General features: G+C 42.1%; 1 protein-coding gene across 5 annotated transcripts; it reads left to right on the top strand.

Moving 5' to 3' along the window:
- The first annotated feature begins 13,530 nt into the window (after positions 1-13,530).
- On the top strand, positions 13,531-63,193 carry LOC133355752 (casein kinase II subunit alpha). 5 transcript variants are annotated; one of them, XM_061573074.1, is made up of 13 exons: positions 13,531-13,582; positions 14,978-15,100; positions 29,094-29,205; positions 36,003-36,104; positions 40,789-40,839; positions 42,250-42,309; positions 43,794-43,877; positions 47,662-47,772; positions 48,963-49,064; positions 50,584-50,684; positions 55,481-55,629; positions 56,921-57,010; positions 57,961-63,193. In XM_061573074.1, the coding sequence occupies exons 2-13, from the start codon at positions 15,000-15,002 to the stop codon at positions 58,077-58,079; spliced, it is 1,182 nt and encodes a 393-aa protein (XP_061429058.1). In that variant the 5' UTR covers positions 13,531-13,582; positions 14,978-14,999; the 3' UTR covers positions 58,080-63,193. The 5 variants fall into 5 exon arrangements, with proteins under 5 accessions (XP_061429058.1, XP_061429053.1, XP_061429054.1 ...); XM_061573069.1 differs by having other exon boundaries at positions 50,584-50,735; XM_061573070.1 differs by having other exon boundaries at positions 13,532-13,582; positions 14,983-15,100; positions 50,584-50,735.
- The last annotated feature ends 8,896 nt before the right edge of the window (positions 63,194-72,089 follow it).

Genomic DNA, 72,089 nt, shown 5'->3' with positions numbered 1-72,089 from the left:
TAATGCGGTGTAAAATATACGACACTAGCTGTACTACCCGGCTTCGCCCGGGACTTGTATCCACCACGGCCGGCCGCCTTTGTCTCCCCAGTGGCGATGTTAATACGCCACAGCAGTTACTCGTTTGAGGCAGAGTCGACCTAGGGGAGGTTCAAATAATCGTCACCGGTGGTGGCCGTGAGCGGGAATCGAACTGGGTTCGCCGGGTTGGTAGCGCAGCGTAGCGTTAAGCACTACACCCACCGCTCCTCACACACCACACACGCACAGACACACACACAGACACACGCAGACACACACAGACAGACACACACAGACACACAGACAGCACGCTAACCACTACACTACCGCTCCCCACACACCACACACGCACACACACAGACACACACACACAGACACACACACAGACACAGACAGCACGCTAACCACTACACTACCGTTCCCCCTACACAACACACGCGCGCGCGTCCATAGGTACACATACACGCGCTTGCTGCAGACACACACATACACACACATACGCAGACACACACATACACACAACACACATACACACAACACACATACATACACACAAACACATACACAGTGACATGCCTATTCCCATCGCGGGGCACGGGACGTGCCTCCCGGCAAATCCCTCGCAAGCGATCGTACACAGATGGACAGACAACTGAACAGTACGACGTTTGGCTGGTAATTGCATCCAGCATCAGCGAAAGGACGTACTCTGAAATGGGAATTGTTGTGGTTTTACGCTTGTACACACCGGTGGGCCAAAGCAGAGACTTATGAGTGTTTTATCAACGGGACACTTTTTGACTGATTGGCCGTGTGGGGTGGTGGAGGGTTACAACACATTAATAATTAAGGCGAGCGAAAGGCAATAAAGTTATTTGTGAAGAATGGTTGCGAAAGCGTACGTGTTACAAAAAGACTCACTTTACTTAAGAAGCAGGCTAATGTGTACATGATAGACTGTCAGTACAGCCACCCAGAAATATAACCAGGCTACACTGTACATTCGAGAGTGGCAGTACGCTCAGCCAGCTTAATGAGTATTTGTTGAGTGAACATTTAAACAAATCCATTATTGGCGCGTGGGGTTTAAACATAATTAAACAGTAGTTTTTTCATGAGAAATGGTAATTGTTGTGGTTTTCCGCTTGAACACACCGGTGGGCTAAAGCAGTCAAGTCTAAGCCTTTTATGAACGTGACAATTTTGTGCAGATTGGGCGTGTCGGGTGGTGGATAAGGGTGACAACACCTTAATAAATAAGGCGATCTAAACGCAATAACGTTGTTTATGAATAATGTTTGCGAAAGCGTACGTGTTACAAATTGACTAACTTTACTTCCTAACCAGGCTAATGTGTACATGATAGACTGGCAGTACACCCAGCCAGCTGAATAAGCAGGCAGCAGTCTACATAATAGACGGGCAGTACGCTAAAGCAGCTTAATGACTATTTGTACAAAGAACATTTAAAGAATCGATTATAATAACCAGGCTACAGTCTACATTATAGACTGCCAGTACACCCACTCAGCTTCATAAGCAGGCTAGAGTCTACATGATAGAGTGGCAGTACGCTGACAGAGCTTAATAAGCAGGCTACAGTGTACATAATAGACTGTCAGTACGCTCACCCAGCTTAATGAGTATTTGTACAGTGAACATTAAAGTAATCGATTGTTGGCGCGTTGGGTTTAAAAGTAATATTAATTGCACACATTGTGGTGGGGGTGTAGTGAAGAGTAGGAAAAACTTTGATGAATTTACCTCAGAGTGGCGTGGTGGGTGTCGGGGCCTAGTAGCGTGCAAAGCCTGCGGCCTCGCCTAAAATTGTCGACTTGGAAGAGGCAGGGTACGGGTGGCATTCCTTCCCCCCCCCCCCCCCCTAGCGCTCAAACAATACTGTGTAATGGCTATTATTTAATTAATTACGGAGCTTATGAAAGTGGCGAAGGCGTGGCTAGCGCTTGGCAGGGGCAACCGCCGTCCAATGAAACTGCAGCCCTTGGCGAAGGCGTCGCTAGCCGTTGCCAGGTCCAATGAAAGCGGCGAAGGCGTCGCTAGCCGTTGCCAGGGGCAACCGCCGTCCAATGAAAGTGCGTATGTTCCGGAGACACACAGACACACAGACAGACAGACAGATTCACGATTTTATATATATAGATAATAGTCGTCACATTGTATTGTTTTATATAACTAGTGTATTTGCCCGTCATATCACGGGTTCATAAAAAATAAATGTAATGAAAAATTATAAAATGTAAAGATTATTGGATTTATGTAATTTTAAAAATGTCTCTATATATGATCACATTCGGTGTAAGTTGACGATCATCTCCCAAAAGTTTTCCTTGCGATGAATTTTGTTGAATCGGAAACTTTGATGATGACGGTTGCATTTTTGCACGTTGACAAGGAAAACGTAATGATAAAAGTTGTCCATGGGGGGGGGGGGGGGGGGTGGTGGACCAACAACAGGTCACGTTGAGATGAAATCCATCGGCACTCAAACGGTGTGTCCTTTGTGACTTATTGCCAGCGATAGCAAATGCGAGAATGATGGGGAAGCTTGTCTTGGCTTCACGAAGCCTACCCAGCGTTACACAGAGCACATATCACCAAAACTCTCTGTATAAATACACCGCATCGAATCGTGAACATTGACATTGCTGCAACCCTACGCTGAACGTAAACAAAGTCTATTTTTTTTCAACATTCTTTGGCGCAGAACGCGAAAGCAATATCAAGGGCGTAATGACAACCCGTTGACAGGTAATGCAGTTGCAAGTAGCAAAAAATGGAATTCCTCATTAATTTGTGTTCGCTTCCAAAATGCCTTTGCAAGGCTCGCCTTACACGTGGGAGGTCCTGTTCCATCCGATGCCCTTGGATTCACACCAAGCAAAAGGCCGCACGATCCCCGTTTGATTCACGTTATCCCAGTTTGAGTCACGTTGTCAACGTTTGATTCACGTGGTCATCGTTTGATTCACGTTATCACCGTTTGATTCATGTTATTACCGTTTGATTCACGTTTTCCCTGTTTGATTCACGTTACTACCATTTGATTCACGTTATCACCGTTTGATTCACGTGGTCACCATTTGATTCACGTTTTCATTGTTTGATTCACGTTATTACTATTTGGTTCACGTTATTACCATTTGATTCACATTGTCACCGTTTGATTCACGTTATTACCATTTGATTCACGTTATCACTGTTTGGTTCACGTTATTCCCATTTGATTCACGTTGTCACCGTTTGATTCACGTTATCACCGATTGATTCACGTGGTCACCGTTTGATTCACGTTATCACCGTTTGGTTCACGTTATTATCATTTGATTCACGTTATCACCGTTTGATTCACGTTATCTCAGTTTGATTCGCGTTATCACCATTTGATTCACGCTCTCATAATTTGATTCACGTTATCACCATTTGATTCACGCTCTCATAATTTGATTCACGTTATCACCACTTTCTTCACGTTATCACCAATTGATTCACGTCACCATTTGATTCACGCTATTACCATTTGAAAGGAAGACCTGGGTGGTCGGAGTAAGCGGACAACAATTGTTTATTTTACAATGCACCGTACTCGAGCATGACATTTTACATTTTGTAATTTTAGCCAAGACACACGTGTTACATCGCAGAATCACGAGGCATCTTCTTCGTCGTGTCTCCTGTCCAACCTACATAGTCACGTGGCATGATTAGAGCTTAGCAAGGCTTTTTATCCGGCAGTAGAATGACAATGGCTGATGATGATGACTAAGACACGAAAACTGATCCTTTCTCACCGATGCCACTTCATAAACTATCGGCGAACTTTCATCCTCTCTGGAGGCCTTACCAGGCAACTCGAAGGCAAAAACATCGGTTCAACGGTGAATGCCTGATCGCTGTGTGACACAGCTACCTGTGTGATTCGAGCTGGGACTTTGTGCCGGTTTTTTTTGTCACTTGTTTGAATAACGCCACTCAAGACAACGTATGTACATCACGCGTACTTCTGCAGTGTTTTGAGACAGCGTCTGAATGAAACACCACAGGCTTGGAGCGTATATTTAAGCTGGGTTGGAGGGGGAAGAGCGCCTTGACAAAATAATTTGCATATCAAGAGTAATTTAGCATATTTATGGGAAATGCAAATATGGGATTAGTTACTACTTGTGAAATGCGTAGGAGGTGTCTTCCCGACAAACCTGTTCTTCACCTGAGGACGGCTACTTGCGTTGTGGCCGAAACGTCGTGAGAATTATTTTATTATGTTTTATTTTTATTATTTTATTATTTCCCTTCTACGTGATGACTTTACCGAAAGAACCAAGAAGATGAATCCTTGCAGTCACGAAAGCTTTAAATCGAAACTAAAAGATGTTCACCCAACCAACCTCACAGCGGATCTCTTTGTTCTCGTCTCACTTGGCCTCGTTCTTAATGAAAAAATATTCATCACTCAGCAGAGCTTTCATTTCGCTGTCTCCACTTGCAGGCAATCAAAAAAAAGACCGCCGAGAAGGGCGGGCATTGTGCACCAACAATGTGGATAATTTGTTTATGTCGCTTGCGCTAATAGCCACAAGGGCAGCAGCTTTGGGTGACTGAAGTCTTTGAGCCAGAGGTCGCAACCGGGTACCCGATACCCGTACCCTACCCGATACCCGGCTACCCGTACCCCGGCCGGGTACGGGTACCCGTTTGCGACCCTGGTGCGGCCGGGTACGGGTACGCCGTGAGTCACTGGTGAGTCACCGTTTGTCACTAATTTCCCAACGTCTTGTCTCTTCTCACAATTCAAGTTCCTAGAATCAACCCACCCGCGCCTGCAACATGGCTTCATCCAAGAAGTCGCAATCAGGTACCCGATACCCGGGTACGGGTACGGCCGGGTACGGGTACCCGTTTGCGACCCTGGTGCGGCCGGGTATGGGTACGGGTAAGGAATCAAACCCCGTTTGCGACCTCTGCCGTACACGACCTGCCGCCCGACCGCGGCGAAGCCGTTTACCCCGCTGGGTGGACGGAGGCGCAGGGGGTGGTTGGGAATGTGGCGGCGGTAGCGGGGGGTGGGTGGAGGATTTAAAAAAAACTTTCTCTTCGTTTCAACTGCCGGGCCGGGAGATCGGATCCAAGCGGAGCCCTCTGAATTGTAGGTCCTGTGAACTGCCGCTGGAGACATTTTTCGTCAAACAAAAAATTATTGAGTGGCTTCAAAAACAAAAATCAAACCGAGCTGCGTGCGGTGTTGGTTGCATGCCTGCGATGCAGAAGTTTATAGGCAAGGGTTGGTGACTCAAGCAAATGAGCGAAACTACAACATTGGTATGTGAGGTGGCCAGGAGATGTACAGTACAGCAATGAGGTTCGCGTAATTTCCTGTTGTGTGCACCTTTAGGTGTTATAATCACCCTCATATTGTTATTCCTAAACACAAAAAGCAAACTTCAGGACAACAAACGAAACACAAAAAGCAAACTGCTTTTTTATGTTCAGTTCATGGTTATTCCCCCGCACCTCCGATTAGCACGGTTGTCTATGTACGGTGCGAAAGAATTCCACCCTCCATACGTATGTTTGGCTTTTCTCTAGCTCCAGTCTTTTTTTTTCCCCCACACACACACACCTTCACAAAACTCCTTAAAAGGGAATTGGCCAAATATCCCAATGCCTGAGACCTCAGGCTTTCGTGGACAAATACAGAATGTTGTTAAATCGTCTTGCCCGTGCAAAGTGGCTTGACATGTGAACACACTAACCACTGGGTTACTCAGCCATCCTTTCTTTTTCATATTCAATTCATTCAAATTCAGTACTGTACTTACAGTTATGTCAACTACAAATATTGTGGAGTACTCTACAGTGTAATATTCACACACTTTATGTGCAGCTGTTTAATAATAATTCCAGCCCCATTGTCAAATCCACCAATGCATGAAGGCCTCACCACACTGGGTCAGCAATTGGGGATTTTTGACCATACTTCTCCAAACTGGTTAGTGCGTGATGGTTCGTCTTATAACATTTATTTTGCATGTTTGCTGGGCTATCACATAGTTGAAGGTCACTCCCTGCCCTTTGGGCTTCCCACGGTCGTCACAATCACAGCAACATTCAATACATGCCGAATTATTAAATGTTGAATTATTACACATTGCTGCACATGTACTTAATGTTCATTTTGGAGCTTTCGTGACTGCAGGAATTATTCTTTGGTTCTTTCGGTAAAGTCACGTATAAAGATAAAATAATAAATTAAATAATAGCATACTACGACGTTTCGATTGCAACACAAGCATTCATCATCAGGTATAAAATAAATAGCAACAAAAATCTAACCAGAAAACTATAGACAGATGTATGTCTGCTTATATGTCTGTCTATAGTTTTCTGGTATTTCTTTTATACCTGATGATGATTGCTTGTGTTGCAATCGAAACGTCGTAGTATGCTATTATTTAATGTATTATTTTATCTTTATACGTGACTTTACCGAAAGAACCAAAGAATATGTACTTAATGCTTCAATTCTCAGTTCCATTGCACAAATTCCAGTCTACAACTCTGTAATAGAGTACTACTAGCATCGGTAAATAATTCCAAACTAAAGTAATGGGTACAGGGACTCCTCTGCTTACGAAGTTTCAGAGATATGAACAAACTTTCGATTTAAAAGCTTTCGTGACTGCAGGTATTCAATATTCTTGGTTCTTTCGGTAAAGTCATGTAGAAGGGAAATAATAAAATAATAAAATAAAACATTATAAAATCATTCTCACGACGTTTCGGCCACAACGCAAGCAGCCGTCCTCAGGTGAAGAACAGAGCTGTCGGAAAGACAGCATCCTAATGAACACTGCTAAGCTTGGCAGCGTATTTTAAGCTTAAAATATGCCGACAGCTCTGTTTCTTCACCTGAGGACGTCTGCTTTACCGAAAGAACCAAGAATATGAACAAACTTGTCTGTGTGTCCAGTTGCCTTTTCGGACCGAGAGTCGTAAGTTCAACCACCGCGCAATAGATGGCGGTGGTGGCATCTACATCTGCAGAACGTGAAGAACCAGTGGCATCTACATCGACAGGAGATTATACAACTTTTACTGGTAGGAACCTCCTGGTTACACCAGCCAACAGGGGATTATTGTGTCCGTCGTGCAGGGAGGGGCTGGGTGGGGAGGGAGGGGCTGGGTGGGGAAGGGAGGGTGGGGAGGGGCTGGGTGGGGGGTCGGAGGGGTGGGGCTGGGTGGGGAGGGGCTGGTCACCACGTGGTGCCCTTATAAACTTAAAGTTTAACCTACTCACGCCGGCTTGTGCCCGCCCTCACAGTCGGGCATATTTGCGGCATACACCACGCCGCCGTTGACCCTGGCCATTGACCGAGCAACCCAACGTTCCTACCTGCTCCTTCTGCAGTATTGTGTTAAAGCCATTCCCCGTGTTTAGTGCACATGCCGTTAAACACGTTTGGAATCGACGGGAGTAAAGTTGGACTTCCGAACAAATCGACTTACGAACAGACCTCTGGAACCTAACTCGTTCGTAAGTAGAGGAGTCCCTGTAATTGTAAAGCACTACTTACTGTTTTATAACAGTGCCAAACATTCACGGAATTGTCTAAAATCCCAGTGCAGACCTCTCCAAAAACAGTTTGAGAATTACTGAATCTTTCCGAAGGAAAGGACGTAATTAATCACTATTATAACACTGCCTTAAAATAATATTAATATGTAATAGGTTACGTTTTTAGCAAAGGCCGTACTTCATAGCACATCACGTGAAATTAATTATATGAAGTTGGAACATTGCACGAAACGTCGACTATTGTAAGTTGTTGCTTTAAGGGAGTGTTGTTGACCAATGTTGAGATTTTTGTTGTGGATTATTTACGGCCTTCGGGCAGGAAAGTCACAAAAAAATTGCACACGAACGACACATTCACGCAAGCATCCGATGCTCCGTTTTTAAGTTTTAAAATGAAACATCTTTGAATTATATTTTTTAAATTAAATAATAGTATTTCTTCATTAAAAGCTTATATCATTTTACATCTGGAAAACAATTGAAAACGACATTTCGTGTGAATTTTCTCTCGTCGTTAAGTAGATGGCCTTGCTGGGGGTTCGGTTCGATGCGGGCTTTCACCTGTTTGGGATTGCGGGATCGAGATAAGGCGACACAGAGCTGCTGGCCGTGCGAGAAGACCGCCATCTGCAGATCGATTCCAACGTAATCGAACATCTGTCCCTGCGCCTCCGTCGTTCATGCAGGGGGCGCGTAGGTTTGCAGCGCTCCCTGCATGAAAAAGACAGAAAGTGTAGCGTTCATCACAGATAAAGTTGTGCGTTTATATGTATAGATGATGATGATATTAATGGTGCAATGGCGCGCCCTGGTGGCTATCATTGGTCAAAATTCAAACACCATTACATTATTCAGAATACCACGTTGTAAGGCTTTCGCGACCAATATTATTCAAAATAGAGGTTTTTGGGTTAGATCGTGTAAATATAAATGTGTCGTTAAACCCGCCACCACTCGACACAGCCAATGAGTAAAGTTTGTCACTTAAAATTCGTGACTAGTTCAGCACACCGGTGTGTTGGAGAGTAAACCCACAACAACATTTACAATTCAAGTACCATGACGTTACAACTAGCATCATCAGGCGGACAGCCAATACATCAAAATTTTGTTCAATCTGTATGGGATTAAGCGTTTCACCCTCGCACGCGTGGGGTTTTCTCTGGGTGTAAACACTCATTAATAGTCCGATAAAAACCTGAACATATAGAGGACCGCAGAGCTTTGGAAATTGTTGGTGCTGTCTCACTGCGTCGCTGTCTTCCCTGCTCGTCTGTGGTTCCTCCTCGCGCCACTGAGTGGTTCTCTCTCTTCCAGGGTGAGTGAGTACTCTGGGACGCCACGAGTTGAAAGTTGTTTATACGTTGTACGTTGTAATCCCGCTCGAGCATAAATCATTGTTCCTCACGCCTTCATCACTTACGCTTTCAGACATCTGGACAGGAACGCTGTCTAGCTTAGCGGCAGTCAGCATGATTTCCAATTGTTTGTAATTGTTCACAAGGTTATGATCTGGCAGATGTTTGATGTTTTTTTTGCCGGAAATCACCAAAGCGTGGCGCCTACTCCTGTAGATTTGGCTTTAAAACACTGGTGACATGATTCGCAAATGAGATACTAAAGTTGAAATATTATGCATGAAAAACCCTTATGTAAATACGTCTACATAAATCATACCACCCACATCTCCCATGTTTAATATTGCACGTGCATTTTGCGTGTTTACATTTGTATCATGCGTAAGGAACTCATCAAATAAACAAAATCGCTGTCAGGAGAGACCAAATTTCTGATCAGTGTGTCTGCTGACGTTTGTGTGCGAGGGACGATGTGTTATTCATGATGAATTCATCATCCAAAAGTAATCATCCCTGCAATATGATAATTGGTTCTTTACCCTTCTATCTGGCAACAAAACTGACACCTTTTTGCAAGGAGTCATGTTTGCATAGACCGCAATACCTGCAGTCATAAATACAAACAAAAGACATAACTCTGATAATGTGCACTGTCCTTGAAGTTGATTGGTCCACACCCGAGACAGCTTTCCTTCGAGCCTAGTCTCATATGGGTTGGACCAGATGACGCCAAAAGGCGCACAACTCAAGGACAATGCACCATCAGAGTATGAGAGCTCGGGGCAAGCATCTACACTATGGGGACCTCATTTGCCAGTAAAAATATGATAATTGGTTCTTTACCCTTCTATCTGGCAACAAAACTGACGTTTTCTGTTTTGCCAGTGAAAACAGCTCTCTTTGAGACTCGTGTAATAATTCCGAAATACGATGGATAGTTATTTCGGTTTTTCAATAGTTTTCGTGGAACGGATTAAAAACGTTGACCGAGGGACTACTCAATTATATTTTTTCGTGCCACGAAAAAGATGAAAAAAATTTCATGGAGTATTTTATTTTGCTGTACTTTTTAGAGGAATTAAGTGAATTTAGTTTTATTGTTGTGGAGTGCCATGCACGTATATGTTCGGTTATCCATGTTATCGATGTCATGGAGATTACATTTTTTACTGAATTTAAACGAAACTATTTTTATTTTACCAGGCATAGCCAAACTGAGCTATATAGCGCTTTTTCAGAAGCGACCTGGCTACAAATGATAGCTCAACGAAGTCGCTTATCATGTGGACATTTATAGCAGCAAATACTCTAAATGTATGTTTCTAAATGTGGAGGGGAAACCCAGAAAACGCTGAGAAAAATCCACACGACCACGGGTAGAGAGACACACAAACTCCAACTATACAGCAGGCATCAGGGTTGGGATCGAACCCACAACCTCCTGTATAGCAGGCGAGATAGTCAACATTTGCCACCTTAGCACCCACATTTAAAACCATTTAATCAAGAAATGCATTCAAACTTAACAATTTGGTGTTTGAATAAATGCATTTAGAGCAAACTAAAAAAAAAATGTTGAGTAATTTATATTACAGTACGAATCGTTATACACCAATTTATTACGAAAGTACAGCATATTTATTCAAGAAAAAATTGGAGTTGATTAGACAGTTCCAAAAATGATATCTTAATGGCCAATTGCGTTAAAACAAACCTTTTTATGCCTTTTATCTTTTAATGCCTAACAGACAAACCATATTAAAACTTATATTCAAGGTCTTTAATGAAATCTGCCTCATGAAACATCTTTACAACTGTTTATTTGTTTAATTAATGCATTTAGGACACAGTGACTGAAAAGTATAATTAACTTTAATTGGTATAAGTGGAGTAATTTCAGCAATTCAGTGCATTTTCTACGTCAGTCGCAGAGTAGGATAATCTACACCGCCTTCATGAATATAAATTACGTGTCATTCGTATTCACCTTTATTGAATAATTACGGAGGTATAAATACTCTATGTTATAGTTTTGAAAGGGATGTTCTTTTAGAACCAATTTTCACAGCCTATCATATTCAAATACACAATTCTTACATGTGCAAAAATGAACATTTTAAAACTCAGTGAATGACTCTAAATCAGCAATAATATTTTTCGTGATTTTCAGAACTGCACTGAGGATTGAATAAGGAGAAATATGTTTTGTGCAGAAGTGTGGTCACCACATCTACGCCTCTATATAAGGAACGAAACAGTTAGACTTTTCCACAAATCTGGCTGTCGCCTGATGAAGCTAGTTGTAATTATTGGCGAAACGTCGTACTTAGATTGTAAATGTCGTGGCTTGGCTCTCCAACACACCGGTGTGCTGTACTAGTGACGAATTGGCATGTTCTTATTACGTGACAACCCTTACTAGTTGGCTGTATCGGGTGGTGGCGGGTTTTAACGACACATTTATATATGTATGCGATCTAACCTGGCTGATATTGGTCGCGAAAGCCTAAGTGTTTAACTTGTATGGGATAATTTAATTTACGGATGTCCCATCATTCACAAAATAACGTGACAAGATAAGTCACATTTTGAGTGATTTGGTAAATAAATCAGACACCATTGTAATTCATATATAAGTGGAGTTATTTCTCAAATGTTGTCTCAGTGGGCTCTCTCCTGCTGTAAATAAAATTCACATGTTGGTGGTGGAGTGGTTAGCACGCTGTGCTAAGAACTCGATGTTCTAAGTCTGATCCCCAGCCAAAGCGAATATGAGTCGTGAGTCAAATCTAAATTGGACTTGGTTCTCTCCCCCTAGCGTGCTGAAGTATGGTTAAACAACCCACCACGACCGTCTGGCAATTGTGGAAGACGAGGCAAAAAATAACCTCTGATGGAGGTCCTTCTGCCAACAGTTGGTGTGAATAGGAAATTGTCGGGTGGCACCGTCACCTTCACACAAAAATATGGAGGGCACTTTGTGGTGTTTAACACTACAGCCACTTACGGGGATTTAAAGAGAGAGAAACATGTAGGGCACGTTTTGAGGTGTTTGAGATTTTTTTTGGTAGGGTTTCTACCTTGTGTTTCTACCTTGTGCTGAGCTTCAATTGCAGTATACTGTACGGTTTTTGATAAAACACTATAAATACACGCAAAAAACTATATATTTTTTAATTTAACCAGATAAGGCCCATTGAGCTATATTGCTCTTTTCAGAAGAAACCTGGCCATAAATGATAGCACAATTAAGTCGCTTATCATGTGGAAATGTATAGCAGCCATATACTCGAAACGCATGTTTCTAAATGTGGAGGGAAAAACCAGAGGACCTGGAGAAAAATCCATGAATCAGCAGAGGTCATTAAAATCTCGCCACCACGACGCCCTTTGGCCCAGGTTGACTGAGATATGTCTGGGTTTGGTCCTGAGGGTGGTCCAGCTGGCTTGTGACCTCCAATTAATTGACCCCTTACATTTTTTAAATGTTTTTAAGAAACTTTACTTAAAACATATTTAGTTGCAGAGAATTAAATGGGGGTAGGGGGTGGGTGTCACAAGACATCTGGGCCACTTTGTATAGTGGACAAAAAGGTGGTGAACCTTAGTTGGAGGTGATTGTGAAGTTGGAGGCGTTTTACACGGTGGTCACAAAGGAGCTGAACAAAAACGAGACTTTGTGGGGCGTTAAATATTGGAGGTGTTCCAAGTGGTTTAGATGTTTTAACACCGGGGCCACTGAGGAGATCACCATACTAGACGTTGGGTGACACTTTTTATTAGGTCCTATTGGGGAAAATGTGGCTGAGGTAAAATTAATAACCACAGCCACTGAGGAGATCATCATACTAGACGTTGGGTGACACTTTTTATTCAGTCCTATTGGGGAAGATGTGGCTGAGGTAAAATTAATAACCATAACCACTGACTGAGGAGATCACGACAAAAACCGCCCACGCACACAGACGGACGGGGGGGGGGGTCGTCACTTCATGAGGCGATTTTATTATTAAATGTATTAACTTAAAAAACCCAGCACCACGGTGCGCCTGGGGACGTGGAGCCCTGTCCAAGCGTGTGAGATAGCCGTGGGAATCCCCTCACTGCCACCGGCGTGGTTGTGCAGCATCAACTCTGGTGGTGTGTGGGCGGGCAAGGGGGGTTCAAGAGAGCCCTCTCCGCCATATTGTGGCGCGCGCTCCTCCGTTTCCCGCCACCGCCCCCCCCACCGCGCACCCCCCCCACCATCACCCCCCCCACCACCATCCCCCCCCACCGCGCCCCCCCCACTATCCCCCCCACCGCGCCTCAACCCCCCCCCCCACCGCGTCCCCACCCCCATCACCCCCCCCCCCACCGCGCCTCACCCCCCCACCACCATCACCCCCCCACCACCATCACCCCCCCCCACCACCATCACCCCCCCCCCCACCATCACCCCCCCACCACCATCACCCCCCCCCCCCACCATCACCCCCCCCCCCACCGCGCCTTACCCTCCCACCGCGCCTCACCCCCCCATCACCCCCCTCCACCCCCCCCCTCCACCGCCCCCCCCTCCACCCCCACCGCACCACCACCACCACGGCCTTCCCTCGCCCTGCCGGCCACGGTCAGTAACGGGCCCTCCGTGTGCCTCGCAACCCGTTTCGATTCACTAAACGCCCTGGGCTCAGGCAGGACGCCGCGCCACACACGCCACGCAGAGACCCGGCGCCCCGTCGCTTCTCTTTGGCGTGCGACTCGGGCACCTCGCGAGGGGCGGGCGGGCGGGCGGGAGGGTGGTAGGGAACTCGCGGACTTTCCCGGCTTTGGAGCGAGGGGAGCCGGCGCGCGATTCTAGTCGAGGACGGGGGGTCCGCGAAGCGCTCGCGTCTCGGCTAGGCCGCGCCGGGGATATTTTAGTGAAGAGGAGGACTTGGCGCTCTTAAAAGCACACTTAAAGACGGTGGGACAATGTTTTGATGTTGTTATCTTTGTTCAATTAGTCGTAGCCAGTTAGCGTGGATAAAGATAACAAGTTGGATGTGTGTTGTAAATGCGTTTTAGTTCGAGGTGTGCCCTATACTGTATAGTTTTTTTTAAGGTCGCGTGGTGTCTGCTGTTGAATGACGGCGAATTGCAGCAGTGTTTGTATATTCTCGTTAGCTAGGTTTGTATGTTATTATTATGAGGAGCGTAACGCTATTTTATAATAGTGTTTGTATTTATAGAGATTGGTTGTATCGATTATAAACGCTTGGCTTAAATTGATAGGTTGCGAGTTTAAATCTGGGTTGCGGCTATACGTCAGTAATTACATTCGGTATTGGTAAAATGCGTACCACTATTTTAAGTGGAACGTCAACAACGGTGGTAGTCGTCTCATTGAGACCGGGGTCTCCTTCCATGAGAATGTTGGAAGTTCAATCACTGGATCAGGACCACAACGTGTGCCATGGATGGTCATTTCAGCAGAGACTGACTTTATTGAATTAGTAAAGTTACAAGCAGTGTCTGATTAACCGTTTACAAGATGTACAAACCTGAAGTTATGTTACCACTCAGCAGAGTAACATAATTTACACGTTCTATTCGATTATTTGAAGTTTTGTTTACTTTGTAATTCGTGACTTTGCAAACCATGTAAATCCAATTTGTTAGAGTACGGATTGTTTGTTGCCAAGGGGAGATCTTAATCCAGCAATGGACTGATCATGACCGATCATTATAATTATTATAGCTGCACGATGTGTTTTCAGGTTGTACCCGCGTGTCGTTCGGAATTGCCTTGACGTTTCACTCCACGTGCTGTGAGCTTCTTCGTGTTTCGCTATATAATTATACTGTAAGGTCCCAAAGAAGCTCCCAAACACATGGGAGCGAAACGTCGGACATCATGCCGAAGAAAGCACTGGGTAACAATCCGAAAGAGAGCTATTACAGGACTACCTCGAAAAAAATAGTCTATGCAATAGAGGTACTGTATATGGCAGTTGATTGTCAATGTTTGTTGCCAATGTACCAGTCCAGGTCACAGTGGGCGAGCGATGTCTGCGCCCGTGGCGAGCCGAGCGCGTGTATACACGGACGTGAACACGCATCGCCCGCGCGAGTACTGGGACTATGAGTCACACGTGGTGGAGTGGGGGTGAGTACCAGATCGTATCATCATCATCACCACCACCACCATCAACCACCATCATCTCATGCATCCGTCCCTTCATGTGTCCACTCCCCACCCCCTTACCCCGCCGCCTTGCCTCTGGATCACACAGCAAACCACAATTGTCTTGTGACATACAACAATATTGATACTGCATTGACAGGCCGAGGATTTGTTCAGATGTTACCCCAGCTGTGGCTGGGAATCGAGTTGTGTTTTTTTATGAAATCAAATACACAATTTTTTTGTCAGTGTTGTCATATTTCATTTTGTGTAATCCTTATCTTGTATGTACCGTATGTTGAACTTCTTTAGCACCATACGTAGCCAACCGTGCTAAGCCGAACAACTTCTTCAATCGACGTTTTCATTTAAAAATAAAAATAATTCTTACGTATTTTCTCTTATGGGATTCCCACTTTATGGAAAGGCAAATTGTGGTTGCCCTTTGGCTTTGGGCCAATAATTGAGGAAGAGCACTGCCTCATGCTCATTTTAGCTGGGAGATAATGACTTTTTTTGTTCACAGTATTTTAAATATCTGTGTACTGCCTCTTAAAGTGGTAATGATTGTTAAACACGCACAAATACACATACTTGACTCCAGAACAACTCTACTGTAATAACCAGTCATTCACTATAACATTATTCCAGTGTTGCATTTCTTCTTATTGATTTAATTACAATTACTCTTGAAAACATGTGGCAATTTGGGGAAAACTACTCACGGCTGAGACAGCCTTCAGCAACATGCAACGACATGTTTATGTGTTGGTGATGCAAATATCTCTTGACTTTGTTGTCATTACTTTGGAATCCCTACTGCTTCATGTTAACTTTGCAATCAAATACGTCTGGGTAATCTTGGTAATCTGTTAAGATGCGTGGTTTTATGTGCCAATAGTTTGCATATTTATGATTTCCAGAGTTGTAAACTGGTATGTATATCAATGTTTTTAATATTAAAACTACTGTATACCAAAACGTAAGATAAAACATTTAGTTCTAAAGCAATAATATTCATCTTGAACTACCATTTATATTAATACATTTGTTTCATTTTGGCTGGTTATTATGGATAGTCGGGCAAAAATACATTGAGGAATCATTTCACGATTCAGATATTTAATTTCTGTGTAAGTATAAAAAAGCCAAGAAAGCTGGAAAAAACACAGCAGAATATGTATATCTAGAGCATTTATTGAAGGTAAATCGGGATCAAAATCATGAAATACAGAGGTAGATAACTTTTGCAAAGCTGGATTTAATAATTAAAAACTACACGTGAATTTACTTGAAGTTGAACATTTTCAGTCAGGGCAAATACCCACTATGACGTGGGTCTCAAAATGGACACTTGACAAAAAAAAACAAAAGAGCATGTTAAAAGTGCAAGAAGAAGCACATGAAAATGCACACTTGGAATTGCACTGAGAGACAGAAAGAGGACCACATGAATCAAACACAAATCCCATGTATAATATTGACTATTAAGGAAAGTAAGTGGACTTGCACAGGATGCATGATGATGATAATGGGTGATGGATAAAACTGGTGCTGGAATGGCAGACAAAGGAGAGAATGCTCCCCCCAAGAAGATGACCACCATGGAGATGGAGCAATGGGATAAGTTCATGTGCAGGATTAAGATGGAATTCATGGCATCGCAAGACTCCGGGATGTGACAGCTTGTGGGGAGGTCTTCATCCACCAGTTAGAAAGAATGGCTGCTGATGATGATGAGGCCATCGAGACCAAAAAGGCCACACTTTCCAAGAAGGGCCTTGGTTTAATTAAATACAGTCATATAGTAGCTCTTATAATTCTCATGCAGAATTATTATATTATTGTCATTATATTCATTACAATTTTATCAAATAGTTCATCCAAGTAAAAGGTCAGCTCTATGGAAGCATTGTACAGCGGTTATCGGTGTTTCAGTGATTAACCTTGCCGCCCGATTCAGGGACATGATTCGATTAAAAAATCCATTCTTAACATTGTGGTGAATGTAGTGGCCTCTAGCAGTCTCCTCTTTAACTTCAAATGTAGACTCTAGGGTGCACAAAATTCTATGTGGTATTATTCAAAGTTGGTTGATGCAATGGCTTGTCATTAATATTACTTGAAGGTCAGAGGTGTAAGGCTCTTAATTTTCACGCTGTTTCCAGTATGACCATATTTCACATTTTTATTAATTAAAATGAGCAGTAGCTTGTATAAAAATATATACACATTCTACATTACATTTATCTGTAAATGTATGGTCACGAACACATTACGAAGATGGTTTGAATTTAAATATGTATATTATCTCAAAAAAAAAATTTTCTGCACATTGTTGTAAGCAATTAGACAAGCAACACTTGCTTATTTTTCTAAATAATTTAGACATTCTTCACATACATTTTTCCTGCATTCACTTTAAGTTTTCATTTTATTTATACGTATATGAATCTTTAACCAGGATAAACACCCTTGAGATTTACATCCCATTCCAAGGATTTCCTGGCAAGATGGCAGCAGTACTGATATCAGTTTCACAGCAAACAATTAATAACAGACAAAGGAAAATATGAAAATAATATACATTGGTACTCAATAATATTTTTAAAATGTAACTATATTCATGGACAATGTATGACATGGAAGAAAATAACCTAATGGAACAATGTATACATTTTAAACCTTGTAGTAATATAATATTTTACATTTAAGACGTTACTGGATTCAGTCTGCTATTGGGATCTCATTGGTTCCATTCGGATAGTGCTGAGTAAGGGAAAGCTTTGTGGTGCAAGGCAGAGCTGACAGGGAGTCTTTCGCATGAGAAATGTCTCTGAGCTTATAGCATGCTTACAATTCATGTGAGCCAGGTAAGGACAGAAATATGGAGGCAATGGGCCATATACACCTGGATGAAAACGAGGCAGTGCAATTAACATTGACTTTCCAAATGATTATTGTGTCATGTGGAGGGATTCATCTTCTTGGTTTTTTCGGTAAAGTCACGTAGAAGGGAAATAATAAAATAAGAAAAATAAAACATAATACAATAATTCTCACGACGTTTCGGCTACAACGCAAGCAGCCGAAACGTCGTGAGAATTATTGTATTATGTTTTATTTTTCTTATTTTATTATTTCCCTTCTACGTGACTTTACCGAAAAAACCAAGAAGATGAATCCCTGCAGTCACGAAAGCTTTAAATCGAAATGTGGAGGGATGGCAATATATTTGTAACGTTTATTTATATATCAAGTAACAAGAGCTTCAGGAGATGTCATGTGAATTTCAGAGATGTTTCGGGGGATGTTGAGTACAGTGGACATTTGTTCACGAGTGTCCCGGAGCCTCCATTTGTGCACAACCATCCACGTGCTGTATCTTTGTTATTCACGACTCTCCACTATTGCCGACAGTCGCATCAGCTTTGGAGCTCCTGTTTTTCACCTCAGCGGGCATCCATTCATTTTGCCACGTACTAATTTACTCGTATTAAATACTTTTTAATGCAGCATTAGTATTCGTGTTTATGTTACAATTACGTTCTCAAAATGGTCAGCCATACGCAAATCCTGATGCCCACTTATAGATTGGAACCAGGCTGGTGATAATAGTGGAAGATATATTATAGGCAGATTAGGTATAACAATGAATGTCTTCGGAGCAGGTTTGACAAACCACTTCCTATATCTATACAGGAAACCCAGTTTGACTCTTGTCGTTTTTAACCAGATTGTCAATGATTTTTTTACATTTCACAAAGAGCCTCGGGTTCAGGCCCAGTTACTTTTCAGTGGGTCGCTGCTGTGTAATGGTCAGAACACTCCACTTGCAATTCAGAAATCTCCTGTTCAAGCTCCCAGCAAATAATAGGCACGTAATTTTTTTAATCATCCCCCACCTCTGTCTACACAGCAGTATAAATGGGTACATCACACATTTAGTTGATTGGCAGGGTACATGTGGTGGGATAAAGTGTGGGCACTTCCACCTCTTGAAAGACATCTGGCCAGCGTGGAAGAGTAGGCCAAATACTCTCTGAAGAGGTATTCTTGACTTCTCTCTCTAGTTGAAGCCCCCTCTTCCCAGAGACTAACTGCAACCTTAACTTTTTATTTTCCCTTGTAGGTATGAACAATCTAGAATTTATGTGCGTTGTTTGAATTTTTAAACATTTACAAGCATTACATTGGAATATGCTTCCCATTTATATGCAAAGTAGCAATTGTGGAAACTTTTAATACGTTCTGAATTCTATGGGGTGCAGAATTGTCCAAGATGTTTTTTTTTTTTTACGAATGGAGATGAGATGTGTGAAGTTATGCAAATACAGCAGTTTGTGTTGGGGACAGCTATTTCTCTGTATAGCTGTTTGCCTAACAATTAATATAAACAAAAAATAATGACGCCATAAAATCCATAAGAGTTTTTTTGGGTTAGATCGCATAAATTTAAATGTGTCATTAAACCCGGAACCACCCAACTCGGCTAATTAGTAAGGTTTGTGACGTAAACAGAACATGCCAATTCGTTACTAGTACAGGCACACCAGTGTGTTTGAGAGCAAACCCACAACATTTACAATTTGAGTTCGACGTTTCGCCAGTAATTACAACTAGCATCATCAGGTGACAGCCACAGATCTGTCTGTCACCACAGCATGCTTCTATAGAGATTACCGTTGGTATTTTAAGACAGGAAGGACAAGATCAAAGGGCTCGCATAATGCACATGCATATGCATATAATGTACGTTGACTCAGCAATCCCCCTGCCCCCCCACTTTGCGCAAGAGCGCAGAAACGTGGTCAACACATCTACGCCTCTATATAAGGAACGAAACAGACTTCTCCACAAATCTGGCTGTCGCCTGATGATGCTAGTTGTAATTACTGGCGAAACGTTGTACTCAAATTGTAAATGTTGTGGGTTTACTCTCAAACACACCGGTGTGCTGTACTAGTAACCACAATTGGCATGTTCTGTTTACGTGACAAACCTTACTGTTTGGCTGTGTCGGGTGGTGGCGAGTTTAACGACATTTATTTTTATGCGTTATCACCCAAAAAACATGTTATGAATAATATTGGTCGCGAAAGCCTACGTGTTAAACTGACTCCATAAACAGTTTAACTGCAGCAAAGATCCTCCATTGCAAACTAACAGCAATGAGAGTTTGGTTTGGCAGCTGTGATGCTGCTTGATATTTGGCACATTTACAAATCTTGCATAACAGGTGCACTGCGCAGAGTGGTGTTACATGATTCTCCATAATTTATAAGTGTTAAGGTCGAGAATTTGGAATTTTGCGTTCTCTTATTTGTCAGCTTTAAATTAATTGTCCTTTATTTAACTTGAGTTTTTTTCTCATGTACACTCGGTTACCAGTGGTTACATAGGGTCGGTTACGAATGGGTTTTTTAATCATTGATTTATTAATAAAAGTTATGATTGTTTCATATCTTTCTGCATAAGAATGTATTATTATTCCTGCTCTGATATCGACTGTTTGCTTTTGAAATTGACCACATAATTTACTTTGCAGAAGTTTGAAGTTAATGCTTGACACTTCTGACTGGCTTGGGATGACTTATTGTTTGGACGTAAATCTGTGAAATATAGTGTGCATCTGCACCTCAGTCTGCTATAGCAATGTGTGAATAGTGAAGCAATGTTTGCATTTATGCTTCTTATGTTTTTTTCAGGTAAGTAGTCTCATGACTATTTAGGAGGATCTTTGCTTATGATGTTTGACCAATTCCTTCATATTTTTCACGTCAGAGGAACCTTGGGTATTTGGTGACAGCTCGTACATGGTTGTAAATAACATGCAAATATTCTCAGATGAATGCAAAATCTACTTGAGTTCTGTATACTGATGACATGAACTTCAGTCCACCACCAAAGTTGTGGATCGTAGATGTACACCACTACACTCATTGCTTGGCATCTGCTAGTATTAGTGTATTAAACGTTTTAAAGTCTTTATTGACTACTTGCCTGTCTTCCCAGTTGACTTAAGTGCAAAACGAAAATTTAAATGATGGGTTTTTGTGCAGTCAGCAAACGGTGAGACCATTGCTACATTGTCAGCAGAGGGGGCTGGCTGTGCAGGGAAATTTATTGTTGGACTCCTACCACGTGCTTCCATCAATGCTTCCTGCCTTCAACCCACACTTGATCAGCATGGTGAAGTATCATCAAATAACCCCGACTACTACTTGAATGGTGTGGGAAGGCTCTTTATCCAGTGTTGTTGGGGTGATAAAAGAGTTGTCTATGAGATCATTATCACTTGCACAGTTTGGGCGCCTGGTTTTAGCTCTGGTATGAGCCTGGAAATCATACCCAGGATTTTAGGAGTGCCGGTTTTAAACTCATTAACATTGCACAGTATTTCCCTTGACAACATGATACTTGATATGTTGTCCAAGATTTTGGCTGCACCAACTGAAATATTTACAAAGCCAAATATTAAAAAGGCCTATTTTAATCTGCGTGTCTATTTTCAAAAAATCCATCAGAGTTATCGCAAGGCAACTTTAAAATGTACACTTTGTAGCTGTTAAGTACGACTAACATAAACTCACAGATGTGTCACTTAAAAGCATAGTCCTGTAATATGTTTTTTATGAAGGATCAGTCAACATTTCTTACGTTCATAACAAGCACGATATATAACTTATAAACTGATCTCTATAATACACCAATTATCATGTATTCAGTCAAATAAAGGAGCCCATTGAGAAGACCACATCTCACACGGAAGGGAAATCGGAATGATGATCCGCGGTGGAATGCTATTTTTGCCTTGAATTGTAGGACATTAAAAAAAGTGGAATACCATACACCGGCAGAAAATTGTGTTTACCAATGACAGTAGGTTTTTTTTTAACAAGGGCCTGTGTGCCTCGGTAATAATGCCCTGTAGAAAATACAGTGCAGGGCTATATTAGCACTGTCGTTTCTTTGCAATGGTGGGTGCTGTACACTACAGCAGGCCCCTGCCATGGGAAGGTTACATTTCCACCACTGCCTCCAGGCTGTGATTTTCAAAGGTATAACACACTCTTTGACATAACTCAAATTGTATTTTGCCCTGCTAAGTATAATGCATATGTTTATTGAAAAAATGTTGTTGATTATAATTGTTTTTTTTTATTAACCCATCTTCTCCTGTAATGATAATTGCATTTCTCATTCAGTGACCCAAATCATATTGTTTAACTAATTTAAACAGTTTTTTTTTTGTTATTGAATGCCTCTTGGCAGTGAGACTCAAGTTTAATTAGGAAATCTTGAGTTTTGGCCATATACATACTCACAATATCTGGTTATTTAGAGACGGTGACTCTCTCTTTACAGTGCATTAGACAGTCCCTCCAGAAAAACGCGGAGTTTTTTGGTGATTGTTGCGGGCAAAAATCGTTGATTATGCGGCACGTTTTCTTAAAAAATGCGATGGAATATGCGGGATATTATGCAATTTTATGCGATTAAATTGCGGGAACTTGCAAAAACTGCGGTTTGATGAAAAAGAGAAAAAAAAGTGATTCCCCCAACACCCTATTCACTAGGCTACTACTTTAATGTAAAGAGTCATTTCTTATTACTTCCTATGATAAGCAAGCATACTACATCACAGAAAGTGCTGGGAATATTTAAGTTCTCATCTTGTTTTATTTCAGACCTTAACAAACAGATGGCTCAAACTTACAAAACATTGAGTCGAACAAGTTCTGTAGCTTTACAAATGAATATGCTACAACTTCTGTAAAAATGAATAAATAAAATATTAAAAAATAAAATGTGTGCTTCCTGTTTTACAGAGGTAGCTATACAAAACAGACATCTTCTGTTAAAATAAGTGTTTTCAGTGCACAGTAACGTAAGCAATACAGTAACAGTACAATCTTACAGTAATGTAAATTTACATACTACTAACAAAAAAGTGCAATCTTACAACTGTAATGAGTGACGTCACTTCATAACGTTCCCATGGCAACAGGGGAAATGGCTGCGCTTGTGTGAAGTAAACGCAACATTTTTCAACTTTCCGCTAAGATATATGTGACTTTTTGCAACGAAAATGCGGGGATTATGAAATCATGCAAGCCCGCATATTTTGCGCGCGGAAATCTGCAATTTATGCGGCGAAAGTGCGGCGTATTTGAAAAAACGCGCCCCCCGCATAAATATGCGGACTTTGGCTGATTTTGCGTGGAATCTTGCGATCGCATAATCGCGTTTTTCTGGAGGGACTGATTAGATAAAAATAGTGTTCTAATTTATGACTCAAGCTCTTACACTGTGTACTTTACTGAATGATGTCAGAGGTTTTTTTTAAACAACTGCTTTGGTAATTTTTTGCAAAAAAGACCAGGTAGCTGTGAGGAAGGAACAGTCCACAAGAAATAAACGGACTATAGTGGTACGTTTGTTTACAATCCCTTGTTAACAAACGTACCACTATAGAGCCATTTCATCACACATTTTTTTTTATAATACAGTAGCTGACACAGCAGCATCTCATTACTGGGCTTACTTTTAATCATCCATATGAATGAACACCTACATGCAGAGCTCATAACCTATACAGTCTTTCTAATTTTTGATTATGGAAAAACTATTTATAGATTTCACTGGTTTAAATTCGTCATGGCATGTATGTAGTTTTCTATTCCATGCTACATTTCTCACTGGATCGGAGCCAACCTGTCAATTACTTTCATCCTTTGACTTCAAGAATGAAATCGCATAGGTGTTTGTTTAAAAGGCTTTTCCCCCCAAAAAATATTACCGGTACAATTACTGACAACCCCTTGTGAATCAGATGCTGAGGTTAATGCAGTTTTTATGCATGCAACTTTGTCGTTTTCTTCAAGTGTGGACAGCATTCCATGTCCCATTCATTAAATCCCCTCCTGTTTTCCAACAAAGTTACACATTCATTACTTAGAAATTGTGGTCTATTATGGCCCATGTTTTCAGTCATTAAGTAAAGCCTGAGGGGCCCAAACCCCGCTCTGCCCTCCCATCTTGCCTGGGCTGCTATGCCCAGACAGCCTGGCAGTGGATCTTGGTCAGGAAAGGCATCTGCATGGCCTATGAATAAATAATAATCCTGTGCTGTTAGGTAAGTAAATAAAAGGAAAGAGTTGAGTGTTGTTTACCTTTACAAAGGCTTATTAATATAGTTTTCTTTTAAGAGAAAATATCTCTGGCACCACACTCGTAAACATATTCAACATTTATTATGAGAAAGTGGTGGGGGGGGGGGGTATAGTGTTGCTTCACCATGATCACCATTTCACCCTAAACAGCCAGTCAACGAGGGTTGTGGAAGGGATGCATTCAGGAGCGGTTCTTATATCACTCGCCACTGATGTTGGCCGTGGCCAAACACAACCTCAGGTGGCAGCCGGGTTAAAAGTGCATTCTACTCACCAATGCACAAGTGCTTCAGCCCGTAAAATAAATCTTCATCAATAGCCATAATCGTTATACTGCTGGATGAAGACCTTTATCCAACACGGTCCCCTTCCTTCAGTCTTGCGGTGCCATAAATCGTCTCGCTTCCGCACATGAGCTGATCTCATCCGCTCCATCTTCATGGTCGTCTTCCTCTTGGGCGTGTTCCCTCCTTTGCCTACCATTCCTTTGCCAGTCTCGTCCGTCGGCCATTGCTCTTTAAAGTGACGTGTCCTGCCAAGTCTTCTTACTTTTCGATTTAAAGCTTTCGTGACTGCATGGATTCATATTCTTGGTTCTTTCGGTAAAGTCACATAGAAGGGAAATAATAAAATAATAAAAATTTAACATAATAAGATAAAATTCTTACGACCTTTCGGCCACAACGCAAGCAGCCGTCCTCAGGTGAAGAACAGGGCTGTCGGAAAGACAGCGTCCTAATGACAGCCCTGTTCTTCACCTGAGAACGGCTGCTTGCGTTGTGGCCGAAACGTCGTGAGAATTTTATCTTATTATGTAAATTTTTTATTATTTTATTATTTCCCTTCTAGGTGACTTGACCGAAAGACCCAAGAATAAGTCTTCATACGTTTCTTAAAAATCAATACGATTTATCTCGGTGGCATTTGTTTCGTTGTCTTTATTAGTGCTCATATTTCTGATCCATATGGCATAGCAAGCAATATGGACCCAATTAAACGTTCTTCGTATTGGAATGTTGCTTTCCATAGTTTTATCATTGCACTCCACCTTGCTTTTGCTGATCTCTCTCGTTTGTCATTTTGATCCTATTCTTCCTTCACTATTTTTTCATTCATTTCCTGTAGTTCATTTCTGTCGGTTGTTGTAATGACTGTTATCAATAAATCTGAGATGGTAATACTTTTTGCTCCTATTTGTTTTATGCATTTTTATCTCCAGTCGAGTTTTTTTGCATATAATTTGTCAGAATAGCCTTACTGAGAACATATTTCCTTGCCTGGACTCCTCTGTTGATGTATTATATTGTATTTTTTCATCTCAGTATAGCTGTTTCATGTATATAAACAGTTTCATTAATTTCAATATTTTTTTTCCGTATCAAGGCTTAGATGAAAGCTTAGATGACTGCATTAGTTTTCTTTGAAACCAATTATTTTTCAGAGTATGCAAAAGCCAGGCATAATGTATGTGATATTGCTTTTTTTAGAATCTGAATGATTGTAGGTATGTGGTCAATAGTAAAAAAAAATACCGTATTTATGAGTGCATATGCTTGTATGAAGAAATTGCATAGTGGTTTCACGCACTACCTTGCAATCTCAGCATCCAGGGATTGCTTCTTGGCTCTGAAGCCCTTTGACAATTGGTGTATGTACATTAAAATATCCTCAGCTTCCTCTTGGTCATTCGCACAATGTGTTATTGACATCAGAACTGGTAAGACAAAGTAATGGTATCAGCCCCACTGCCTTCATCTTTACCGTTCTGTTCATGCTCGGTGCTTGCTCTCACCATTTACCACAATGGTATAGGCTAAAAGTGTGTGTGTGTGTGTGTGCTATGCCTGTGTGTACACTTGGCATGTGTGTGCGTTTTTTTTAGCCAACTCTGGGTTGCTTTCAGTTTGTATTTGCACCACAGTGGCACCTCAGGGGTTTTATCGAGTTGTGCTGTACAGCAATGACCACCGACCTCATCATTCATGCTGAGTGGTGAGCACAGGGGGAAGCCATGCAGGAGAAAAGGAGCATATGAACAGGCATTGTGGAAGATATGGCGACTGGAAACATAAAGGGGGACAAACCTAATTCAAGGATCACAGAAGATGTTTTTGAAAGGGTCATAGGGGGAGGGAGGGAGGATGGAGAAGACATTTGTGAAAGATATTTGTTTTTGTGGTTTTAAGTGATGTAAAAATTACGATGTGTTGAGTGGATCATGCAGCTAATCCTGTGCCCTCTAAAAATGGCTGACATAGCTCCACTGAAATTAAGGACTAAATCACTGTTCTGCCTCCTGAGATGTAACCTAAGTTTTCATATGGATTGAGCTGGCTCGGCTCATCATGGTTAAAAAAAAATAACAGAACAATAACAGCTTTGGTAAAGTCCAACTCTTGAGAGTTTGTTAAGTAGATTAGCATAGAGGAAACCGCTCAGGTTATCTGCTTAGCTGAGGAGAGAGTAGTCTTGCGAGTGTGCAATATAAACCTTTTAAGAATAGTGGGTGAACGCCTTAATTTTTAGCTTCCGGCAAATTTCTGCCTGCCTCTGCTGCCATGCAGTATTCAGAAAGTGATTTGGCTGGATTCTGATAAGCCACCTGGAATACATTTTGTAAATATAAAAAAGGGGGAAAAATAAAAATACAATAATGTTATAGAAATAACAGAATGTTAATTAATTGTTATTACATATTTAGTTTGTGTTTTATTTGAAAAGCCTTACCACATGGAGTATTGCATTATACAGTGGCGATATGGGTTACATAATAGATGCTATTCAGCCACTTTGCTGAAATCTTGTAACCCACTGCATTTCTGAACTGAACAAAACAATTCCTGTTTTTTTTGCTTGTCAGTCCTAGAGCTTAGATCCAGAGGCTTGTAAGTGCTTGCTCAGTATCCTGACCCGTGCATTAGCCCCCTGAGCCTACCTGTCTAGTCTAATTTATAATTCCAAGTTCTCGTATATGGAGCAAAACACTAAATTATATTCAAAAGCGTTTTTTGTACAGTTCCCTCTTCTTAGGCGAAACTCTTGTTTTTTGTGTACTTGTGCTTAGAAATGTACTGTTATTCTTATATTTAAAACCCACATGAGCCCTACATGAAGTGGATAATACTTAAATATGAAAGTGTTCATGCTAGGTACACAGTATTTATTTACTGTCCCTGTGAGCACAATGCTTCCCCATGAAGCCAGAAATGAGAGGTATCTTAATGGTATCAGACAGAAAAGTAACCCCCTGTATTAGTGAGCCCTGGGCAGTGCCCATGTCTGTTGACGATGCTGACGGGAAACAGATTATCCGTGAATCACCTGCCAGATAGTGGTACTCCTTCATTATAGCAGTATGAATTATTTGATCAATTATTTATTATTGATTTGATGGGGAGGAGGGGGGCAGCCTTCCAAATCCCCACTGGTTCCTCCCTCAACAACTGTCCATATTCTGAACACATAAAACATGTGATCACCACTTGCTGCTGACTTGTTGCTAGTGGGGATGAGAGAAAATCCATTTTATTGTTGCCCAAATTGAGAATGGCTCATGTTAGGGCCAGACAAGAGTGTTTTACTGGTAGGAACCTCCTGGTTACACCAGCCCACGGGGGATTATTATGTCCGTCTGTCGTGCATCCAAAAATGGGTGGGGCTGGGTGGGGAGGGGCTGGGTGGGGAGGGGCTGGGTGGGGAGGGTGGGGCTGGGTAGGGGGTGGGAGGAGTGGGGCTGGGTGGGGAGGGGCTGGTCACCCCGTGGTGCCCTTATATAACTCAACGTTTAACCTACTCACGCCGGCTTGTGCCCACCCTCACAGTCGGCCATATTTGCGGAATACACCACGCCGCTGTTGACCCTGGCCATTGACCGAGCAACCCAACATTCCTACCAGCTCCCTCCGCAGGAATGTGTTCTCGAAGCTGCCAATGTCATGACGTGCAGTTACCTCATCCATACATGTTATCATATGCCTGATCCTACTTAGCATCAGAGATTTGAGCTGATGAGACTGTGAAGTGTTGTGGCCACATGGACAACTTGTGTTTTTCTCGCCTTGGCACATTATCCAGCCCATCCTATCTCCTCAGGTCCTGGAGTTTCTCAGTGAGGTCTCATACCTAGACTTTTCTAATCCAATACACCCCTAGCTCGTTTATTAGAAGAAACGTTTGTTTGCTTGGGTTTGTAAGACTGAAGTCCAGGAATTGTAGTTTGTTTTTACATTAAATAACTGGGTCAACATGATGTAATCAATTCCACTTATATTAATACCTGGGAGACAGTAGAGATGTTTTTATGGCAGACTGTCACTTGCCATGGGGAAATAAAACTTCTGCCATTGTTCAGAATGCTAATTAAGAAGGGGTCAACCCACCCATTTGCTCATATAAGCAAATTGCTTAATATTCAATAGTTGGATTTCTTCAAAGCTTTATTATTAAACAGCATCATAATGCAGTGGAATAGTGTTTAAAATGATATGGTATGAACCCGGCAATCTTGAGTGAATCCCAGAAATGGCTAACACCGTTGCTATGAGTGACATGTGGAGAATTCTATTTTAGCTACAACCCACACTAACCAGTGTGGTGTAGTATGGAAAAACCATCCCCATGATGAACATGACATGGAGATTTTCCGTCAACAGCGGATTGAAAAAAGACTGTAAATTATAATTTTATAATACGACATTTGTACTAGAATAGCATATGGCTAAAATGTGCGCTTAAGTGAAATGTGCATCATGTTAAATTCAGCTTTAATAAAAGCGGGGCTGCCTTGCTCTTTTGTCTAGGAACCAGGATGACTATCAGTTGGTGCGCAAGCTGGGCCGGGGCAAATACAGCGAGGTGTTTGAAGCCATCAACATCACCAACAACGAGAAGGTCGTCGTCAAAATACTCAAGGTACACAGACCTGGGGCAGCATTTAAGTTGGTAATGCTAACATACGCTGCTTTCACCTTGCTACATTTATTCTGGTAATGTTCTGCAAGATACCATGGTACTTATACTTCATACAAAGTGCCCCATGACCACTTTGTCATCATAATAATACATTCTGTCAAGATTGTCACATTCAGCCAATTGTTCACTTCATAAATGCCTTCAGAATTGTCCCCGACTGGAGATCTGTCATAATTCAGCGAGACAATCAGCTTACTGTTAACCTACCAAATGTCTTTAAATTACATCATACTCTGAAGATGCATTGCATTGAAGAGAGACTACTAACCCCACCCATTCTGGCATTGCCCATGATCCTCTGCCAATGATACTGCATCAATGGCATTAACACAACCCGACCCCAGCCATCCTTACCGAAGTGTAACCTCGTTATTTAATTCCTGTTTCTTGTGTTTTCCTGCATGTGCCATCTCATGTTTTAGGTCCCACATATCTCCGTTGACACAATGTCTATTTTTTCCCTTTACAAGTGTCCCCCAAACGAATGTTTTCCCGTATCGGTAGGCAAACATTCTGTTTATAGCGTACGTTTTGCATACATTTTCTTCCTCTTCTCTTAACACGTGTAGAGTAGTGATAGGCTGGAAATGCCTGTAACAAGAGAAGAAGAGACACGCACAGCACGTGAGATCTAGAGTGAGAGATATGCATTAAATAGAGATATACAGGATCAGAGATCCAGTGGGAATATGAGGAAAAGGGTACCACAAACAAAGTAAAAAGAGCATTCCCTGCTCCAAATTCCCCCTTGATATAGTGTTGGAAATGTCCGGTCTGCTAACGAACAATAGATCGATGTTTCACTGTCTATAAGTGAATCGGTGTAAATCTCAGCATTACATGAAAGTCAATCGGCCTGTCAAGGTTTTTTTTTCCCTCAGTGACACAAAAATAAAACCCATATATACATAACCCTGCATGAATCTGTGTGTGTGCGGATAGTGGGCGAGTGTGGGAGCAGTAATGCAGCGGTTAGCACACCGCTTGACCTGATTTAAATTCCCGCTTATTGCCAACATTGGTCTTGTATATCTGAGCCATCCCTAGGGCCTCCCCTAGGTCGACTCAGCCTTAAATGAGTACCTGGTACGGAGTGTAAACATCAGTCATGTTGGAGACAAAGGTGGCTAGGCATGCTGCTGGCCACCCACCCCCTCGTGTACTGTTCTAGCCTTAATAGGTGCCTGCCAACAGCACACACATATATATATATACGTACATATGTTAAAGGATATATGGTGTATCTTTGTCTTTGTGTATATGTATGCATATATGTGTGCCAGTGGTCTCAATCAACCCATTCCACTAGGGTCTGTCCCATGACCTGCCAGGGAGCCTTTCACACTTCATGTAGCCTCGAAGTGCACCTAGCCTGGCACAATCGCCGAGGTGACCACTACCACTATGTAGCGAGTGGCGGCTGTTGTTGTTCTGTGTGGCTTGTGCATTCCATGCATGCATGCATGTATGCATATTTATGTGTTTATTCATGTTATAATAGTCATGTCCAGAAATTGTACTCAGGTAGCCAATGCACTATTCAATCACTGCATCGTCACTTTCCCATTATCTCCACATTTTACCTTAATTATCATCCTCAGGCCATAAAGGAACACTTTATCCCTCAGGCATTAACTATGCCAAATGAGCAAATTAACTGATTAATTTGGCCTTTTGTTTACATGGCTTTTGTGGTTTATAATTGAGTTGGAAACTTTCAATCTCACTACATTTCATAAACCTTGTTTTATCTTTGTTGAAACCTCAGAAAGTAAACTGAGGATTTCAGTGGTGCTGGCTCAGGACTTTGAGTAGCACAGTTACACATTCCTGTGGAGGGAGCTGGTAGGAACGTTGGGTTGCTCGGTCAATGGCCAGGGTCAACGGCGGCATGGTGTATTCCGCAAATATGCCCAACTGTGAGGGCGGGCACAAGCCGGCGTGAGTAGGTTAAACGTTGAGTTTTATAAGGGCACCACGGGGTGACCAGCCTCTCCCCACCCAGCCCCACCCCTCCCACCCAGCCCCACCCAGCCCCTCCCCACCCAGCCCCTCCCCACCCAGCCCCTCCCTGCACGACGGACGGACACAATAATCCCCTGTGGGCTGGTGGAACCAGTGGGTTCCTACCAGTATTAACTCATTCACCAATAGGCCCAATTAGTACTATTGTTGTTACATATTTTTGTACTTGCGTATCCGTTCTCTTTTGTCAGCAGAAGTGTCGATCTGTATTTTGGTCTTCAGTTTAAAAGATAATTATATGATAGGGACTTGTTTTTTAGTCAAGTTTGGCCTAGGAAAAGCCCAGACTAGTTTCAAATACCGATTTCCATTGGTGTTATTTATGAGCATGAACAAATGCACTAATAAAAAAAAGATCCCCGTTTAGCATTACACGCCACAGGGACATGATCTGATCATGAGCATCCGTTATGGCTGGCACACCACACAAGGGGGTAGTGTGGGCATGACCACGCCCGGTCGCCTTGTTGTCTCCAATGCTGAGGTTTAGTTTATTCAACGGGTATTCGTTTAAGGCCCAGTTGACCTAGAACAGGTTTAGATACCAATTGCCACTTATGCGCATGGTCAGGAATCAAATCCTGGTCACTGACATTGCAGAGCAGTGCGCTTAATACCAAACGTTTGCTCCCCCATGCAAACATGCACACAAATCGATATCAACCCAAACAGAGAATCTTTAAATTACTTTGGGAATGAGGAAGGTATAGCAAGAGAGGGGAAAGTTGGCATTTCAGTCAATAGGCCTCCAGGACATACATAAAAAAGGTTTAAGAGATTAATTAAATAAAATCAGCATAGATTAAATGGAATTGGTTGAGGTCTAAATAGCTAGGGGCACATCAATGAAGCGAAGGCCCGTTCACCAACAAAATGAATTGTCCTATATATATATATATAAAAAATTGCACCAATTCCAGCATATTGGTTAACTTTGTTGATAAAATACAGCAACAACAATGTAATATGAACTCATTCTCTATGCGACTGTGAAACAAAATGTGTCGCCTAAGGTTTGCGTTGTAAATTAAACAAATTAATCACTGACGATGCATTACACTTTAGAGAATACAATTTTTTAAAGAAAAATCTTGGGATTTTTTCAGAGTAGATTCAAAGTTAGGACTTACAGGTCTTTTTCCAATTTAAACACGTTTTCGATTGAATTAGTATTACCAATTCTAAGTATTTTGCATAAATTTGTCACTAACATTACACCTTTTCTTCTCTATAAAAGGGAAATTTGTGAATATTTGTGTCTGTTCAAAATGTTTAGTGTACTTCCCGACATGCAACAAACTTGAAATTTGCCATGTGGGTTCTTTCCAGACTGTACACCATGCAAAAATTATAAATTCTAAAATTATAAATGACTTTGGTCATTTTTGGGGTGGGGGGCGCATTAATTCATATTTTTTGCACGGCAAGTGAGCTGTGACGTCACATCTGTCATGTCACCCGCGCATGCGTAGTGCTTAGCGCGCCGCTCTATGAACCCGGCGACCCGAGTTCGATTCCCGCTCACGGCCACCACCGGTGACGATTATTTCAACCGGTCCTGGGCCTCCTCTAGGTCGACTCATCCTCAAACGAGTAACTGGTGTGGTGTGTGAACATCGCCACTTGGGAGACAAAGGTGGCCGGGCGTGGTGAATCCAAGTCCCGGGCGAAGCCGGGTAGTAAAGCTAGTTATATAATGTAAGCATTAGTTGTGCTTGTTGGGGTAACTTACAATTAAATCAAATGTATTTTAACAGTCCTATTTAAATATAAGCAAGTGAAAATTTCAAAACAAGACTGAAATTCAAAAACGTATTTTTTTCCATTGTGCTCCGATGTGTTTTCGGATTGTACTGGAACTTTTGTGGTACAACGTGAAAACACATTGGGGAGTAAACACATTTTTCTTGTTTTTAAACAACGTGTGTGACAAAAATCACCTAATACCAGCCACTGGTTATTACCTCACTATTCGTACGTATCTCACAGAGTCCACCATATGAGTGTTTAAATGTTCAGATTATTTTATCTCTCATGCCCTCCAAACCTAGAAGTTCCGATATATCTTGTTCTAAACAGAAACATGCGTTTAAGATCTATTTAAACATCCAAAGATCTTACTGATATTCTCAGTTCTTCTCTTAACTGCCTGACACAGTCAACATCCAATCACTGCAAATCCTCTGAACTGACAACGAGTTTTTGTTAAGCACACTTTACAACGGTTTGTTTAGCCTTTTAGAATTCTGGTAAACACGTTCCCTGGCTTGCATATAAACCTATCCCTCTAACAATTATAGCACTACCTTCCAAACACCTTCATGCATAAGGCAGCCGGTGAGTACGGTGTTACTGCTGGGGTCTTTAAAATTTAGGTTAATAGATGTTGGAGAAATTTTATGATACATTTTTTATACAAAAGACATGTTATGTCTTTTGTTTGTATTTATGACTGCAGGTATTGCGGTCTATGCAAACATGACTCCTTGCAAAAAGGTGTCAGTTTTGTTGCCAGATAGAAGGGTAAAGAACCAATTATCATATTTTTACTGGCAAATGAGGTCCCCATAGTGTAGATTTTTTATACTCTTTGGTTTTTTCGGTTAAGTCACGTAGGTTAGTAAAGAAAACAAATAAATTCAATCACGACGTTTCGGAGTCAACACAAGCGTCCGTCTTCAGGTGGAACCGCAACAGCAAAATTACTTTATCAAGTGACTTTACCAAAAAAACCAAAGAGTATGAATCCTTGCAGTCACGAAAACTTCAAATGTCGAATTTTTTTTTATCAATCTGTGTTTTCAAGCTTTTCATGCATTTCAAAACACTGTGCACTTTCTCATAGGGCTTTGTATAGTGTTCAATATGCTGCAGCCAGACTTGTCTTACAATAAAAATAACTCATAAATTCACTCCTCGACTACCCGAACTACGTAGACTGCCAGGAGCTGGAAGGTGTAAATTTGTCTTTTAACGATCACTTTCAAGTTGTCAAACAAGCTCTGGCCACTATATTTAGCAGAAACATTGCCAAGTTACGTTTCAAACAAATTACTATCCAGTGGTGCATCTTTTGTATTAAAATAATGGCAGATAAAATTATGCATTGCTGAATGAGCAGTTCGTATTTTTGCACCAAAGTTGCGGAACAGCTTACCCGAAAATATAATTAACGCACCCATAATAATTTTAATACTAAATTAAATACAATACATTTTAGATAGCGTATGAATAACTCAAATAAAGTGGACAAAAAAGACATTAGTCTCAACCACATCATGGGACCTCAATTTACAGGGTTTTTTTTCTCGTTTGGTTGTTGACAGTGTTGTTTTTTGACATTGTATTTCGTCGGTAGTCTCTACCTGATGCCGAGAGGTGTACGGCATTAGGGGCGCACAGTATAATGATAAAGTACGGTTGATGAAGTTAATGTCGGCTACATTGACCCTGGTCAGGGGCCAATATCACCTCCCGTTTTTGTCCATTCACATGAGAGGACAATGACTTTGCCTCCAATCTTGGCCATGTGACAACCAGCATCGCTTCTGGCTGAGTGTTCGGTCTAATTCATTTGCACATGATGGTGTGCAAAAGTGATGTCGGAAAGAGCGAGTCTTTTTTTATCTTGTACCGCCCACTTCTGTATCTCACCGAGTCCATCATACGACGCTGGAGCGACGATCCTTCTTGAGCGTAGTTCAGTATAATTAAGTTATGATGTTTAAATGTCTGGTTGGAGCAGTGGTGAGATGTTAACTACCTAGTCTGGTATACAGAAGGTCATGGGTTCTATCCCGACCCTGAAGCCTGTATATTTGGAGTTTGCATGTTCTCCCGATGGTCGCGTGGGTTTTTCTCTGGGTCCTCCGGTTTCTCCCTACACATTTAGAATCAACATGCATTTAGATATTTGGCTGCTGTACATTTCCACGTGATAAAGCCACTTCATTTAGCTATCATTTGTGGCCAGGTCGCGTCTGAAAAAGAGCTGTATAGCTCAGTGGGCCTTACCTGGTAAAATAAAAATAGGTTTAGTTTAAAAAAAATCTGGAACACCCTGCCGCCAGACATACAAAATGCGTCAGGTGTCTCTGAATTCCGTGGTCTGTGCAAGACTTGCCTTCTCGTGAAAAAATCTAAATTTTAAAATAAAAACTATCTGCTTAACTTTTCATTTATTTTGTTTTAGTACTTCCCTTTCTTATGCAATCCCTTTGCGCATGTTTGCTCTTTATTTTGGTCATGGTATCATTTTGTGGCGTGGTCGCTTCTGAAAAAGAAGCTCAATGAGTGTTACCTGGTAAGATAAAAAAATTGTTTAGTTTTATTTGTACATTTTCTTAAAGTGATTTGCTTACCTTTCCTATACTTTGCACTCCTATTGTATTTTTGCATTGTTTGTTGTATCATTCTGATCCTGCCCCTACTGGACATCTGTGGAAAAGTGCTTTATAGCTCATCTGATTCCTCCAGTATAAAGACATATTCAGATTCTGACACACATGTGAATGCATCGTGGCAATCTTCCTTTGCGTTACTTAAACTACTGATGGACCTATGCTGTAATTGTAACGGCCGGTTTTAAAACTGATGTATCTCGTTAGAGACATCTCGTCAGGCTATCATCTGGTTGTACATAAAGGGTTGCTTGAATAATTCATTTTAACTGTTTGTTGTACGTGTTGCTGCGTTTTTGTTTTCCATAACAGCCTGTTAAAAAGAAGAAAATCAAGAGAGAAATAAAAATATTAGAAAACTTACGCGGCGGACCCAATATCATCACTCTGCTCGATGTAGTAAAAGACCCTGTGGTGAGTTCCGAACCAATTTCCATCGCTGTTTTCATATTTTAGCCACGATTTTAAGACTATTGGCTTAGCTTAAGGGTAGTTGAGATAAATAAAACCCAGGAAAGAGAAGGATACTTTTTCACACTTTCTTCAAGGAATGTTTTAATGTGGGTTTTAGTGATGTGTCCTGAAAACCTGTGTTTCAGGCAATGAAGCTTCAAGATTTTATCTCTAAAATAAATTTTTTTGGACATTATGTAGGCATGTAACTATGCCTCACTTTATACATTTCAATGCTCAATGCATACATCTAATCACCTGTGTGAGAATCAGTTATTTATACTTTAAATCGAAATATGCAAATTGTGCCAATGTTACATTTAGGCTAACGGAGCCTTAAAAAAGGAAATAAAATACAACCAAGATGGTAGATATAAGACAAGGATCAATTCTTGAATTCGAATCGCAAACTCATCTTGATGGGGGAAGGGGGAGAGTGTGTAAATCGTTACTTGCCTTCTGTTAAGGAAAAATGGTATCGGCAGTATGATGTGAGTATCAGAATCTTTATTTATCCTGGACAAATCTGATGAGTTATCAAGCTCATTTTCACAGATGTCCAGGAATGCAGCTATTGCATTGGTTTTTACAGTTTGCAGTATTATTTATATTTTAAGATTGTCAGAATGTAAAAACAAATCATGTACGTAACGTATTGGAGGTGAAATGTCAGCTTGTTTGTGGAAAATAGCGCAGAAGTTTTTCTGGCTGTTTGTCCAAATGCATTCCATCCAGAGGGGAGCACATTTCATCACAGCTGATGTTCGCATAGTGGAGTGGTCCACAATAGGAGAGGCAGGCTAGTACGGAACTAGGGTATGGCCCAGAATTCATGATATGCAATTGAGTCAAAGCAATGGACAAGTTTTTTTAAATCTCTTTTCACTCGGCAGTCTAAATGGGTACACCACAGTTAGTCGATCAGAAGACCACATTTGGTGGGGAAAAGTTTGAATGTTCCAACCTCTTTCAAGACATGAAAAATAATAGGTTTTACCCTTTCTGGCAATAAAACTGGTGTCAATATGTTCAAACACCAAATAGATACACACATTTCAAGAGATCAAGTTTGCACTGACCACATGTACTTGTGGTGAACATGCAAACAAGCATACTCTCACAATATATGCATTGTCCTTGAAACTGATTGGCCTGCACCAGAGGCAGCCTTCTTTATGGCCTCGTCTCACCAGTGTTGGACCAAAGAACGCCCAAAGGTGAACAAGGACAATGCATCTTCTTGGTTCTTTCGGTAAAGTCACATAGAAGGGTAATAGTAAATAATAAAAATAAAACATAATAAAATAATTCTCACGACGTTTCGGCCACAACGCAAGCAGCCGTCCTCAGGTGAAGACCAGGTCTGTCGGGGAGACAGCGTCTGAATGAAACACCACCACGCTTGGAGCGTATATTTAAGCTGGGTTGGAAGGGGGGAAGGGCGCCTTGACAAAAAAATTTGCATATCAAGAGTAATTTAGCATATTTCTGGGAAATGCAGGTATGTGATTAGTACTACTTGTGAAATGCGTAGGAGGTGGGCGGGGGGGTTTCAAAGTCATATTATGCCCGTGCATTATGCAGGATTAGCAGCATCAAAGGGAGCGGATAGGGGTAGCATTAATAAAAAGGACAATGCATGTATCAGAGCATTACTAGCTTTGGGTGAGCGGCTATATTAATGGGACCTTTTTGCCAGTAGCAAAGTATCAAGATGTTTGGCCAGCGTGAAAGAGTAGGCAGAAATACCCTCTGTCCCGAGCTCCGCGTTGTGGCAGGCGTTCCTGTCGGTAGTCGCGTGAGCAAACCATTGCGGGGGCTGCACCTTTAGCTTTTGATTGCGTCTCTGGAAATGTGGCGTTTCACGTGTTGGGGGGAGTGCGCTGCGGGCGTGGGGTAAGGTGGAACAATTGCCGCTTTTTGTAATGCGTCCATGCTGTCAACCCACTGGTTACACATTTTCATAATCTGACGAAAATATAAATGTATGGAAACAATGTACATAAATATTTTGATCATAGGTTAATTGTAAGGGTGAACTGGCAGCTTTCAGAGTGATCGCTTCACGGATGTTAAATAATAGCACCCATGCTTAGTTTGCTGCACTGCGATTGATCTGCATGAACCTTGGCCCTGCCATCACCACAACCAATTAAGAACATGTGCATCATTCAGAGCATGCGAGGCTTAATGCATTGCCTGCGTATCTGTGCTAATTGTTCATCATTGATTCTAAAGATTGCCAAGGCCGTGGATAAGGTTATTACACTGTAACAAAAAAAAAATTGTCCCTTTGTAGAAAGTGTTATTTCATAATTGCTTATGCCTCAAAAGTACAGAAAATGGTTATTATGCCCCACAAACTGCTTTTGTGACCAGGACAGTGATATTTTGAAATGTACCTATTTTCAATGAGAAAACGTGTGCATTTGTGTCATTCCTTCACATAATATCCTGGTCACAAAAGCAAAGTTTGTGGGGAATAAAAGCCATTTTCTATACTTTTTAGGCATAAGCAATTAAAAAATAACACTTACTACCCAGGGACAAAAATCGTGTTACATAGTGTTATGTATGTTAAAACCTCCAAATGAACGATCGCTATGTTTGTAACGCTACATTTTAAAGTAATGTTGGAAGCATTAATGCATTAGCCGTGTCTGTCTGTCTCTGAAACACGGGGTCGCGATAACGCTAGTGAAGATAAGCGAATGTAAATTCAATGTTTATAGAAAGTTTTGTTGCTGTTATTGAATTACCCGAGAGAAAACTGGGCAAAATGGTCTCAAAGGATTTCACTAAACTTGAAAAATCCATCTAGAGCGAGTAAGCCTTTTTGGCCAATGCAATGATGTCACACGTTCATGACATACTTACGGTAAAACCCCATATTTGTAAGCGGTACAGAATCAACAAGTGTGCACGATTTTTCTTTCTTGTTTAGGTACATTATAGGCTACCGTTTGTATGTGTTTGGTGGGGTAGGGGATATTTTATCACGAATTATATCCCAATTGAGTTAGTGGTGTCTAGCCTCAAAGAAAAACTCCATATCCATCACGTAAACACTCTAAACACTGTCACGTAAGAAAATTGTTTTGGAAAGAACAACACAAATAAATAATGCCCTCCATTCTGCATGTTCAGGAAGCTTTTTTTCTATACATACTAAACATACTAGTTGGTGGAACAGGCTAAAAGTCCTTCACCCCTCCACCCCTCTAGTTCATTGCAGAAAAGGATCTTATTTACATTTTGCAGTTTATAGGAGTCGATGGGGTGAATTTGTTCTGATTTCCGTAGAAAACATTGCTGCATGGCTATCGCGTTGCTCGCGGCGCATAGTGCAGGGCGGGGGGGCATGTGGAAGTGCGAGCTTCACCTGCGCCACTCTGGCCACGGGGCACGCGTATGCGCTGCGTGGATGGAAGCGCACACGCGTGCCACACGCGTGCCACACGCCCTCCACTGCGTTGTGCTGCGAGTTTAGTCTTCGTTACGGAGCTGCATGCGCGTACTTATGTACGTTGAACTACTTTCGTAGGTACATAGCCAACCGTGCTAATCGGAGGTGCGGAGGAAGGGCCAACATACTAAAGACATAAAAGCAGTTCTAAAGAAATGAGACAGAATGAACAATTGAGGGCAGTTATTGATGAGGAGGTTGAGGCTGCCGAGAGCACCTGTTTTTACGTTGGGATTTACATTTAGAATCTCAGGAACACTAAAGCCGGGGGGGGGGGGGGGGGCTTATGGTAATGGTGCCAAGATGCCCCATTTTTTTTGCTATCAAAGAGTTGATTATTAATTATTTAGCACCCAAGCTCGACAGCATACAGGACAGAAAGGGAGGCAGCTGATGGGGCATGGGGATGGTGAGACGGGGGCACAGTGCCATGGAAGCAAGGGGGGCGAGTGAGACACAGGGCATGGCGAGAGATCGATATGGGGCGGACAAGACATGGGGCATGATGTGATCGAGACATGAACATGGAGCTTGCAAGATATGGAGGCACATGAAGCATTTGGCAATTGTGATATTTGGAAGTAATGGAATGGGAGACCTGGATATGAATGTGGATTCCCTTTTTTTCCCTCTATCGCTTCCTCTAGGCGGTTGTAAACATCATCTACCTTTTCCTCCTTGTAGTCTTGAGGTCAGCATGTAGACATCACTGATGATGGTGACATGCATAGGGCTCCGCTCCCACCTTCCAGTGTGAATCTGTCACTGCCTCACATGATATTTGAGGCATTATTTCTTAGCTCAGTGTCATGGGGACGTGACACTGAGCTAAGAATGTCAAATTGGCCATTTATGGCGAAGCACATATAAATGGATGTGTAGTGTGGATTTGATAGAAATGCCAACTTTATTATTGCCATTTCTGGTGGATGTTCTGTCCTTGATTTGGTCTTGAATTGCAATCCACGTAATAGCAACAACACATCTCCTTGCCCTTGCGACTTAAGAAAATTGTTTTGTGATTCTCGTCGGCGCGTTACAACACTAATGCATCAGCTTGTTTGATTTTAATTTAACCTTGGTCAGGGGACTTCATTCACAAAAATGTTGAGGACCACTGTAATAGCCTATGATTATGGTGTGTTTATATCCTTGACATTTGTTTTTCTCTTTCTGCAGTCGAGAACTCCTGCACTCGTCTTTGAACATGTTAACAACACAGACTTCAAGGTGGGTGACGCACGGTTAACAACTCGTTCCTTAAGTAATTAATCATTGCTATCTATAAGTGGAGCGTGGGGCAGGGGAGGGGGTCGGAAGATGATGCACTTTCAATATCTCTCCGTGTGTATATATACATGCAAATATAAAATGTGTTAACTGTCATGTGTTAATTAATATGTGCTATTTAACTGGATTTGAAGTGCTAGCACATTCTGTTCTGTGGATGAGTACACATACATTAGTATTTGGCTGGAGCTTAACCAGAATAGTTCAGTATAATTAAGTTATGATGTTTAAATGTCTGGTTGGAGCAGTGGTGAGATGTTAACTACCTAGTCTGGTATACAGAAGGTCGTGGGTTCGATCCCGACCCTGACGCCTGTATATTTGGAGTCTGCATGTTCGGTGCTCTCTGTCTCTCTCCCCGTGGTTGCATGGATTTTTCTCCAGGCCCTCTGGTTTTTCCTGCCACATTTAAAAACATGCTCTTAAGAGTATTTGGCTGCTATAAATTTCTACATAATAAGCCACTTCGTTGAGCTATCATTTGTGGCCAGGTCACTTCTGAAACAGAGCTCTATAGCTCAATGGGCCTTACCTGGTAAAAGTTTTACTGTCTGACAGGACGGAGGGAGGGGAGGGACTGATGGACAGACAATCATGTCCAAAGGATGTGGAGGTTTAATATAGAGTACTTTCAAACATTCTCCTACTGCTGGATAGCTCTATTAAGATGTTTCATCACTTCGGCGGCATGCAATCCCAGCAAGGGCAGTGAGTGCTACAATATGGAATAAATGTGGGCAATACTCTTAGTTCTAGATTTGAAGCTTTCGTGACTGCAAGGATTCATGCTCTTAGGTTTTTTCGGTAAAGACACCGTAAAAAAATGAGGGTAAATGTTGCAGAATGTTCCAAAACTGTACCAGGCCACATAGTGGCCTACATTTTCAAATTGTCAGTGGGTCTTTAAATATCTGCTTCACAGCATCTAGTTAGCTTTGTTAATTCGTCACACAAATCGTGCAAGCACTGGGCTATTTTTATATTGATTTGAAGCTTTCTTGACTGCAGGAATCCATACTCTTTGGTTCTTTCGGTAAAGTCACGTAGGTATAAAATAACATAGATCACGACGTTTCGGGTGCAACACAAACGTCCGTCATGCTTTCCCACCTGATGACGGACGCTTGTGTTGCGCCCGAAACGTCGTGATCTATTTTATTTTATACCTACGTGACTTTACCAAAAGAACCAAAGAGTATGTTTATATATTCTTAAAATAAATATACCATCAACTTAACAATATTTGGGAACTGATAAAAAGTGCTCTTTTTTTGCATCTTCATGTACGTTTTTTTTATTTCACAACAATATAAATGGTCCCTTTGTGCTTGTATTTTACTCCTGTGACAGCAACTCTACCAAACCCTCACAGACTACGACATTCGGTTCTACATGTACGAAATCTTACGGGTGAGTTACAAGGTTGTGTTTTTTTTACGATTGCCATTTAACTCTTAATAAAGACCAACAAAATAATACGTTGCACAGTATCCTTATGCAATAATGGATATTTGGGATTCAATCAATATTTGCATTACTAGGTCAAACAGGACACGTTTATTTATTCATGTGTCTTAATTGCACACATTAGGCAATTATGTTGTGCATTAAAATTTAATGGTTCTCATTAATTTCAAGTGGGAATCAACTGTTATAGACCATAGTACCATACTATTAATAGAAAACGAAAATTCAGAGTTTAAAATTAGATATTCTTATTGTTTAATCGGACTTAAAAAAAATGTATGTACTTTTAATAGTGAGTTCTGAACACATTTAGTCCTACCCACTCTGCAGTTGTGGCCATGTTTTTGCATGCTTTCTTGGTACACAGCATAAAAGTATCAAACACATCAATCAATCAACTTTACTTCTGTAGAGGCATGTTTCTCCAACCAAGGTCCCTGTACACAAGTTATTATTCTCCAGTAAAACTTCTAAACTATACAATTATAATAATATTTAGGTTACTCTAAAACCGTACATCTTGTGAGACTGTTTTAATATTCATCTGTAAGCTTTGAATGGCCATCGTAATCTGCAAGGGCAAGAATAGACAACCCATTACGGAAGAGTGCGCTGTGTGGTTTAAACAAACTATTGCATTTTCAATCTGTTAAGGAATGTGATCAATCTTGTTGCATGATAGCAAGCAGTCAGTCATGCATTTGTCAACTATTTACAAATGATTCAAAGGGCCGCTTAGGACTCCAACATAACAAGTGCACATAGCAGTAACATACTCCTCTAGCTACTGATGTATATCTATTGTTCCATGGCCTTAGATGTCATTCATAATGAAAATATTACAAATATTTCATTGCTCATTTCAACCTTGAATGACTTAAAGGTTGCATGGACAAACACAGCTGAGTAATTCAATGAAGCTTTAAATAGGCCTGAGATTTTTTTTTCTAGTCCTTAACACTTCCATATATGTTGTACTTTTCACATTAACGGTGTATGAAGGCACATTAGTTAGGTGGCGTTCAGACATTTTAGCATGTGAGAGTGTGAAAACGCAAACCCACCACACCAATCATGGGTAAAACACGTGGTTTACTAACTTGTGAAATGCAAAGATCACCGTTTTCATACAGTATGTTGAAATGCAGTCACATTGATATGCTTTACAAGCTCAAATTGTATTGCATGGCATGTACAAGGTGTGCTTATGATGTTCAAAAAGATAATCGTGTTAAAGTGATGTCAGAATTAGCTAAGATGTCTTCTAGGACATATCTATACCTTTGACCGACTGCTATTCCTGATGGGATGTTTTGGAGAGAGATGCATGGACTTGGCATTTGATAGGATGTGAAGAAAGTTTTCATGAAGACGACTTGCACGCACACGTATGGAATTTCCTGTGTATCACTTTGTCACTCCCATAGGCCCTGGATTACTGCCACAGCATGGGCATCATGCACAGAGATGTAAAACCACACAACGTCATGATCGACCACGAGAACAGAAAGGTAACCATTCCAACTGGGTGGGCCGTGCGAGACGAGTCAACCCCGCTGCAGCTTTTAAATATTCAGCGTGTCGTATTATATTGTGCTTTCATATAATTTTTGTTCGGAGTGCATAACTTTAAGGTGAATGGCTATCCCAAGTGGTCAGCAGCACATTAGTGTATTTGCAAAGTCTTTACAGTTCGATTGGTGGAACTTGGTGCAAAGGTGGACGTGTTTTCAAGAACACACTGCAAATTCAGTTGAACCTCTATAAATATAAAAAAATTAACCCGTAAAAAAAAGTTTTTCACTATAAATCCTTTATATGCGTGGCGGCTAGAGTCCTCTCGTCCTCTGGCTTGAGATGGCTACCACCTATGGGTCAGATGATTGCCTACCACCATTAAGCAATTGGTAATTAAATATTATTTATTTTTTCCTAAAAAGTGTAAAATTTTGGGAAAATTTCACGAAAATAAATTGTCACGCACAACGAGTCTGTGTGCAAAATGTCAGCTCGATTGGATCACGGGAAGTGGGTTAAAACACGACCGAAAGATTTGCACGGTCGTAAGCGCGCAAGCAAGCAATTGAACTTAATATAAAGGATTTAAAAAACGTAACGTCACGCTTAATTGTTTGTTCCGAACATTTACCCAGGAAAGCCTCGCTGAGTCTCAAGAATATCCAGGAGGGTGTCGACAAGTTTTCCCAGTAGGGGACGATGTTGTTATATGTAATCCTAATTGAGCAATTTGCAGGTAATGTTTCATCACTGGGATGTTTGCCCATTTCCAGTTAAATTACATTTTTGTTTTTAGCTATGGGAGGAAACCGAAGAACCCAGAGGAAACCCATGCAGACCAGGGGAAGTAATTAAAAATTCCACGCAGAAAGTCACCCCAGTCGGGAATTAAACCAAGGACTTTTCTCTCAACTATCTTATTCATAGTTTGGTATTATCACTAATCGATAGCAGTAATGCACTCGACACTGGTTTGTCTGCGTTCCAACTTAAAAACTCAGAATCTCAACTTTTTAATGCAAATAACAGGATAATGTCTCCAAGCCACTTCTGAAGGATTTGCATTGGCTTCCTATCTGTAAGAGACGTGAATTTGTTTACCGATAAGGGCCTTAATAACATGATGCCTGGCTGTCTTGACGGATTCATTTAATATTTATACTCCAGAAAAATAGAAAAACTCACCCCTTTGTAGCCTCATTGTAGAAGTTGAAGAATGTACGATAACCGAGGAGATGGAGCAATTAAATCGGTTTGTGTGCAGGTGATAGATGGATTGTTGCATCGCAGGATTATGAGCGGTGTCGGGCAGCTTTGGGGGTGGTCGGAGTTCCAGCAACGGAGTGACCACCATGGCTGATGACGATAGAGTTTTTGAGCATTTTTCTCAACTGTGTAATTCATTTCCAGAACGTTTGGTTTCTGTCTGAATGGTGTCACAATTCAGACTTGCCTTTAAATGACAAACCTGTTACATCTGTCTTTGATGAAAGATCTTTCAGTTATGTATTGACTGTTTGTTGATGCTTTTTGTGATGTTGGGTTTTGCTGTTTCCCGTGTGTGGGGTTTCAATGTCAAAAACCCTCGAAACCTATGTAGTGCCTGGCAGGCAGGTGTGAGTCACTATGAATGATGGTTATTATGGTATCACAGGACCGTAAGTGACATTGTGGGGAAGTCTTAATGCAGCAGTGGATAAACAGTGGACGTTTATTATGATGATGTTGGTGGTGATGCATGCGCTGTAGGTATGACTTGGCAGTTGTGTGAAATTGACTGAGGAAATAGTGGCTTTTGGGAAAGTACTCTGTTCTGAGTAATGGAATGATTCATCAATTAAAATCAATTCTTATGTTATAAATATATGTATGAAATTGTGTGTGTGAACATGAATTATTTCAACATCATATATTTATATATTATTGATTCATAAACACCCTACGGGGTTGTTAAAACCCTATAGTTTGTATGGATTCCACATGCACCACAAGCACAAAGTAGAATCGATTGTGGGATTTAATTTCTGACCCTGAATTGTGAAATTTCTTTGTTGTGGACGTGATGATTCATTGTAAGCTTACAAGATAACATTGGAAAACCATTGTATTATGGAAGATTCCACTCTATTTGTTTATGCTGTAAGAAACCAAATGGAGCTATATTCATGGGCGGTGACATTGTCCAGCGGTAGCGTCTTAGCCACCTGTTGCAGAGGTTCTCGGTGCAAGCCCAGCACCCATCCTGGTTAATATCGTGATTATATTCATGATACAAAGTAGGTACACGCCACCTACTCAACAGTCAACGATGAAGATCCCATGGCATTATTTAAAAAAAGATTAGGCAAAAGGGTGCCGAAGTCATAGACCAATTATGCCAAATTAGATCAATTACTCGTAAACTACTACCCGTAGACAAATGCCCAATTTATGGACAGTGCTGCGTTGGCCTGCCTCACAGTGATAGCTGCCACCGGGGGTGCCCTACTTTGAGATGTGCTGGGTGGCAGGTGGAATATGAATGTTAAGTGGTGATGATGATTGCCTTTTTGACAGTGAGAGTGGTGTTTTTTAAATCCTTTATATTAAGTTTGCGTGCTTGCTTGCTTGCTTAGGACCGTGCAAATCTTTCGGTCGTTTTTTAACCCACTTCCCGTGATCCAATCGAGCTGACATTTTCCACACAGACTCGTTGTGCCAGACAATTAATGTTCGTGAAAAAAAATTCCCCAAATTTTACACTTTTTAGGCAAAAAAAAATTCTTTTACATATATTCAAATATAACTCATTCTTGGCTTTGGCTGAACGTCACAGTGTAAGAGCCCAGAGCGTAACCCCTCCACAGGCCGTGGCGGAGTAGCGCAGTTGGTAGCGCCCTCGCTTCCCATGCCAAAGGTCGTGGGATCGATCCCCGCGTCCACCACAGGCGAATATATTTTTAAATCCTTTATATTAAGTTCGCTGCCACGCATATAAAGGATATATAGTGAAAACGTTGTTTTTACGGGTTATACTTATTTTCCATGGGATTGAACTCCGGATCAGCAGTTGGTGCTGGCCAATAATTCACCATAATTCTAGATTTGAAGCTTTCGTGACTGCAAGGATTCATACTCTTTGGTGTTTTCGGTAAAGTCATGTAGGTAAAAAATAAAATTTTAAAAATGAAAACAACTACATTAAATCACGACGTTTCAAGCGCAACACAAGCGTCCTTCAGGTGGGGACAACGTAGCGAAAGCACAACCACTTAAGTGTGTCTAAGAGATGGCTGTGACGAGGAATTATATAGTCGCGGGGGATGGAGGGAGGGGAGGGGCCATGGTGAGTGTGTGGGCGGGCTGTGGACCGAAGAGGCAACGTAGTTAGGCACGGGGGGGGGGGCGCTGGGAGGCAACGCATGGAGTTCAAACTGAAGCTTTGTGATGCAGGGGGCGGAAGAAGATAAGATATGCAAATTATTTTGTCAAGGCGCTCTCCCCCCCTCCATCCCAGCATAAATAGTCTCTCCAAGCCTGGGGCGTGCCATTCAGACTCTGCCTTCTCGACAGACCTGTTCTCCACCTGAAGACGGCTGCTTGCGTTGTGGCCGAAACGTCGTGAGAATTATTTTATGTTTTATTTTTATTATTTTATTACTTCCCTTCTACGTGACTTTACCGAAAGAATCAAGAAGATCAGCCTTTTGTTATGCTGCCGCGGGGGGGGGGGGGGGGTAAATTAGAAATGCGCAATAATTCACCAGTCATGCTTTCTCTGATTGCACCGACCGACAGCTGCGGCTCATAGACTGGGGCCTGGCTGAGTTCTACCATCCGGGGCAGGAGTACAACGTGCGCGTCGCCTCTCGCTACTTCAAGGGCCCCGAGCTGCTCGTCGACTATCAGGTGGAGTGCTCCACGCTTGCACGGTTTGACGGTTGAACGTATGGCATCTTACACTATGAGACCTCCTTTACCAGTGGAAAAATATAGTAATAGGTTTTTACCCTTTCAACTGGTACAAAAATTTACACCTTTATACAAGGGATCATGTTTGCAATAACCACAACACAACTAGTCAAAATGCAAACAAAAAGAAACAACTCTGATGATGATAATGATATGCACTGTCCTTGAAGTTGATTGGTCCACACACGAGACAGCTTTTCTTAGAGCCTAGTCTCCATTCGTGTTGGACCAGATGACGCCAAAAGGCGTACAACTCAAAGACAGCGCACTATCAGAGTATTGAGAGCTCGGGGTAAGCATTTACACTATGAGCTGTCTCGGGTGTGGACCAATCAACTTCAAGGATAGTGCATATCATCATCAGAGTTGTTTCTTTTTGTTTGCATTTTGACTGCTTGTGTTGTGGTTATTGCAAACATGATGCCTTGTATAAAGGTGTCAGTTTTTGTACCAGTTGAAAGGGTAGAAACCTATTACTGTATGGCATCTTATTAAGTGACCGTATCTTTTAATTTAAACCACATTGATCGTTCTATCCTTTGGTTCTGCTGAATTTTAGTTTTTGAAGCTCCGCTGGTGTGCATTGCAGACAAATGCAATCGTGGAATATTCGTTTTAGGGATACACGTTTCGTTAAACGGTGTCGTGACCCGTCGTTTCGTTGAACGGCTGTGCCGGCCAATGAGGCTAAGTGGTGTGAAAGCTTGTAGTGAAAACTATTTTATTGATCCAGGAAAGCCTCACTTGGGCTGAAGACAGTTTTGAGGATACCGCATATGAATTCTTGGCCAACACCAGACACCCTGAATTCTGCGATCCATTTACACTGATTTTAAAGCTATGTGGCCGGCCACATAAATCAACTTGTGAAGAATTTTGACCCTATTTTGTCATAAAAAGCAGTGTTCAGGTTAGGGAGTGAAATCACTTACTTGTTCGGTGTAAGCCTTCATGTGTGTGTGTGTGTGTTGTACGGTACCTCGTCACCTCCAAGTGAAAGGCACTTTATAAGTTTAAATTATTATTATTATTAAACAGCCACACAATTCTAGGCATGCCCTACGTTGGTGCGGCCTGCGCGCTGTGTGTCTGGATTGTGCAGTGATTGCCATGTTGTCGCCATGCAGATGTACGACTACAGCCTCGACCTGTGGAGTCTTGGCTGCATGCTGGCTTCCATGATCTTCCGCAAGGAACCTTTCTTCCATGGACATGACAACTATGACCAGGTGATGGCCATGTAGTGGCGTGTATTTAGCCTATTGTGGCCTACTGTGGTGTAGTCCCGTGTGGTGTGCTTGCAGCGTGCAGTCTAGAGTTATATGGCTACTTCTAGTGTCGATTAGTTTAAGATTGTGTGCTGTAGTTCAGAGTGGTGTGATTTAGTGCAGTCTAGTATGTCTAGCTGTGATGCACAGTAACTTGACATACCAGTTAAACTTTTTTTTTACTTGCTAAATATAAAGCATCTACAATTGGAGGAAAAAGAACAGATACATTTAGTTTTCCTTTGTAGTTGTATTTATTTATGAATATTTAATCAACATTGGCCCTGGAGATTAATATCTAATTTACAATGGGTTCCTGACAAGATGACATCGGTATATTGAATAGAGCTCTTAACGTACTAAATAAATTATCTTCCTTTTACATATGTCCATGTAAAAATGTTATATTATTCCTGCCTTTGCTGATCAAGCTGAGGAGGTAAAACCAGCTGAGAGTTTGCAAGTTTAAGCAAATGGTGCTCGTAAACATTGGTCCTCCTAATGAGATATTGTAAAGTACGAGTCTTGCTTATAGGGAGCTGAATAAGTTTGATTCTGGCAGCTGCACTGTAATTTATTTAAGACTGTCAAAGCGTACCATCATTTGAAAAAATTCCATGCTAAAAGCTTTTTTATGTTATTTACAAGCGTTCTGTACCATGTTTAAAATAGACACACATACAACTTAATTACTAAAATGTTAATTATCGTTGTCGTGGGTTGTACACATAGATACTTCAGTTTTTTACCATATCTGACCCTCCCTCATCCTGGTGTTTCCATGTGGTTAATGTGACTTACAGCTCTTCTGTAATCACACCATGTATAGCCTGTTGTATTTTTTCTTTCATTAAGCGCTGGATGAGGGCCTCTCCATGCCATGTCAAACAAGGGGGTTATTTGAACATTAAACACGCTAGCCAGCATGGCCAGCGTGAAGGTGGGGAACATAGACGTTGGGGCATAGTACAGTACAACATTGTTTTTTCTGCACTACCCTCTACTGACGACGTAGCGTCGTAGCAGCCTATAACAACCTGTTTTGTGCGTGGTGGTTTGCCCATCCAAGCACTATCCAGGCACATCCCTACTTAGCGAGAACTGATGAGATCAGGCATATTGCAGTCGATTTGTTATAAAAGAAGGTTCCATAATAATAAAAGTTATTATGCGCCAGTATTCCAACAGTTTGAGGTCCAAAAAGTCAAAAGCAAATATCAACTTTAAAAACAGTGATGTAATACAAATACATTTTTAAAATCTTACAGGAAGGTAAGTATCCTTGTGTAAGGGAGAAAACTTTATTACCCATTTAAAAAAAAAACTACATACAGGAGTAGAACACTCAGACTTCACACACACAGATATAAGCCAAGCACGAGGAGAGGATTGGAAAACAAAGCATGTCCTGCGGTCGGTCTCTGTAAGTGTGATGACCGCCGGTGATGTGGAAAGGACCCGTTCTGTTCGATGCGTGCAGCTGGTGCGGATTGCCAAAGTACTGGGGACGGAAGACCTGTACGATTACATTGACAAGTACAACATAGAGCTCGACCCGCGGTTCAACGACATCCTCGGCAGGTGTGGGCCTCCAAAACCGCAGCCTCTTGTAGTCCCGGCCTGCAGTGGGAAGTGAGCAGGGCTTCAGCGATACGGCTCATTGATTGTACTCATGTGTGTGAGCGAGGGTGTGTGTGTGTGTGTGCGCGTGTGCGCGTGCGTGATCGTTTTGTCTTTTTTGTTGTGTTCTCGTACGTTTGTCATTGGTGTTTGGAAGGTGTTTCAATAAGAAAAGAGACGAAAGTTAACAATGAGATTAGCAATGGTTGCCCGATAGTCTCACTGGGGTGTTAACAGGGTATCCACCACGTGGAGATTTTTTAAATCGTTTAGGAGGTGAACGGTGGGATGAATGCGATTATTTGGACAGTGATGATAATGTGTGCAAAGTGAGTCTTCAAAAACCAAAACAGGAGTCCCAGCATGCGTTGCATGCCATGAGGACATCACCATTCTTGTGCATATTATGCACAAAGCCTAGTGGTAGATTCTTAATTTCCTTTCTGCTGGCAGGTTAGATCTTGATTTTTTTCTGCACTGGAGAACTTTCATGATTGCTACTCACCTCTCATCCAAATGAATTGTCTCAACATGAATGACATTCGCTTGAGTTGAAGTGTTAACTGGCCTAATACTTATATTGCCATTGTCAGCATAGTCACTCCCTGGATGCAGCCGTTCCACCCAATTGTAAACATTTCCACGATTCATAGAATTGTCTAAATACTTTCACGGCATTCTTCTGTAAATTCCACTCGTCCTTAGGGAACAAAAGGAAACGTCTCACTGGAATGTGTATTTGTCGAAGAGTCCTGCCGGATTTTGTCACTTGATATACTGAACTATTTTTAATTTTACCAGGTAAGGCCCACTGAGCTATATAGCTCTTTTTCAGAAGCGACCTGGCCACAAATGATAGTACTACGAAGTGACCTATCGTGTGTAAATGTATAGAAGCCAAATACTCTAAACGCGTGTTGTTTCTAAATGTGGAGGGAAAAACCAGAGGACCCAGGGTCTGGATCGAACCCACTTCCTCCTGTATACCAGACGAGGTGGTCAACATCTCCTAGCCACTGTGATGATCATGAGAGAGCCACCGTGATGATGATGAGAGAGACACCGCAAACTCCAAATATACAGCAGGTGTCAGGGTCGGGATCGAACCCACGACCTCCTGTATACTAGGTCAGGTCGTTAACATCTCACCACAGCATTCCAGTGTAAAAATATGCAGATAATAATTGTTGTGCTTAAGTACCCAGTCTTATGTCCTGTCCCACCAATCAGTGTTTACAAAAATCACAGAGTTAATATAATTGTTTTTACTTCTTGAAACACCCTCTTATGTTTACATGTGCTGACTGTTAGAGCTGCAATGATCTGTTGATTCGTTGATGTTTATCTTTGTTTAAGTCGTCGATGTGGATTTTTCATCGTCAATGAGGCACTGTCCACACTTGTACCTCTTTCCCACATGGTTTGTTCAGATCGCCAAAGACATTGGCACCACACTAATTTAAGCCGTTTTAGCTTTGTGAATAGAGGATTCTCATAATATTTTGCTTAAGCAGGCATCGAAAACGCTTGTTTTTTTGCACACCAAAGCCTTCTTTAGCTCTGAACAGTTAATACTACAATGCAAAGCACAAATTTTGCTAAAGTTGAAAATCTGTCATATCTGGAGTGGAGCACCCGTTTCCAACTCGCTGTGTTTGACGGTTCATGGAGATGCCCTAGTTTGCGCACTGCAATATTAGTTAATGTCCTGGTCAAATCTAATATGTGGCAATTTATATCCATAATAAAGGTTTTTGGGTTGGATCGCGTACATATAAATGTGTCATTAAACCCACTACCACCCGATAGCCAATGAGTAATGTTTGTCACGTGAACAAAACATGCCAATTTGTTCCGATAACAGCACATCGGTGTGTTGGAGAGTAAACCCACAACATTTACAATTCGAGAACGACGTTTCGCAAGTCATTACAACTAGCATCAGGCGACAGCCAGATTGTGCCAATTGATATCTGAATTTGTTCTGAGCCCTTCACTAAAACACACTGACCAGCATGGTGAAGTATGGTCCAGCATTCCCTGTGGCAGACAGCATGGGGAGTTCTTCATTCAGTCGTGGATTGACAAAAGGTTACAGATTATTATTATGAAATAAATATAGATTTCTCTTACTTGTAGTTTTTATTTACTGCAGAGGTGCAGTGTGTTTATTACGTATTGTTTGGTACCGAGGGGTTGAGGTGGGTTACACGGTGTGGGTTTCTTGAATATTTGGCATGTTGTTCATTTTAAATACAACATCTGACCTTTGCTAGAGTTTGGTGCTGGATATCTTGAATGTCATTGTTTAAGGTCACGGGAGGGGTCAGGTTGAGCTCAATAATTGAATTTTCCCTTTCCTCATTTTAACACACCCGAAATGGGTGGGAGTTCGTGTTTTTTTAAATGAAACGTAAACATAAGATGAAATCGCCTTTCATTTATGTAAAAATCTCGGAACGATTTAACATCCTGAATTTCTTTGGCTTCCCCCATAGTTTCTTTGTATGTTCCCTTTGTGGGCTCGTTTAATAACATTTTTTTGCTTTCGTCTCATTGTCATGGCAACGCCATGAGCTGAAACCTTTTTTGTATGATGAGTTTTAATTTTCCGCTCTGAATTTATTGAATGAATGTCAAAATTGACCATTCAAAGAATGTATAGAAGAAAATAAATAAACATACTTGGGTCGCCGGGGGGTCGTTCAGAGGTCAGAGCACTGAGGCCGGTGCCATTGAGACTCTGGGTTCAAATTTGTGTTGCTGCCTGTTGATTAAACTGGCTTCTCAGGTGGAGTGAGTTCATGGTCTCTGTGTGGTCACAAAAAACTGCACGAAAAAATATTTTTTGTTTATTACATTTGGTGAAACTCCCAACTGTGAAATAACCACTGGACTATCATGCGACGATCTCATAGCGGAGTGTGTGAGGAAATTTAACCCCTTGCTTTTTGTGTAAAAATTAACCCGTAAAAACAAAGTTTTTCACTATAAATCCTTTATATGTGTGGTGGCTAGAGTCCTCTCGTCCTCTGGCTTGAGATGGCTGCCACCTATGGGTCAGATGATTGCATGGCACCATTAAGCAATTGGTAATTAAATATAATATTTTTGTCCTAAACAGTGTAAAATTTTGAAAAAAAATGTCACGAACATTAATTGTCACGCACAACGAGTCTGTGTGCAAAATGTCAGCTCGATTGGATCACGGGAAGTGGGTTAAAAAACGACCGAAAGATTTGCACGGTCGTAAGCAAGCAGGCAAGCAAGCGCGCAAGTGAACTTAATATAAAGGATTTAAAAAGATAATTGTACCACCTCGATTATTTTAGATTTCCAATGAAGAATATCTTGCGCATCTATTCTCCACAAAACATAAAGTCTACTGCTCTGCACGATGTCTAAAATGGACCCTTCATCACATGACTTAATACCGATGGCGCAAATGCAATAATTTGGTGAGAAAAAAAGAATATTCGAAAACAAAATACTTCAAACTATTATTGTAACTCCTCAAACCAAGTTTCTTTCTTGCCATCTGTTGGTACGGAGAAAATAGACCCTATCGGACGTAGTAATAACGCACTTGCTGAATGTGGTGAGTTTTAATAGATGCAATTTAACCTCTTGACACCTTGACTGACAACACAGCTGGGATGAATTTGTGACAAAAGTCGACGTGGATTGTTTCGGCATCCATAAATTCACGCCTGCCACCCTCCAAAGCAGTGGTGCAATGATTTCTGACAATTCAGAGTTGCGATTAGATTTTTTTCACCTAATTTTTTACTGGCTCGGTTCCTGTTTTCTTTTTTGCCTAGCCTGAATGTAGTATGAGCACCTCTGATTAGTACGGTTGGCTACGTACAGTGCGAAATAAGTTCAACATACATAGGCCCATATTTACATACAGTTTCTCGAAATCACGAATAATGTCGTTCTTGTGCTCGTGAATCCATGTATGGATCATGAACTTAAGAATCCATTTTAAACAATGAGGCAGTGCATCTATTCTGTTGCACTTTGAGATAAGGCACTATATAAATCTCAATAAGATGTCGAAATAATTAGTCATCATCACCGGACTTATTGGCAGAGATGATTGCGGTGAAGTTCGGTTGTAGGATCAGTCTCGGTCTCTTTCGTAACCATCTTGTGTTCGTTCACGTGTGCTCGTCTCCATCGTGCGTGCATGCATTTCCCCCACGTATGTTTGGGTGTTATGTGCATATTTATGGTTACAAGCATATTTGCCTTCAACGACATACATTTCCAATATGACATCTACGCACAACGCAAAACATTTCTGCCATCCTTGGTAATTGCTTGTGTATTGCTTAATGTAATCAGACACCGTACCTGCATGTGTGAGCGGGATGCGTGCACATGTCGACTCGCCCTTCAGTGAGTACCCGGTGCGGTGTGTTTTAAGCTACAGCGCTTGAAAAGGACAAACTTCGACCAGGTGTTTTTTGCCACACCACCCCCTCTTTGCGCCATGCTGGCCTTAATAATTGCCCACAAAAAGCTCTTTCCCCAATAGTCTGTTAAAGGCTATACAGGGGATGTTTATACCATACATCCATGCACATAGTTGGCACCTGGCTGCATGTATGTGGATATGCGCACATACATTTTTACGCGTGTGCGTGTGTTCGCTAAGTGCAGCTGTGCATCTCCTTTGTTTTCCCCCCATGCGTGGTTCTGTGCTGGCTTGCGTCCGTGCGCGTGTGTGTGTGTACGCCGTGAACCTGCAGGCACTCGCGCAAGCGCTGGGAGCGGTTCGTGCACAGCGAGAATCAGCACCTGGTGAGCCCCGAGGCGCTCGACTTTCTGGACAAGTTGCTCCGCTACGACCACCAGACGCGGCTCACGGCTCGCGAGGCCATGGAGCACCCCTACTTCTGTGAGCGGCCTCCAGCGCCCAAGCGCTCGGCAGTGCACTAGGGAGTGCAGACCTCACAACACCTTGCACCCGTACATGAGACCACATCACCCCGCTGCTTGGATCCCCTCCGCTAGCTCCAAATCTAGATTTACTATAAGATCTCCCTTACTGTGTCAATGATTCATGGACACAGCTGGCCTTCCTCTTGCCACCCCCCCCCCCTCCGTGTCATCTTGCTCCACTCCCTTTGACATGCTGTCTGCTCCAGCAATCAACGTTTTCCGTCAACCACCAATTAACCTCCGCTCAATAGGAGGTCGCTGCTTCTCCACAGCCATTTCAGGCTAGAGAGGTTCCTTTTCTCCTCTGCATACCTTTGAAACGTCTTCGGTCACACTCTGCCTTACCGTTGTCTCCCTTGGCTACCTCGGCCACGAGCCGGCTTGTCCCCTCAACTGCATCCCCATTAAAATTAGGCACTGTAAATGGAACTTGTATGACAGGTGGTGGCATATGTTCTTCAGTTCTTGTTTTATTTAACACGAGAGAAGCAAATGTACAGCCTCCCATATCCAGCCGTTCACTCACGTCACAATAGCTCGTCAGAGGCAGCATGTAGCTACATATCGCAAGTACGTTACATTTGGGGCTGCACAGCGGAGGTCATGTGACCTAAATCCCAGCCAATCAAAAGGCACATTACAAGGTGTCGTCACGTAGTAATGCAGCGAATTAATATTTTATATAGTCAAATCCTTTAAGAGTCGTGAAAAGTAAAATTATATAAGATGCTCAAAGTTTCCCAACGAGCAAGCCATCTGTAAGAGATCCTAAAACTGTATTTAAGGCATACGTTTGTCAAAGAAATTCTGTACACAGTGCAATTTGCATACCACCTATACCAGGGGTCGGCAACCTACGGCTCCAGGAGCCGCATGCGGCTCTTTACGGGCTGCTTCTTGACGATATGTACGTATGTACAGTATGTACTCAGATGCATTGCGGCTCTTGAAATACTGAATTTTGTACCGAATTGGAAAGAAATGGCTCTTCTTGTTATTTTGGTTGCCGACCCCTGACCTATACCAACTGGGTGGAGCGACGGTACAGTGGTTGGCACAGTGTGCTAAATACTCAGCGACCCGAGTTCGATTCCCCGCCATGGCTGACATTCGTGGCGTGCGGTATCTGAATCCTTCATCAATGGCACACGGTGACTGCCGTGGTGAAGACTGGAGAACATGGTTTAGACAAAGAGCTGTTGTGATTACTCAGACTTAATTGAATGTCTTTGTGTTTTGTTGTTTAGACCCAATTGTGAAGGAGCAAGGCCGTATAGGCACAAATAGTCTTCCTAACAACTCCACCGCACCGGTGAACAGTTCCAACATGATCTCCGGTGAGTCGAGAGGTCTTCCTTTTATTGTTCTAATGTTGCAGTGAGTTTTATGCCTTCAGATAAAATTTGACGGGCATGTGATGTGATGGTTGTCGGCGATACTTGCTGTTAATTTCATAGTGAGTTTCGGAGCTTAGAAATGTTTTGCGTTGTGCGTAGATGTCATATTGGAAATGTATGCAAGGAAATAATTACTACAAACAATTCGTTCATTTTTTTTATTTCTTACCTGGCTATGGCCCACAATTTTTGCCAGCAACATTTCACTGACTGCAATTGGTCTTAACTTGCACCTAGCCTGGCACAATCATAATAGTGAAACCACTGCCATCTTGTGGCATACAGTAGATGTCATATGCGTGTGTTTATGCGTTCTTGCGTGTCAGGCATATTTGAGCTGTGGCATATTATTGCATTGCTCTACAAACCTGGTGGCTTGTTTGATTTCAGGCCATGGCTAGCTTCACTTGTAATAATCTGAAACGGCCTTCGGGGCCACCCTTTCACGAACCCGCCCTGACCAGCGTGGTGAAGTCGAGCAACCCCTGTGACAGGCACGGCGAGGGGGAGGCCTTCATTCAGCAGTAGCAGGGGGTTGAGAAAAGCCTGTGAACAATAAGCAATTATTTAACGAGCAAAACAAACAGCGAGTCTCAATCGGTAATATGTGCAGCGGTGGGCGAATAATTTACATTCCTAGAAAGTCGCTTGCCTTTACATGTCTATTCGACCTTCAGTGAGCGCGTGGTGCAATACGTAAACAAAAGCACTACTGGGAGCACTGGGGAAAACAAAGGCGGTCGGGCATGGTGCTGGCCCACGTCACCACCTGGTTGCTTTTCGGTGGCCTTGACAGGTGCTTGATAACAGCACTTGTGCCCTGTCACAAAATCTGTACGGCTACATGGGTAGATGGTGGATTCCTTTGCCTCTTGTTCGTGTGCGCGCAGGAATGACGTCGGTAGCCGTGTCGTCTCCGATGGGGCCCATGGCAGCCTCGCCTGTGCTGTCCCCAGCGGGGAACCCCATCGGAGCACCGGTCCCAGCAGCCACGGCCGCCCAACCCTGATCCCCTCCACCTGCCCCCCCCCCTCCACGCCCTACTCCACCGCCCTTTCAAACAGTGGCATCTTAAGTGGGATCATTTCTATTTCAATTTTTTTTATTGCTTCAGTTTTCAGTGCAAAACTGCAATCTCTTGGGGGAGTTGGGGGGGGGGGGGTTTCTCTGTGCAGAACTTTATAAAGTTTCCACCTATTTCCCTTCCGTGCATCAGAAGGGGTGGTCGGCGCGGGGTCTTTTGTCGGATCGGGCATCATTTATCAGAAGCTAAGGTATAGCAATGAGTTGCAAGAGCTTTTATTAACTGTCGTAAGGGCACCCCCTCCTCCCCTGAAAATGATGGGCTTTCACCACTTGCATGATGACAACATGAAGATCCTGGGGCCGTGAATGCTGTCTGAGGACTCGACCGAGGGGGATGTAACGCGACAAATATGAGCTTTCTTGTTTGCCCCCCCCCCCCTTACGACGCTACTGCTGACAAGCAGCAACTTGCACGCATCTCTCCTACTTTTCACCACCTTCGATGCGGCCGATGGTCTTCTTGCTCCCAGCGCTCCTTATTCTGCGACCCGTTCATATTGTTTGATCAGAGGTCCCTCTTGGGCATTGGCATGAAGAAATGAAGATGCCGAAAATGATTAAGACGGACAGCTTTTTGAGTGCTCCGCCAAAGCCTGCAGCTTTGTAATAAGGCCTCGAAACATCGGGACACAAGACCTTTACATGTTTTCTAGGAGGCACGTGCTCTCACTTTTACTGTAAGGAAGTATTTGAATTCATCTGCACAGCAAGATATGGCTGCAGGAGTCTGTAAGCAAGGATGTGTTTATTCAAGTCATTTCAACTAAGCTATGGATTGGCTTGAAAATCCACATTTCTCGGTGTCAGATGATCAGATGGCTTACGTGATAAGGAACAAACTGCTGCTACCCTCATGAAAATGTATGATGTGTTAAGAACGATGACATGTAATTGGCTTAAAAACGTTCCAAAAACACATTCAAATGAAGCAAAAAGTGCAAAAGCCCCTAGCGGGAAAATGGGCTTAGTGGCACCAATGTGTTTGGTTTGTATCTCTGGTCTGCGGTATTAGTGGGTCACACCTTAACTCTTTGGATCCCAAAAATGGGAGGAACAAAAACCTCCACACTATTTCAATAGACGTGGTTTCTTTTCATCGTTCTGCTGTTCCCAAACCAGCCCACTTTTTGGAACTCTTCTGGCCAACTTGAGTTGTGAGCTGGAAAGGAATTTTATTTAATTTCAACAAAATTCACTGTTTTAATCCTATTTAGCAGCATGGAAATGGGTGCTGAATACCGACGGCAAAAAAAACTGTCCATTTTCATAACGAGACCAACATTGAGATGGTGGTTCTGCGTGTGTTTATTTTTTTTCTTCCATAATTGTTTTGTAGCTATTTTCTCTAAACGCATTGCAGACTTGAGTGTGTTTAGCGAATGTTTTAATGGTTTAAGCACTGAAAGTTTTTTTTATGTCGTATTAAATCGAAGCCCTGGGAACACGGTGCCACTTTTACTTGAACTGCAGTTTTGAACAGTTTCAGGAGACGCGTTTTTGAGGCCACTTTTTAAAATACATCTGAAACGAGTTTCAGCTTCTGTTGCAGCGCAATGTCATGGCTGGAACTAATCGCATATCTGTTGTGGTGAATGGACAGAAATCCATCCGTGTCATAAACCTTGGTACCCAAGATATGTTCTTGTAAATGATAAGCTGAATGGCTATATTGGGAAATTATGTGATTTTCATTTGCTCTCAAGCTAAAATGTGGAATGAGAGGACTTCTTAAATCGAAGCTTCAAACTCTGCATGCCATCAATGTTTTACTCACTGCTCCATTACTCACACTAATGCGTGACACAACTCGTTTTTAATTGGCGGGGGTAAAACCAAAATATCTCCCTTACCCCTCCAGGTACCTACTCATGCATCTATTCCTTTTCCACTGGAACATCCAAACCACAGCGGGGCTAGGCCAAGCCAGGCCGTCGCAGGTCAGGAGGCGCCAGATTGTTTTTTTTTGTTTTCACAGCAGCAGAATCCGAGCCGTGCCGTTGGAAGTCTCTCACTGATTTTAAGTATGTGTCACACACAATGTCAGTCATAACGTGAAACGTGTGTCAATGACGGGATGACGCTTACTGAGTTTTTACCGACCGACGTCGCATGCGACGAAATGTGTCGTTATAGCCCCCCCACCCAACCGAATGTGTTACTGTTAGGCCAGCGATGCAATGCAGGGCCTCGAAGCGGGAAATTTCCGGCAGAACGTCACGGCACCGCGAGGTTTCCGCACGCGAAATGGCGCCACTCGGGGACGTGGCAGTGGACAAAGGGGGGGGGGGGGGGTAGCAGAAGTCGCCATGAAACTCCTCTCCAGGATCAGGATCTGCAAAGTTGGTGCCGTGTCCCCACAGTGGTTTGTCATATGGGCTGTGTGTGATGTCTATGCACTTTGCCGACGATATGATAATCGCGCAGGACACGGCGCGGTTACGGCGGTGACTACGGCGGTGCTTCGTCAACGTTTATGCTTTTGCCCCCTTTCTTGCCCTCATTTCTATTTCCTCGACGGAAAGTGAAGACAGTGTTTTTGAGCCCCCCCTCCTCCCCCCCCTCCTCTTCTTTACGGGAGGCGATGTTATTAAGTTGATTTTATTTGAAGATTTAGCTGCTTAACATATTTTGAGTTTAATTTATTTAATTGTAGTTACTGTTGTAAGAAGTAAATAAATATCCACGTGAACGGAGTTTGAAACAAAAAAAGAGGGTCAGGTTTCGTGGATCACAGCACCTCGGAACAAGAGTTGTGTGGTTCGTCCAATTGTTGATGCCACTCCTGATGGTCTTGTGTGTACTCTCATGGTCCACCCGCATTATCCCTCGTAATGGTCAGACCTGGTTGCAGCTATTGTTGCACATCAGTTTTGCATTTGCACATCACACCAAGACGTTTGCTTCTCGGTGTATTCTCCATGTGCATTCTTCCATGAGCTTGTTTTTAAACACAGAAGTCGGTTCTCAATAATTGCAATAATATTCAACGCAGAGCTGACCGATAACAAAATGTCCTCACCAGTGCGCACATCCTGGGTACTAGTCATTTAATGTTTTTTAAGTACGTCTGAATTTGTAATTTCCATCACGTGTGCGGCAACGCTTCCTTTTTAATTAACAGAATAATATTGGCCACTTTTGAATGGTCAACGTTGAATGTGCTGCTTGGTTAGAAATACGAGATGTTCACGCACTTGCCACATTGAGAGCCAGTGTGTGTGTGTGTGCGCGTGTGTGTATTCTAGGACACACGTGGCGTTGACGCGATAACAAATCACACAGCTTTAATCGAGTAATACAATACAAACGCAAGTGTTTTTGTACGGCATTATATTACAAAGCAGGTCACTAATAATGGCTTGCGGCTGGTTACAAAAAAACACCTGAACGGTTTCTACAATTCTGCTCTTGATTGAGTGAGACAATTTGGGAAATTAAATGTACACGTGCGTCTATGCATTTCCAGTTTTTTTTTTTTCTCCTCTGCATCCCTTCTGGGAAGCATGCAAACCTGGCACCTCTGGACATGGCATTTGTTCAACCGGAGTGACCGTTTATGATAAAGTGGAATAGATTTGTGTGATGTACAAAAACAAAAAACACATAAATGCATTGAAGGATGGCGATATGTGCATATTGGACCAGTGCGACCTATTGAGAGGTCTCGCGTGTCCTTAAGTCAAGGGTTTATGGTTTTTCGTGTAATATATAACGCAGAGTCATCGAGGCACAGTTACTTGTTTTGAGTCTGACCAGGAGACGGTGAGGATGCAACTTTTTTTTTGACAACAGAACGTGTCTACGTGTATTATCCCCGTTATCAATGCAAGGGTAGGTAAATGAGTTATACTGTTTTTTTTTTCTTTCCAGAATGGTACAAGTACTGTTGCCTTTCGACAGTACTTGTTTTAATCGCCGTGGTAATACCGGACTTTCCGATTCTGGATTTAGCCTCGTGTCACACCCCCACCACCATGGTGGGTAAAAACTCGATGTATCGTCACGGTTTAAAAAGAAAACAAGGCAAAGTAAAGAGGGGTTCGTGTCTCGACTTGTGGTGCAGGTAAACCATTTCCCAGGCATTATTATGCAACGGAGTGTTTAGCTCGGTGACCGGAGTTTAAATGTGATTGGAAATTGCCTCTTGCATGGCTGACCCTTAAGTGTTCCTAAAATAAAAACATTTAAATACAATAAAAACATATGAGGTAAGCAGCACGTCTGTTAAAACATTCTCTGCATTTATGCTATCTGGTCTAAAAAAAAATAACCAAAGTGAATATATTTTTGTCTGATCCTCGTCGTGATGTCGCATCGATTATTGGTAGTTGAAAACTGACTCATTGATAAGCCTAATATTGGGATGGTATAATATTGTTGTCTCATTGTCCAATAATGCTGACTGCCTGTCCATATACAGCTATAAATGGAAAACAAGAGAATTACCGTACAACAATTACGTACGATTACAATTTTTGCAATGGTTTCCTGCTGAAGGAGAATTGGGAGGTGGGGGGGGGGAATTAATTATATTTTAATTAACGAGTTATTTTCGTTTAAACAATTTATGACTCTTCCATCCTAAGATAGCGTGGCCAAGTCGTTCATCCCTGGAGTTTGTGATATTAATATAGAAATGCATTTTTGAGACGTCAAAATTACTGAGTTGCCAGTCATGGATGAACGTCCAATGCGATGTCTGCCATTTGTTCAAGGGGCGCTTACCAAGGGGAAGACGCACGTCTGCGCATAGAATCGTCAGAATCTGCTACGTTCAAAGCAAAAATTTACCTTTTTTGTTGTAAATATTAACTTTATCGAACAATGGAGAGAGAGAAAAAAATGAACAATTAACCTTAAAGTCTGCCAAGTATTAGTGTGCATTGTGTTTTTGTTTAAGGAATAGAAGTGAACCTTTAGTATTGCTCCTTTTTCAGTTTTTGTATCACTTCTGTAGAGTAATAACATGAAGCAAACCCTCCAGTTTATAGGCGACAAAATAAACTAACAATGAACAAATAGCCTCACTTTTTTTTTTACAAAACGTAAGGCCACTGCAACTCACGGGGAAGCCTAAAATAATGAGTGCACCATCCAAAACGTGCATCGCAAACAAGTTGCATGTCAAATATATGACATTTAGACCACAACAACAACAACAAAAACCCTATAGTGCTATACCATATAAACCAGTAGTGATTGTAATTACACTACGGTTGGGGGCCTCTATTAATTTTAATTTTGCGCAATTAAATGAACGTGACATTTATTGCTTTTGTTATATTCGGAACCATCGGTGCAGTCCAGCCCTGCTGAGTTCCGCACATGCCTTTATGTGAGGCTAAGCAGGCATCCCTCCACACCGGGGCAAAGTCCCAAAGCTGAGGAATCCGTGCTGTGGTACGCGCCGTCACGCATGCAGATTGCCGTTTAGTTGCATTACAAAATCAGTTATATCTTTGCAGTGCAAGAATATATAAAGAATGTGTTCTAAAAATAAAACTTTTATGTAAGTTCCAATTATTGCGTGATTTGTCACAATGGTGATAGACTGGAGGGTCTGGTTTAGGTTCTGGGGTTCTTTCTGTGAACTTTGCCGCTAGCGTTTGGTTAAGGTTAGTAAATCGGTTGCTTTGCAGTGGGGGGTGATAGGCAAAAGCACCTACGATTGGCACGATTGACTACGTACGGTGCGATAGAAGTTCAACATGATTACAAAAAGTTCTTAATACAAGTAGCAAGCAAACATCGCTTGCCATTTGTCGTCTAGGAATACTTACCAAGTGGTGGGTGGTTTTCCCCATTGTGTGCAGTGAGCGCAGTTTCTACCATTTCAGAGCGCACCGTCTGATGTGAAGTTGACAGTAAATCAGCCAGCGGCTGGGATTTTCAGAAAACACTGAGCTCATCGTGTTGGTCCAATACTACATTTTGGAACTGGCTGCAGTTTAAAATAATTGACTATATAAAACACCTACATGGCTATACCTTACATCGCAGGATCGTGAGAGATGGAAGGGAAGTGGCTTGGGGAGGGAAGGCCTTCATCCAGCAGTGGACTGACAATGGCTGATGATGAGCGATAATTGCCTCGTAGGAATACACCTCAATGGGATTTATCTTGGTCAAAGCAGTTTTGAATTGAAAGTTTCTGATGCACAACGTATTCGATAGTCATTGGTAACCAGGTCAAGAGTTTTAAACGTACCATCAGGGTTTACTTAGCTCTGTCTTCACTGCGTGTGCACATTCGTTTGAGGGTCTCGCCCTCTTTGCAAGAAAAATGTTTAGTGGAAGTGGATCGCGGAGCAGTCCATGAATGGTTTATTGTAGTGGAACGTCACAATCTTATCGTCGATTCCAGAAAAGTCGCAGAATCAATCATTGAATCCGGTGTAGTTTTCAGTAACGATCAAACGGAGGCGCGTGTGATCGTTCAAGACCCCATGGCTGGTTGAGATGCGATTGGTCAAGTGACAACCCATTACCTAAAAAATATATAAATATAAATACAATTGGCCCTTTGTTAATGCCAGTTCTAGATGAAGGCCTCGCTATGCTTGTGTGACCGTATTTCACCACGCTGGTCAGTGTGGGTAGTTAAGTAAACCGATCATTTGCTTTAATGTGTTTTGTTCATGCGTTTAACAATAAGGCTCCAACAAAAATAACCACCCTACTTTACTATTGAAGGGCATCTGTGGTATTTCATTCGTGATTTAATTTCGTGCCTAAAACTCCAACCCAATCTATATATATTATAAGGTTCTTTCGGTAAAGTCACGTAGATATAAAAAATAATTCAAATAAAAATTAAAATAAAGTGAATAAAAAATATCACGACGTTTCGATCGCAACGCAAGCGGTCGTCACTGTGCGGAGTACTTGAAAAACAGAAGGTTTTCTTTCGTTCGCGTTTTGTTTAATCATTTTGGTAACCCCCTGGCTCGTGGAGACGATGTGACTTTTCTGCATGCGTTCACGACCCACGCCTCTTATCGGGAGAGCAAGGACACGGAGGTGGAGGAGCAAGAAAGCCGTACATGCCATCCATTTACGGAGCACGTGGCCGGCAGTAGATTTTCTTTTATACGGTGGACTACGAGCCAGAGAAGTCAAGCGGCTGCATTGGAGAGCACCAATTCCAGTTGGTGAAGCTAGAGAATGGTTGTGTTGAGGAATCGAACCCTAATGTGATTGGTAATGTGACCCACATGACCAATCTCATTATTGCTGCTGCTGTTTAAACAGATTAACCTTGCATTGATAGAAATGTTGAATTTAGTTGTTAGGCAGATGGAGCTTAATACGATACTTGTCAGCAGCTTGTAGTATGGAAGCACTGCATGTGTCTGTCCTGCTATAAGTGCAGCTGTTTTGAGGGTTTAACTTTGGCCAACAGGTACAAAATGTACAAGCTTAACCATGCTTTCAAAATTTATACAACTTTTTTTTTTACTTTTTGTGTTTAGTTTGTTGTCCTTCCACCGCACCTCCGATTAGCACGGTTGGCTACGTACGATGCGAAATAAGTTCTACATACATACGAAAAAGAAATCGCAGATGACCGAGTTGAATTCTAAGGCATGTTGGAAAATGGGGAGATGTGTATGCCTCTTGACCTTGCCACTGATGCTGGCAACCAAAGTAATGAAGGATTTTCTTGAATGTTATAACTTTACATTGTGTTTATTCTTGACATTTGTGTTTGAGAATGGAGCCTAGGATTTTGATAAAGTTGTAAATATGATTTGTGTGAAAGCTGTGATGCTCACCAGAACATTGTAACGTTTTGAGCCGCCCCTACTGAACATCTGCGAAAAAGAGCTTTATAGTTAATCGGATTCCTCCAGCATTAAATATTATTCTGAATTCCCTGCAACCTGTATGCATGAGCGGATTAGCCCTTTGTCCAACACATCCACTTATATAATTGATCAGACGATCCCTTGTTAAATAATTACAAGGCATAGCCCACTTCTAATGAACTAATGTACTCGACTTCCATCGGGTGTTGAAACCCGAGAGCCTACAGCACTGTGCAATGGATAGACACGTCAGCAGCCTTGGATTGTAGAGACGATATATTATTGAAATCCCCGGTGTCTTCACGCTCAAATTGAACACGAAACAACCTGGAACAAATCTTGACTTAAAGCTTTCGTGACCGCAGGAATTCATATTCTTTGGGTCTTTCGGTAAAGTCACGTAGATAAGTTCCAAAAAATGGCAAAAACTATGACGTTTCGATCGCAACACAAGCGGTCATCAGGTGGAGGAAAAAATAGGGGTTAGCCTCTAAAGGCAAACTGTTTATAAAGGTTTTAAATGGGCGTAGCCCAAGTGTCAGCAGATCAGATCACGAATTGTATGTACTGTGTAAAATTCGTGATCTGATCCATTCTGTGAAGGACAAGATCCCTGACATGCAATATCACGGCGTCTACAAACTAAGCTGTATCTGCGGCAGCAGTTACATTGGGGAAACCAAACGACATGTCTCGGACCGTGATCGTGAGCATAATGCAGATTTGAAACACGGTAGGACCAACACTTCAGCCGTGGCTGATCATTACTTTAATGCGGCTGGCTCACACGAAATTGATTTCTCTAAGACAATGGTACTTTGCAAACCCACTGGCTATCAACGATTCGTTCATGAAGACGCAATTTCAACCGAGAGGATGGGTACAAACTCAGCAATCACTGGAAGGACGTTATAAACCAGTTTAAGTCATAACTGGCTGTAATGTTTCCATTTTAGCACTGTTCGTTGCTCACTAGTTTGTTTTACCCCTCACATTAACATAACCTCCATCCTACATGCGGTGTCCTTCCATTTTTTCATCCCTCACATTAACATAAGCTCCTCCTCCCATGCTGCTGACACTTGGGCTACGCCCTATTTGAAACCTTTATAAACAGTTTGCCTTTAGAGGCTAACCCCTCTTTTTCTCTTCACCGGATGACGACCGCTTGTGTTGCGATCGAAACGTCGTAGTTTTTTGTAAATAAAATTAACCTTGAACAATTGCTTAATTTGGTCTTGGAGCATTGTCACGCCAGAATATAAACGAATAACCGGTTTTATTTTCAATGTCCTCGGGCATTTGATACATTTGACTGGGTGTTTGGGATTTGTAATTGAAGAAACGATGAGCCTCCAACTAGCTAAGCACTAAAACATGGAAATGCGAGGCATGCGCGTGTGGTGAAACTGTGATTATGCAACGGTGGCAGGCAGGAGGGTTCTGCGTGAGTGCTGGTTTCGGACTGCTAATTGTTGCAGGTACAGCTGCACAAATGCATCGTCCGTGACAGAAATAAACTCAAGTTGGGAGAGGGGGAGGGGGGCAACGTGACGAAAGAGGTGCACATACAGAACAACAGCAGCCAATGGTTCGTAAAACTCCATGACCCATCATAGAGGTTTTTTGGGAGGTTATATATAAATGTGTCGTTAAACCCGCCACCACCCGACACAGCCAATTAGTGAGGTTTGTCACTTAAACAGAACGTGCCAATTCGTTACGAGTACAGCAACACCGGTGTGTTGGAGAGTAAATCCACACAAACCTTACTAATCGGCTGTGGCGGGCTTAACGACACATTTATATTTACGCGATCAAACCCCATAACACCTCTTATGGATCATATTGGTCGCGAAAGCCTCCTCGGTGTTAAGCCAGGAGACACCCCGTGTGTGCTTTTGTCAGTTGTTCGCGTGCACTTGCAGCAAAAAGCATGCCCCTTCGTCTTTTATTTACCTTGTTCAAAACTCGTCAATGCAATGAATACATGCGTGCATGCTCTTTGGCTGTTAACCTCATCATAACTAACGGCTGTTATTACATTAAACAATTTTAACTTATCACGCGGTTTAGCTTATAGCTGTGTCGACGTTTGCTCGATAAAAGCTCTCATTCGTGAAGCGACACGCAACTATTGACACTGAAATGAATGATTGTGGAGAAATTGTCATTAAAGTCTGCAAGTATGCGGGGGGAGTTCATTTTTGAATCTTTGTGCTTCCAGAAAATACGTGTGGTTATAATTTATCTTATCCCGGGGGACGCAACCGTCTGATTCATGTCCCATTGTAAGCAGTCATTAAGTCTCTGTGGCATTGGGAGTGGCTGATATTCTGGGCAATGAGACGTATATGTATGTGCGTTACTTGCAGTGATAAGACAACGGAGCAGATTTGTGGCTCGGGTTAGGCTTAGGAGATTGGGTTACAGGCCCACCATGCATGGTTATAAGTAAGGGGTGGGGGGGCACTGTGTCTGCATTAATGATCAGAAACGATGCATTTTCGTTGTACATTTTCCAGTGGCTCATTGTGAACAACGTGTTGTGTAGCAATAGTTTGAGGCATTTTAAAGTGTTCATTTAAAATTTGCTTGTTTACATGTTATGGCTTAACAATGAAATAAAAATACCATATTTTTCCCAACCGAGCAACTGAAGTTATTAAAATATTTGGAAAGACCTCGGCAAGACTGCATAATCCGCATCATTATGAATATCCATTTCGGTTTTTGGGTCTTAAAAAAAAAACATACTGTGGGACGTCATTGGCTACACGAGGTACGTTTTATGTTTCACGCTGCTGAATTTCACGTGGATTTTGATCCACAACAGGCCGCCAGAGTTCACTTGTCAGGACGCGAGAAATCGAACATGATGCAGCACAAGGGCTAAGCCTCGGCAAGGTAAGAGGTAAAAACAACGAGCCTACCTGTACCCTACCTTTACCTTACCACAATACAATCACTCTACCCTTACCTTTTAGCCTTAGCAAGGTAAGATAAAAGGTCAAAAGCAACGAGCCTACCTTTACCTTACCACAATACAATCACTCTACCCTTACCTTTTAGCCTTAGCAAGGTAAGATAAAAGGTCAAAAGCAACGAGCCTACCTTTACCTTACCACAATACAATCACTCTATCCTTACATTTTACCCTTTAGCAAGGTAAGGTAAAAGGTCAAAAACAACGAGCCTACCTTTACCCTACCTTTTACCCTTACACCATACAAATGACCCGATTACAGGGTAATTACTGGGGTACTACTACACATGAACAAGGTTTATAACAGGTAAATGCTAGGTAGAGCGCTTTATTCATATAGAATACTCTCGATGATTCCAATTAAAAATAGAGGCCACGGAGTGCGCCACCGAGCTTTTAGCGAGCGGTAAACAAGATATTTACCGGGTAATACTTCGCGCTACCTTTACCTTACCCCTTGGCATGTCAACACCTTTACCCTTTTACCCGGTAAAAATTAACCCGTAAAAACAAAGTTTTTCACTATAAATCCTTTATATGCGTGGCATCGGTTTTATTTTATTATTCATTTCTGTTTTTCTTGAGTAAGAGTTTCATTTTTATCACATTGGTATTTTTAATTAAATATGAAATTTTTTTTTTCCTAAAAAGTGGAAAATTTTGGAAAAAAATTTTCACAAAATAAATTGTCACACACAACGAGTCTGTGTGCAAAATGTCAGCTCGATTGGATCACGGGAAGTGGGTTAAAAAACGACCGAAAGATTTGCACGGTCGTAAGCGCGCAAGCAAGCAAGCGAACTTAATATAAAGGATTTAAAAAGGGTAAATTACCTTACCTTGCCGAGGCCTACGCAATGCGAACGTGAAGTGAAGCCTACGGCATCCATGATCCGTATCGTACTCGCGCACGTGTGTGCACTTCATTCGGGAAACGATCCATCGTCAGCCATGACCTATCAACTGCTGGATGAAAGCCTGCCCAAGCCAATTCCTCGTGGACTCGTGATGGGGACAAATGCATCTCGCGCCTCCTCCAACATGAGCTGATCTCATCGCTACATCTCACAATCTTGATTTAGACTGCCGGAGGAATCCGATGAGCAGCTACAACGCTCCTTGATTACGGATGTCCAGCTGGGGCGGCTCAGAAAGTTTACAACAATCAAGTTTGGTTGCCACTCTGCCCTGGGTTGAAGCAGTGTATCCTGATCTAACCCACGAGGGGTGGTGGACACGGCCGAGCGGTTGTGCATTTTGCCCTATTTGCTGCGGAAGTTTTGGGTCATGTTTTATTGTCACCCTGGTAAGTACTGCGGGAAGTAATTAACCATCCGCTTCGCAGCGGACGTTAAATATCCCGTGATGTTCTTCTAAAAGTAGTATGCCACGTTTGTGCGGCACTATCGAATGCATTTTTTTGTTTGTTACTGGACAACTACAGGAAAGGTGCAGAGCAAGCAGCTGCATCTAACCTGTACTGTGAACACAGGCCCTTTGGTTGCTCCATCACAAGTTTGGCCGTCTTCACAAGATAATCACCATCATGAGTCTAAACTACAACTAAATTTGTTTTATCTCACCAGGTACGGCCCCACTGACCGATGCAGCTCTTTTTCATAAACGACCTGGCTATCACGAATGATAGCTCAACGAAGGGGCTTAAACATGTGGAGATTTATATAGCAGCCAAAATACTTTAGAATGCGTGACGTTGATTCTAAATATGGAGGGGAAACCCAGAGGACCCGGAGAAAAATCCACGCGACTACGGGAGACACCGCAAACTCCAAACATACAGCTGGTATCAGGGTCGGGATCGAACCCACGAACCTCCTGCATTACAGGCGAGGTAGTTAACATCTCACCACGGACAGAGAGAGAAACACGCAAAATCCAAACATACAGCAGATGTCAGGGTCGGGATTAAACCCACGAACCTCCTGAATACCAGGCGAGGTAGTTAACATCTCACCACGGACATAGAGAGAGACACGCAAACTCCAAACATACAGCAGGCGTCAGGGTCGGGATTAAACCCACGTACCTCCTGCATACCAGGCGAGGTAGTTAACATCTCCTAGCCACCGTGACACCCAGTCAGCCTCACGATGGCCACGCTCAAGTCCCGGGTGCATGTCGATGTCCTCGCAATTGTCAGTGGCGAGAAGCGAGGCCTGTGCCTATTCAATGCCACCGGGTGACCTTGGAACTGACGGCTGAATCCGATGTTTTTGTCTCGGCATATTGTGCCCCTGCTTGACTTGATTCCCCTTCTCCATCCTTATGCGTGATTGGACATCTGTGAAAACGACTGGACATCTGTGAAAAAAGAGCTTTATACTCTATGGTTATTTCGGTGAAGTCACGTAGATAGAAAAAAATATGATAAAAAAAGAACGTTTTCGCTCATCGGATTCCTCCAGTATTAATATTTGGATTCTGATTATAGTCTTTCAAACAAATGCGACTTCCAGCTCAATTGCATCAGCTGCCCAAAATTTAAACAAACTCGGATAATTTAATTTCGTATCGCTGCAACTAAGCCCATCTCTTGAATTAGGGTTTGGAGTTTGCGGTGTCTCTCCCGTGGTAGCGTGGATTTACAGAGCTCAGTACACAATTTCACAATTCTTCTTGGTTCTTTCCGAAAGAACCAAGAAGATGAATCCCTGCAGTCACGAAAGCTTTAAAAAAAAAGCATAACAAAGGTGTCATACAAAAAAACCTTTTATTTGTTTTTGTATAAACGTCATCACTTTTTGGAGAGAGAAAATCATCAATGTACAAAAGCAACTATATAAACCTATTTGTGCAGTAAGAAAAATACCAAACTAAAAATATCCACAGCCTTAACAAATCGCTAATTTACACTCGTCGCTCTTAAAATTCAGTCTTCCTAGAACGTGCAGCAAGAGTGGGCCATAGACTGTACAAACATTCTCAACATTTTTACACTTTCACCGACTGATCAAAAATATAAAACATTTTAAAGCCTTGTTAACAATGCTATAATGCTATAAACCCTCAACATCTGAACACATCCAAATCAACCCAACCCTTACTGTAGATTATAATCCAAGATGTTACATTTTTTTGCCCTGTTCATTAACTTTTTTCTGACAGGGGGCAAAATGCA

The sequence above is a fragment of the Lethenteron reissneri genome, chromosome 52 (genome assembly GCF_015708825.2).
Source record: "Lethenteron reissneri isolate LAM-NWPU_2019-01 chromosome 52, ASM1570882v1, whole genome shotgun sequence".
NCBI classification, from domain to species: domain Eukaryota; kingdom Metazoa; phylum Chordata; class Hyperoartia; order Petromyzontiformes; family Petromyzontidae; genus Lethenteron; species Lethenteron reissneri.
Note: the sequence above shows the minus strand (reverse complement) of the source record. Positions and strands in the feature narration are given on the sequence as shown.

Excerpts from the sequence above, each read along its gene's own strand:
- LOC133355752 (XM_061573069.1), top strand. The coding sequence starts at position 15,000 with ATGTCTGCGCCCGTGGCGAGCCGAGCGCGTGTATACACGGACGTGAAC. Across the intron at positions 40,840-42,249 it reads TTAACAACACAGACTTCAAG|CAACTCTACCAAACCCTCAC; the intron begins GTGGGTGACGCA and ends CTCCTGTGACAG. Across the intron at positions 42,310-43,793 it reads ACATGTACGAAATCTTACGG|GCCCTGGATTACTGCCACAG; the intron begins GTGAGTTACAAG and ends TCACTCCCATAG.